The sequence below is a fragment of the Triturus cristatus genome, chromosome 3_2, assembly GCF_964204655.1.
Source record: "Triturus cristatus chromosome 3_2, aTriCri1.1, whole genome shotgun sequence".
Taxonomy (NCBI): domain Eukaryota; kingdom Metazoa; phylum Chordata; class Amphibia; order Caudata; family Salamandridae; genus Triturus; species Triturus cristatus.
Genome location: NC_140584.1, coordinates 688231447 through 688303535, shown reverse-complemented (window position 1 = coordinate 688303535; position 72089 = coordinate 688231447).

Genomic DNA, 72089 nt, shown 5'->3' with positions numbered 1-72089 from the left:
TCATTAGGAAGACATTTTACTGTTGTGTCTGTTCCTCATCTATTCAAAATCTTGATTGTAAACCATGAGTTCTCAATACTGAGTTACACTAGTAAGCCCTAAATGGGCATGATTATATATTACTGTGGCACTTAAGCAGGGAACAAAAAATATATAGTAAAGTGACAAAACGTGCAGATAATTACATATTTTAAAGTGTGCAAATTATAATCAATACAATTTCGTATTTAGCACAAAAATTAAGCCCTGAATGGGCAAATACATTTCTATATCATTTCTAAATTTTCTTCAAGTTTTCAAAGCTTAATTAAGAATCAATGCATAGACAAAATACATTATTGATTCCATCGATAATGATAAATTAAAGTTTTCACACAGCTAAGTGAGAAAGACTAGGAAAAGATATATGTATATAAAGCGTGTCCTAGCCCAAATGACATGCTAATTCTTCTTCGGTATTTAAGCCATTGGGAGCAGTGGTTTGAAGATCGATTATAAATCGGGATTCCAATCGTCTTAATCTAAGTTCTCGATTGCCAATCCGGTCACTGGTTGGTACATGGTCTAGACAGAAGAATGTTAATGAGTTTCTGTCACTATTGTGGAACTTGGCAAAATGTCTAGCCACGGGGTACGTGAAATCACTGGTTTTCAATGGCTCGTGCATGTTCTAGAATACGTCGCTTTGTGGGATGAATCGTACTACCAACGTACTGCTTGTCACAAGGACATACCAAGCAGTACACACAAAAGGGCATATTACAGGTCAAAAACTTATTTATAATCCTAGGGTTTTTCATACCTGGGATACAGTATGTAGAGACCTTTTTGCTTTGTTATGTTATTAACTTTAGTTAGCAGTAGCCCCGCGATTTAAATCTTTTGATTGCTGCTAGTGCCTCATTCTGAAAATCAGTGTCTAGAGAACAATTTCTCTTAAGTCGTAATAGTTCCCCATAGGGTATACTGTTTTTTAATGACTTTTGGTGGCTGCTATGTGCTTCAAGAACTGAATTACCCGCAGTTTCTTTCCTAAAGAGAGTTGTGCAAATATTGCCGTCTCTCACAAATACTTTGAGATCTAGAAAAGATACCTGTGAGGTACTTAAATGCCCACTGAAATGAAGATTCAGGGTGTTGTTATTCAATGCTGCAATGTAATTTTCTGCTTCCATTCTAGAACCCTTCCATAAAATAAACAGATCATGAATGTATCTGTGCCATGCAATGATACATTTGGTCCAATGATTATACTGCTCGGCCCAGGCCACCTGCTTCTCCCACCAGCCAACGAACAAGTTCGCATAGCTGGGGGCGAAGCAGGTGCCCATAGCCGTACCTTGGATTTGTCGATAATGTTGCTTATTAAATAGAAAGATGTGATTCATTAAACAGAATGAAATAAATTCCGTCAGCATAGCATTATGTTCAGTAAATTGCAAGGATCTTCCCTTTAGAAAATACTGTACATCATTTACTCCTTTAGTATGTTCAATGCAGGTATATAGACTTTTTATGTCAAGAACAATCATCTGTCATGATCATGTCTGATTCCCATGGTATGTCCATGATATTTTTGATAAAATTAGTGGTGTCTTTGATGTACGAGGGCAACATGTGAACAAATTCTGCTAGAAAAAAGTCAATGTACTGAGACATGTTTTCTGTAAGGCAACCCTTGGAAGACACAATTGGGCGTCCCGGTGGTCTGACTGCATTCTTGTGCACTTTTGGCAGATGATAAAAAGTTGCCGTAACAGGATAAGGACACGTTAGAAACTTGAATTCATTGTGGTTGAGCATCTGTCGATCAAACCATTTTTGAATAAGCACATGATATTTATTAATACTTTCAATGTACTCAGCCTTAGAAATTGGAATGTAGCATTTCATGTCCGAAAGTTGTCTTAATGCCTCTTCTTCATAATACTTTCGTGTCAGCAACACCACGTTACCTCCTTTGTCAGAGGGTTTACAAATTAGATCAGGATCACTCATTAGTTGTAAAAGAGCAGTACGTTGTTTTGTAGTAAGATTGTTCTCTAGATTCCTTGATGTTGTGGATCTCAATTTCAACAGATCTTTTTTGACAGAATCCTCAAAAATATCTATGGTGTCCAGAGGAGTCATTAGCATATAGGTAGATTGTAGCTTAAAATCCGTTCTTGGTGCTTTCTGTTCTATGCCAAAGCTTCTTATGCAAGAGACATCTTGGGTCGCGTTTGGTGCGTCATCGTCTGTCTGGCTAGGTAAAATTCGTAATGTCCTAAGGTCTTCCCCTGTGAGAACATCTGATGAACTTGGTGATGCAGTGACTGGACTAGATATACTTGATTGGTCTAAAGTCCAGTGTTGTATGCCCTTCAGCTGGAAAAATGTATACAATTTTAACTTCCTAGTGAAGAGGTATAGGTCAATGCGAGTTTGTGTGTATTCTAATCTCTTAGTTGGGCAAAAGGTTAGTCCTTTCTTCAGTACAATTTGTTGATCTTCCGTTAGCTTTTTCGAGGTTAAATTGATGATGGTTGGATCTTCGCTTGATCCTATTTTTTGGACCCCCTCATGCTGCGGGTTTGTCCCGCAATGCTTTGACCTTGATCTTGATTTTGTGCAGCCGCCCATCTCGGTTTCCTGCCGCGTTTTGTCTTCTCATTGTCTGGGTTCTGCCTCGTCCCCCTCGATGTCGCAAGTCGCGCATCAGCTGAAATTCTTCTAAAAAACGATTCCGTGCAGAAGAGGGCGCTGTGATGTCCGCACTGTCATCGCCCGATTGTTCGGCGTCTGCGCTCACATTAGATTCCGAAGGTTCTCGTGTTTCTATATTACAGGGAGCTGCATTTTTTAATGCTCTGCATGGTCGATCAAATTTACGTGCGAAAGTAAGTATTCTCCCCTGGGCATAGTCTCTAGCATCTCTGTTAAATTTGGTATGTTTCCTTGCCTTAATTTTTTCCTGATAACTGATAAGGCGTTCCTTCATACCTTGTCTCAATTCGTCTTTTGTTTTGGTGTCCGGATTCGATGCTATAAGAGCTTCCAGCACTTCAATCTCTTTAAGGCATTTATCTCGATCGCTCCACACAAATTTGATTAATATTTTCAACATAACCACTGAGGACTCCGTAGTATACTCCGCCCACTCCTCAAGGAGCGCCGGGTCGGGATTCTCATAAGATGGAATAGTATATATCCATAAGCCCCGTGGTATTCGTTTAACATCGATGTAATTCTGTAGGGCAGTAGCTTCCCACCATTTGTGTGTTACGCGTTCCAGAACCCGTTCAAGTTTAGCAAATTGACTGCTAAAAGAGCTGGGTGCGCTATTATCACGTTCTCGCTCAGTGCGCTTTGTGGGAGTGCATTTGAAAACTTGCGCTGCCTCTTCCTCTCGTGATGCATCCAAAAACATACTGTCTTTTGATATGCTGCACATTGAGCTACACAATTCAAATTGACACCTTGATAAACGCTCGTGCTGCCGCTGTATTTTTATAACGCCAATAAGTCTCTCATAATTCAGGGACAAAATACAGGCTGGTAAAAAGACGACTCACCCAACCTGGTCTTAACAGGCTTAACAGCAATGCAGCGGTGCTCGTTGTGGCAGAGTTTCAACGCTCAAGAATCCACCAAAACGCCGTTGTGAGCACTCGGGAGCGGGTGCTGGTCCATATATATATCATCTGCTGGGGGTCGCCAGTAGATAGTTATAGTTAGGACCTAGTTTTCATAGGAAACTCATTTTTTGTTTTTCGCAATAACTTTGGGGCCGATCGGCGAATCTTTGCGGACTTTTCAAAACATATGGCCCGTTACGGTCAGCTCCTATCCTGTAAGTTTCGGGGTGATTCGCCCAGCGGGGGCTGAGCAAAAAATGGGGGTCCCAAAACGTGTTTTCTCCATGTTATTTCCCATAGTAAACTTTAGACATGGCTACAGCCCGAACTGCTGAACGGAATTACACCACATTTAGCAAAAAGGTAGCCCTTGGTTCAGAAAGAACTCTTTTTGTTAAATGGTGTAAATCCGTTCAGTAGTTCCTGAGAAATTCAAGAAAAAGAGGTGAAAAAATCAATTTCCCATAAGAAACTTTAGACACGGCTAGAGCTCGAACTGCTGAACGGAATTACACCAAATTTGGTAAAAAGGTAGTGCTTGGTTCAGAAAGCACTCTTTTTCTTAAATGGTGTGAGAAGATGCATCAAATTATCACATGGATGATGTCATCAGTGATGCCATTTGAGATGTCATCAGAGATGTCATCAGTGATGTTACTGACCATGTCATGAGTGATGTAATATGTGATGTCATCAGCAGTGCATTGCGGGGGCGCGAGTTATAGTTAGCTGAACTAACTATAATGGGGGAATTTCTCTGGTTTTGTACGAGTGAAATGTCCAACTAACTATAATTTTCCCTAAAACCTATGTTTTTTTCAGTGGATTTCTAAGGTTTTTTAAATGCTAATTTCTAACTATAACGTGCCTGAAACCTATGTTTTTTTCAGTGAATATATATATATATATATATATTTTAAAGGCTTAGCTGTAGAGATGCAAAAAGAAAAGATGATGGATAAAATGCTGAACAAATCAAACATTCACCCCCAATCACAGATCTGGGTTAAATCCAATGTTCTTTTGCTTGCCATACTATTCCAAATTGGACCCAGCCATCAGTCTTGACCCTGCTCCTGATGGGAACAGTCCAGCCTGAACCGCCAAGCCAGGTCCTCCCTGGACCGGAAACAAGCATCCTGAGATAGGTTTTGGAGTTTTACCCCTCCTCAGCCAGACTGTCTAGAATGCAGTGGCATAGCAAGCACTGGACCCACATCTGGGCATACTCTTGCCACTTAGGGGAAAAAATGCAAAAAGAACAGATAATGGACGGAATGTTGAACAAATCAAACATTCTCCCCCAGTCACAGATCTGGGTTAAATCCATTGTTTTTTGCTCACCACGCCAGTTCAGTTTGAACCCAGTCATATGCAGATCAGTCTTGATCCTGCTCCCCATGGGAAAAGCCCAACCCGAACTGCAAGGCCAGGTCTTCGCTGGACTAGAAACAAGCATCCTGGGACTGGTTTCAGGGTATCACCCCTCATCAGCCAGGCTAGCTTGAATCCGGTGGCATAACGAGCATGGTATCCACTTCTGGGCATACCCTTCCCACTGCAAAAAGAACAAATGATGGACCGTACTTGGCCCTTTATGATTAAACAATCTGCAGCATTTCCATTTACCATGGAGGCAGTGATCTTCTGATGAATCTTTCTTCACCGATAGGAGGAGTGAAAATTAGGGTGACCAAACACCATGTTAGCTGTCCAATGAGAACCATAAATTGACAGCTAACTTACAAATTTTGGATTAGGTTACTCCACTCTCAAAACCATGCTATAGAAATAAATTATTTGCAATAGGAAGACCCAACCTCCCAAAGAAGTTAAGTCGGACTAGAATTATGCAAACCAAACGTTCTGCTACGGCCAAACAGAATAAAAGAAGCAGAATTTGATATTCCGTAAAAGCTTGCTGATTCTCCCTACCACACATTTAAACCATTGGAAAATAGCACCGTTTCAATGGAAGAACCAAAAAGACTCAATAATAGATTCAGACAGATATTAAATTACTGTATTAGAAATTCAAAATTCATGGCAATAAGCAGTCTTTTAAGTAATGTGGTTAAAATTATCACAGCTTGCAATATAGTGCCAAACATTTAGGCCAAGCTTTAAAGAATTATTATTGCATACATTAATTTACAGAGTTACAGATTCCCACTACCATCAGAGGCAGAAGGATAGTTCATTTATCTAACACCTCACAATCCTAAAAGAAAAAGGGGAAAAGGTTCAGATTTTTTTTATGTTTGAAATGCTTTATTGAAGAAAAAGCATAGTGAACAACAAAATACAGGTCATATATAGAACATTGTCATACAGAATCAAAAAGAGAAAAATAATAGAGGGTCATCATGCGTTAAACATAAGAAACCTGAGGAAAAATTTAAAAAGCATTTTGTAAAATTTTAAAGGCAACCAGGAGGAAAAGGGGGAAAGAGGAGAAAAAGGGGAGGAGAAAGGAAGGAAGGGAGAGAAGAAAGAGAAAGGCAAATATAAGGCGTTAGGAGAAGAATAGATGATGAGATCAGAGAGAAAGTGGGTAGAATAGAAAGAGCAAATAAGCCAAGGGTAGGGAATAGTTGAAAGGCAGGAAAGAAAAATGCAAATGTAAAAGATCTAAGAGGAGTAGAGAAGAAGAAAGGAAGAAGAGGGACAGAGCAAAAGCCACTCATGGGGGTTTGAAATTCTCAGAGGATAAAGGAGAGATAGATTTCGATTTCAGAGCCATGCGGTCAAGATATGCTGTGAGAGGCAACCAGAATAAATCTCTATTGAGGGTAGGAGTGGAAGCAGCAGCGAAACGAACATCAAGCCTGTGATAGTGACAGAGAGAATTCCACCAACATTGTATAGAGAGCTTAGAGAGATCCTTCCAGTTAGAAGAAACGTGTTGGAAAGCCAAAGCCAACATAAGATCTAATAGACCAGAGGAGCGAGAAGGAATATCAAGAGTGTCAGAGATACTACCTAAAAAAAGGAGAGGGATAGAGTATGGGATAGAGATAGAAAAGAGACGAGAGATATGAGACCACACCTGATCCCAGAGTGCGAGAACAGAAGGGCATAGAAAAAGTAAATGAAAAAGATCAGCATTAGGGACAGAGCAGGTCCAACAGGTAGAGTCCTTATCAGGAGAAAAACGAGAAATAGAAACGGGAGAGAGATAAAGTCTATGGTATAGAAAGAACATAGATTGAGTTAGTGAGGCGGAACGGGAGATTTTTAAGGACCTGGCCCAAACTTTGTCCCAAACAGCTATAGACCAGTCACAGCCCAAATCAAGCTCCCAAGCAAGTTCCAATTTAGATTTCGGGCGGGTCGGATTGGGGGAGGAGAAAAATTTATAAATAAGAGAGGCTTTAGGGAGAGTAGACAGGATCTGAAGAAGCGGGGAATGGGAGACAGAAGAGGATGATAAGGGAAGAGAATAGTAGACATCAAGTATGATGGCCATGAGGACAGTGAATCTGTGGAAAAAAGACTGGGGACAGTGAAACAGAAGTCGGAATTGAGGAAAAGAACATGGGAGAAAACCATCGAAAAGTTGGTTAACCCACATCAGACCCTTTGATCTCCACACAGTCCAACAAATAGGACGATTATGGAGGAGAATAAGTGAATTATACCAAATAGGGGAGGCCAAAAAGGATTCACGAGAGACCGGATCAGGACGGACCAGAGCATGTAGAAGAGAAGAAGTATACTTAAACAGGGGTAGAGGAGTGGTTAAATTCTTAGCAGTGAAATGTACAATTTCAGATAGGGAGAAAGGGGAGAGGAGTGAGCGTTCAATAGATAGCCAAAGAGGAGCAAGAGGGGAAGGTGCAAGAACAAGCCAATTAGAAGCTTGACGAAGAGAAAAAGATTTATGATAAAGACGGAAATCCGGAAAGTTGACTCCGCCATTGGACTTCGGTTTACGAAGAGCAGCTAGCGCAACTCTCGATTTTTTATTATTCCAAAGAAACTTAGAGAGACAGGAATCAATGCGTTTGAAATAGATATCAGGGATATGAATGGGGAGCATGGAAAAGATGTATATAAGAATGGGAGATATCATCATTTTGATCGAGTCCAGCCGACCCCACCATGAGAGAAAGAGAGGATTCCAAGAAGAGAACAACTTATCCATACGGGATAGTACAGCAGACATGTTCAACCGAATAGATGAAGAGATGGAGTTAGAGAACAAAATTCCAAGGTACTTAATTTTAGAGGAGTTCCATGCAAAACCAGTGGTCGAAAACTGATGAGGGAGACAAAATTTAGTAAGAGGAAGGAACTCAGTTTTATCAGAGTTAATCTTGTAACCAGAAACTTGGGAAAAGGAGTTAAACTCAAGTAGTAAGGCCGGAATGGATTGGTCAGGATCAGAAATAAACAAAAGAATGTCATCTGCATACGCAGAGAGTTTCAAATGAGTCTTATCATAAGGGAAGCCAGAAATAGAAACGTTGTTTCTAATAGACGTAAGAAATGGCTCTAAAGCTAGGACAAAAAGTAAAGGGGACAAAGGACAGCCCTGACGGACGCCACGTTGCAAGGGAAAATAAGGGGATAGCTGGCCATTAACTAAAACCGACGCTTTAGGGGAGGAGTAAAGTAAAGAAACAAGAGAAATAAAATTAGGACCAAAACCGTGCCAACGAAGGGAGGCAAAAAGAAAGGACCAATCTACTCTATCAAAAGCCTTCTCAGCATCAACCGATATGGCAGCTAGAGAAAAGTTGAGAGAAGGTACCTTATTGAGAACATTGAGAAAAAGGCGGGAATTATCTGAGGTGAGTCTGCCCTTTACGAATCCACATTGTTCCTTACCTATAAGGTGTGGGAGGAAAGGATCTAAGCGCCGGGCAAGAAGTTTAGCAAATAATTTATAGTCTACATTGACAAGGGATATTGGGCGATAATTTTTACAAAATTGCGGGTCACGACCCTCTTTGGGTATTAGGCAAATCGTAGCCTCGTGAAAGGTACCAGCAGCTGTGCCGGAGGTAAAGAAGGATTGGAAGAGGGAGAGAAGTTTAGGAAGCAAAAGATCTGAAAAATGTAGATAAAATTCCACAGAGAAACCGTCTGGGCCCGGAGATTTACCCTTGGTTAGAGATGTTAAGGCGCTATCCAGTTCGGTAATAGAAAGGTCAAGTTCAAGATCAGGGAAGTTAAGATGAGAAGTGGAGGGGGCAGGAATTTTGTCCAAGTAGGATTGAATAAGAGCAGCCGAAGGGGGGGATTCAGGAGTATAAAGAGATTGATAGAACTGTTGAAATTGGGCGAGTATATCCTGCTCCTTATGCAAAAGAAGATTATCGGTGGAATATATTGAATCAATCAGATTACGCTCCTTGCGAGACTTAAGGTAGTTGGCCAAAAGTTTTCCTGACTTGTTGCGACCTCCGTAGTAGCGGGCGCTGCTGCGGAGTAGTGATGAGGAAGCGTTGTCCGTGGAGATTTTGTTAAAATCGAGTTTGGCGCGTATAAGGTCTGGTAAAACCGTTGTAGTAGAAGAGGTGTAGAATTTATGCTCTAGGGATTTAATATGGGAGAGAAGGTCTTTCTGTTTCTTAAGATAAGACTTCTTTTTCTTTGAGACAAAGTCAATCACAAAACCGCGAGCGGTAGCCTTAAAAGAGTCCCAGATAACATGAGGGGGCAAAGAAGGATCAGAGTTGAGTAGGAAAAATTCCGTAGCAAAGGAAAGAAAAGAAGAAGAAAAGAGGGGATCCAGGAGGAGAGAATTATTGAAGCGCCAGCGGGAGGATTTGGGATGAGGAGGAAGAAGATCAAGAACAGTGACAATGGGAGCATGGTCTGAGATAACTATCGGCTCTATAGATGAGGAAAGAAGATTTTGAGAAAGAGACTGAGAAAGGAAGATGTAGTCAATCCGAGAGAAAGAGGCATGAGGAGGTGAAAAGAAAGAATAGTCCAAAGAGTCAGGGTGGGACAGTCTCCATGAGTCAAGAAGGTGAGATTTGGAGATAGTGTCAAGGAATTGTGTATGTGATTTGTGGGGGGTGAAACGGGCAGAGGATTTGCGATCAAGAAACGGATCAACAATTTGATTACAGTCCCCCCCCAGAATGAACAGGGAATCACTGTATTGAAAACACTTAGAAGTTATTAGAGACCAAAAATTACAGTCAGGATGAGTGGGGCCATATACATTAAAAACCGTCAGAGATACAGAGTTGATTAACAGTTTGACTAAGACCCAACGACCCTCGGTATCATTTTCTTGACAAAGAACTTTACATTTGAGCTTCTTGTGACACAAAATGGCCACACCATTCTTTTGTTAGATGTAGGAGAAAATAAAACCGTTCCCACCCAGCCTCTTTTTAACTTAAGAGACTCCGCCTCAGAAAGATGAGTTTCTTGTAAAAGAACTAAGTCAGGAGTGTAAGAGGCTAGATGGGAAAGCACTCTCTGCCGTTTAATAGGGCTAACAAAACCTTTCACATTCCATGAGATAACTTTGAATTAAATAACAATAAAATGTGCAAGGAACAGAGAAAAGACATAAAACCAAAAACGCCATAAAGGAGAATAACAAGCGAGTGAAAGAAAAGAGCAAGACAAAAGAAAGTCAGAAGACATAGTAAAAGAAGAACAAGGAAAAAGGAAAGAAAGGAAAAGGGAGGAAAAGAGGAGTAGAAGAAGAGACAGTACATATCCAAAACGGATGACTGAGGAAAACATACCTGAAGGGGGAAGGGAGATGACAAGATGACGATGGGGTGTGGGAGGATTCGACAAGAACAGCCCCCCAAGCCGGAGAGCAACACACCGCACCAGGACGGAATATGAGGAAGACGGATCATATGATACGAAGAGGACTACAAGAGGGTTGATCGAACAGAAAATCTAAGGGAGGGAAAAAGAAACATGTTATGCAGAAGTCATGGGGAGGTAAACAGTACAAAAACAAACAATTGTATGCAAAACAGAAAACCCAAACGACAACCATTATACAATCACATCAGGCAGAAGAAGAATCAAACCAAGGAGGGAAAAAATTCCAGCAGGAAGCTGTAAGGAGAAAAAACCAAACAAATAAATAATCAACCAGTAGGAGGATTGGAAGTGTCCATGCCAGCATTAGTCTGAATGTGAATGAAATTCTTAAGTTCAGCCGGGTCTTGGAAAGTCCAGGTGTTGTTTTGATGAGTTACCTTGAAGGTACAAGGGTGAAAAAGGCCATATCTAGCTCCCATAGAGCGCAGAGGAGCACGAAGAGATAGAAATTCTTTTCTTCTGGCAGCAGTGACATTAGAGACATCCTGAGAGAGAAAAACTCTCTGACCCATCCAGGACACTTGGCGCTTCGCTCGAGCTGTGGAGAGGACCAGAAGGAGATCCGTAAATTTGAGGAAGAGGATGATGACCCCTCGCGGTTTGGTTGAGGAGGAGGAGCGAGGGCCAAGTCTATGGGCTCGTTGGATACTGAGAGAGGTAGTAGCAGGAAGGTCCAACAATTTCAGAAGGAAAGAAGAGAAAAACGTGACAGGATCATCTCCTTCCAAGGATTCCGGCAGGCCGTAAACGCGTAGGTTGTTCCTCCTGTTCCTGTTTTCCAAGTCTTCAGTGTGTTGTTGAAGGGCGAGAAGAGATTTTTCCAGAGAGGAGATGCGTTGAGAATTTGACTGAATTTCTGGAACCTGCTGCTCCACAGAAGAAACACGAGCTTCCATAGTTGACCATTTGGCCTCAAAAAGCTGCATCTTAGTATTAGTCTCCTCCACGAACGGGCGCAAAGCGCGAATCTCCTCAAGTATCAACTCCATAGATATAGGGGATGGAGATCGGGTGGAGGAGGAGAGGAGTCCTGCTTCAAGCGCTTAGGTAAGGAGGCAGGAGGAGAAGACTTACTGGAGGTAAGTTGTGATGGAGAAGAGCGGGTGGAGGCTGTTGTAGCCATTTGATCCGTGGAAGGAGGATGAGGAGAATGACCTGTTGATGAGGAGGAGGCAGAGGAAGGTGGAGTCTTCGAGGGCACAAAGACAAACTTTGGGTTGCGTAGTTTGCCCATAGAAGCCTAAACGTGCCAGTGACAGTGACCAGAAGGCAAAGAGGCAAACCAACACAACGACCTGCACTCAAAAGCAAAGAATGTCAATATGTCCAGTCTGAGGAGCCCAGCGGTCAGCAGGAGTAGCAGAGGACACTTGGAAAAATCATGAAGAAACCCCAGACCTGGAGGTAATGCCAGCAGATGTTAGAAGATGTTTCCAGCAATAACCAGGAGATCACCAGTGGGCGCGAAAGCCGTGTGCACTAAGACTTGGTGAGCATACTTGCAAAAAAGGAACTAGAAAAATAAGTCTTATGCCTTGGAACTGAAGTAGGTTATCATTGAAGAGCACAGCATATGTGGCATATTGCGAGGAAAGCATGAAGGCAGAGGTCTCAGAAAACGGAGCGCCAACATGAGGAGTAAGTTGGAAGCATAGCACACTGACAGGGCGCAAAACACAAAGAAGAGGACCTTAGTTGCCTAGAGTAAAGACCAGTGACTGGAAAAAGAGCAGGAAGATCATGACTGTAATCACCTCAGCGACGAGCGGACATCGTGCATAATACAAAATGGCGGTCGCGCTGAGGGACTTACATCGAGAGATATGAATGGGCGAATCACTTGCAGAAAAACAAAGTCTGGCAGTCACATCTTCAGCACGAAGCCATCCGCTTACAGGAGTCACAAGAAGTCTCAGAAGCTGGCATGAATAAAGAGACCACGTGGAGCCAAATGACATATCCCCCTGATGCAGCCACCAGAAACAGTTCATACAGGATTGGTGATTAAATAACGTTGCCCAATAGTAGATTTAGCGCCATATGAGATTTGGCTGAAAGGAAACAAATTCTGCGATGTTTCATTAAAATTGTGTAAATGTCACAGCAAGAGAGTCTCTGGTGCAAAATCTATCTTTATGCGCCCACATTATGTAGATATCAATTTAATTCACCTCTAGAAGCGTTGAAGCAGATGTGACAGACTCAGGGAGTAGCAGAGAGCCACAGGAGAGGCATTCCCCTCAGACGCGGTGGCATCGTAAAATCATCCCAAAATGGCGGACGCGCTGAGGCGATTAGCAGAATCGGCGAAAATGAGGCATTATTCACAGAAGAGCGGACCCCCAGACCTCACCAGGTGCACATCACGCTCCGATGCTGGGAACCGCCAAAAGAAACGGAAAAAATGCAGGAACGCCTCCGTACGGGTTGAAAGCCCGTCCCGTTGTTGCGGAGCTCCAAAGTCAGGCGGCCATTCCAGTCGGCGTCCAAGCCACGCCCCCAGATTTAAATTCCACTTAAGGCAAGTCCATTAGTATGGGACAAAAGAAATAATGAAAATGAAATAATTTGGCAAATAAAGGTTTCAAGTTCAGCAGCTACAAACTGTAACATTTGCAAAGCAATCCAAAAGTAAAAAGCCAAAGTGGATAGGTTTCAAAATCATTAAAAATTGATCAGCATAGTGTTCTGGTCTCAAGTAAGAAAAATCAGAATAGTGCACATTAATAAGTAAAAATCAAGTGGTGTTGCCCCTCCTGTGGGGTTTCTTCTTATGACTTCCTTTGGGGTTTCTTTTTATAATGTCTCTGTTACACTCCTAGTGATGCACCATCACACCATAGTCGGAAGATTGTCAAGTGCTCAGATTCATCTAATGTCACTTAGGATATTAACAATTACAAGATGGTTTCCCCATGCTCGTCATGTGAAATGAGGGATTTAAAGTGTTATGTGAAATGAGGGATTTAAAGTTCACGTAGGCCTAACAATGGTGAAAAAGAATGCAACGTATCAGTTTGTAGTAACAGCTGAAATCCTGTTCCCACAGGAACAATTCACTGTGAATATTGAGGAAACATTTAGGAATGTTGAAGGTTAGACAAATAAGGCAACATTTTACTAGTTGCAAAAGAACCATTGTAGTAGTCAGAGGAGTAAGTCTGCATTAGAGAAAGAGTACATTTGAAAACGGCCTCACGTTGGCATAACAATTTTAAATGAAATAAAATCTAAACCTATATCAAATATAATGAAATAAAATTCTTTCATATTGAAAATGAAGTAGAACTTTCACAAGCATTAGCACATGCAAATGACTAAGGTTACAAATAGCCTAAATATCACAACTTTTCTCAACTTTCACATGAGTATATAATTGTCTAAGCTCTCATTACAATAATCGTTTTTAACTTTTTATAAACTGGAGAATCTCTAGTATTATCAGTTTACATTTCAAGTTCCTCGCTAGTATTTTTGCAGTTTTACATCGCCTTTTCTACATGGTGCAGTCTAATGGAAGGCAATAGAAACATGAGGCCACTTTATTAACAGCACATTATTTCATAAACAAATGCCAATAAACAACATTTTCATAGGTATTCTCATTAGTGCAAATTATCTATCTGTATTATTATTGTTTTGTGTAAAAGTTTCTTCATCTTTCATTTCAAAGCACACTTTTACGGTGCATCTACTACAGTTTCATGCGTTACTGTGTCTGATGTGTGCAAGGTACACTTTCAGCTTTTCGTGTCTAAAATCAGTAAATGTGTTGTGTATTATGATTTTTAAATCTTGCGTCATCACATGAATCCCACTGGGCTTTCCTATGAAAATGCAAACCTCAAACTTAGGCTAAAATCTTCCATTTCCCTCAATTTGCTGTGAGGAAAAGTTCTAAAGTCTATAGGGTTACACAAAAATCCTACTACATAGCATTTCCACACTTATGCTGATAAAAAAGGTATTCTGCTCATGTGGCTGGGCATAGTGCCGAAGACAGAAAAGGATGGAAACTGTGACCATACAAAGTCACAGTGATTTTCGCATGGTCCTTGGTTTAATCTGAAATAGTATATTTACCGTTTTGGAGGTGGGGGCATGGCCCAACAGCCACAGGGGCACATTGAGATAAACACTCCTTTTATGCCTACTGGGGCACATAAAGGCTTTTGTGCCAGGCAGAGCACTTGCCCATTCCCAGCGAAGGCTGTTTCACACCCTCCCAAAACTGGTGTCCAATGGGTGGATTCCTGTATGCGGATCACAGTCTGGAGGTGGACCCCTATTGGGCTCTAATTGGGACAGGTACTGCTGGTAAGGGTACACTGTACCCTACTCCACACTTTTTAGTTCTCAGAGGGAGAGTTCTGCCCCATTCAAGCACTGACCAAAATGGAAGCAGAATGTGACTAATGGTATGGACTGCTTTCACTTTAGTTTACTGTGACGTCATGGCACTGCCTTTCACAGTAAACAAAAAAAGACGAAAAGCTTCACTCATTTTCCTTACTTTTGTTTTGAAAGAGAAATCATTCTGGTGTGAACACCAGAAGGATTTTCTGAAGCATTGTGCTGATGAACCATTTGCATCCAGTGCAGTGCATTTTCACTGAAATTAATGTGAACAGTTCATCCTCCAAAGTAAAGTAGTTAAGACATTCAAGGCATGGCGCACTATCTAAAAACTGACGGTCTGATTTTTTTTAGTGCTGAGAGATAAAGTATCATCCTCTCATTTTCGGAAGAAGTGTTGCATTGAGGTGAGAATCTACCTGTGGAATTTTCTCTCCCACACTAATTCTATGGTGGTGAAAATTGCACCAGTAGATTCTCCTTTAGATATAGCACTTTTTTAAGAAATCAAAGGAGTTTCCATCACCACTCAACTCTAAATCAGACCATGAGTTAATCTAATGCCTAGATTGCTTACTGGTAATCTTCATCACACGCATCCTGCTCTTCCCCAGTACAGTACCACCAATTACGTTTATCTTTCTAAGGGACAGGAGTCTAGCAAGCGTTGGGTTAAAAAAATTGAACATACAGAAGCTCTACCTATGAACATACCAATAAGCCCCTTTGCAACCCAAAAAACGTCCTGAAAATAATTACAATCACATCAACAATGCAGAGAATTAATCCCCCGTCTATATCCTCACTCACCAGTCCTGATGATGGTCTTGACAATTTTTTTTATCAGCGCCGAAATGTCAATTATTTGTCATCAATTGGATTATAGCAACAAAATTGTCTATTGCATACTCTTCTTCTACTGGATGTGCAAAATGATTTTTAATATGTGTTTGTATTGTATATATACATATTATCAACATGTTGTCTAGCCTTTTACCATGTGTAGCCCGTCACTATATGCTTTTCAAATTGCAAAATAGATCCATATATATTTATAATATTTAACTTCCCCTTTTGGATTGTATTTATTTCTTCAGGTACATTTTTGTTGTTGATGTGTATACAATCCATTCCATTTTGGTAGTCTAGATAAAATGAATTCTGTAGTGAACCCAAATATAAGTCAAGCAGGGCACCCACCACACTTGGAATGGAGGGCAGCAAGATGTACTGTGATGGGGAAGACTAGGATGCGATGTAATAAAGAATACATACAAGTAATCCAGTCTTTACCTCCCATCCCTATCACAATCCTAAAATTGGATGATGTAGCAAGCATGAAGAGAGTGCCCAATTTACTACACCACATTACAAGTACAGGTGAATTTGCAGGGTCTAGTGGCTCAGTAGACTAATGCGTCCACTGCAGGGCCCTGTGTTCAATCTCATGGTCAAATTCCGGCGGGTCCACTCACCCTTTCATGCATCTGAGGTCGATAAAACGAGTACCATTTAGTTGGATAACGAAAAACATCTATTATTCAGCGCCAAGATGCCTACCGGTGAGCGTGCACTTCACCAATACACATGTTATGTTAATATTCATGACAGTTTCTAATGCATAGAACAAAGATCACAGCAAAAAAGTATTTCCCTACAGAAATTAGGGTCAAATTTTAAAATACGTAGAGGAAGATTCTGCTACACTCAAAACAGCACCTCTCACCAGGGCTGCAGTTACTTTTACATGATAATGGGAAATTAAAGTTTTGGGAGAAGCCCATATAGCAGCCCTACAAATGTCAGTCAAGGAAATGTCGTTACATTTCGCCCAAGAGTCAGCCATCCCAGTAGTGGACTCTCCCTGAACAGAAGAGGAAAGCCCCACTGGCCTTTTAAGCAGTATATATAGCTGAACAAAACCACCCACTGATGGTTGCCGCTGAAAGTTTTTCTCCCATTTCTCATGAACCAAGATACACAAACAAGAAATCAGTCTTTCTGAACTATTTTGTGTGGGCTAAAAAAAGACTCTCACTACTCTTCCAACATCAATGGCATGAAACACAATATCAGCCAGTTTGAAGTCATTGGGACAGAAAGTGGGTAGAGCATTATCCTGCATAGAATGGAATTTTGACAATATACATCTGGTTTAAGGGACAGAGAAGGCCGCAAAATGAAACCCTCTGGCATCAACCTAAAGTAGGGATACCTAGAAAAAAGAGATCCAATCTCCCTCACACATCTGGCTGAAGTAATTACCACTGAAATGTAACTTTATGAGTCAAAAACTTCTCCAACACCTCCTCTAAGAATTTAAAAGGAGCATTATTTAATACTCCTAAGACTTTAGGAAGATCCCCAGAAGGGAACACTGGCCTTACCATAGGCTTTGCCAACTCAACCCCATGGAAAAGCTGTAAGGCAGACTCATCTAAGGAGGTAAGACCCCCTCACCTTCCCAAGGATTCCTGAAAACTAACTTCCAAACAACCGGTGGAGGATGGAGTCAAACCTTATTCAAACACATCACACAGGAATTCTAAGATGTGTAATAGATGAAATGCAAACTCTTGGAACTCACAGCAGGAACATAAAACTTTCCAGTGTTGCTTGTATCTCTTAAGGGTGGAAGGCCTTCAGGACAGATGCAAAGCCCCTGCCAACTCAGCTTAAAGTGCCAAAACAAATTAAACACAGGCATTTAGCCTGCATGTAGTCAGCCTCACGCTACCCAACACTGTCCCTGTTTCTACAGAGACAGATCTGGCTATCTCAGAGGAGACAGTGAAAGTGTAGTCTTCCAAAACTGACACACTGGTCAGAGATGTAGAATTGGAAAACAGGCCCTTGATGGGCCCTGCCTCCTGACTTTACACAATACCTGGAGGCATAGAATAAATACAGGAAATTCAAATAACAACCCCTTGTGCCACGGGAACAAGAGTTTCATCCACGCCCCAAGCCTTCTGAGTCCTCCCCCTTAAAGTGACAGAGGCAGTAGAGAGTAACATGTCATTCCAGGCTTCCCCTAGATAATCCACAAACTCTCTGAAGTCGTCTATTCTGAGACAAAGTTAATTGATGACAGGAAACGTCTGCCTAAAGTGTTGGCCTCAGTGTTCTCTACACCCGGGAGATATGTTATTTGAATGTAGTGAAGGTGAATCTCTCCAAGAGAGCCAGGAATGTTCCAAGCTCTGTGATTTGCACCCTTTAAAAAATGTTTTTTTATTAGTTTTCAAAAATAAAAATAAAAGCATCACAATACATCACGCATTTCATTCATAAATCACCTTGAAATATAAAGAGAGCTTGACTCATAGTGACATAGCATAATTAATGTAGCATTTGGTATGCTTTGAATAGCATCAAAGCAGCTTCTGCAATTGGGGGAGAAATGCAATACAAAAAGTCAACAATAATAGCTAAGAACAACAGCAAGAGAGGATGCTGACACGCCAGAGAAGGTATAGTATTTTAATGTGTGACACGTAGGATGGGTATGGTGGGACAGAGAGGGAGATGGGGTTCAAGGAGAGGTGCGAGTGAAACAGTGACAGGCATTGAACAGGACAGGCGTAGGAAATTTAAACTACTGAGGACTTTGCAACGTGATTGTCTGTAATGACAATCAGACCTCTACCCTTTATCTGGGACAGAAACTGACAGCAACCCCATCCAAAGTGCTTTCAAATCCCTCCATATGGATCCAGTCTCCTGGGCAGACCACTGACCCAGAGCCGACTCTAGACCTAGAGTGGAATGGCAACTTCAGAAGTTGAAGTTTGCGATCAACGCAAGTGGCAAAGGACATCAAAGCTCAATACCCTGGGAGAGGTGATTGGTGATTGCTCACACACCACCACTGGGGAGCACTCTTCAGAGTTTCATGACTGGAAATTAGGCTTTGTAATTCCCTAAAGCTGGATTCCGGTGGGCTAGTACATGATTTACTAGTGGTTTTAGATGACACCTCACCCACAGGGCTACAAAGAAACAGCTTACCATATCCCCCAACGATCTTAGACAAAACAGACTGGAGTAGTAGACAGTAGTAAGTGATCTGGAAGGGGAGAATGAGTTTAACTGCCCTTGCAATAGGAAGAAATACATACCCTGCACTGGTGCTGAAAAGAGCCCAGATAAACTCTTTTTGTTTGCCGGGTATAAGATACAATTTTATTAGATTAATGATCTGCCCAAATCCAAATGTTCTCAATATTGTTCTAAAAAAGTATGTCAGACATCTTGCTGACTGGCAAATTGAGGCATGGATCAACCAATCCTCTAAATATGAAAATGGTCCCCCACCAGAATCATCTCTACCTTATCTACAATGTGACATAGAAGCAAAAGCTTCTTTTTCTGCTTCCCCTGGTAGTACGATGTTCAGAAGAAGCAGAATGAATATCCCACTTAGACAACGAAGGATGCTTGCTCCTCTTTCATAGAAAGATATCCTAACAAAAGACAGACAGAAACAAACAAACAAGTCACCACTCACCCATCTTTATGATATGATGTTGTTAAATACCACTTCCCCCACAATAGCCCACTCCAGAAGTCCCAGGTCCGTAAATAGCACAAGCACTTCTGTAAGTGGCAAAAACATTCAATGTGACATTCCACAGAAAATGGAGAAAAACATTTCCACTTAGATCCTAAGTTTTATTTCTAGGACGCAAGGACCTTCATCCACCAAAGTGGCAAGCTTCCTCCTTAGGTCTTGCTCCTCGTTGGGAGGGATGTGTAATTCCCAAAGGGGTTCATGGCGGGAGTAATTCCTTCCTCTCAGGCTAACCTGCAATGGGTCAAGCCTCTTGTGGGTGTTTTAAACACAGCTACAATTACCTAGAGGTGAACTTCTCCATTGTGATATTGTTCCCTCTGGTAAGAGTAAAAACAATATTGGACATTAATATGTCCTTATTGTTCCATATTGTCCATTATCTCATTATCAGTAATTTATGCCTAATCCCTCCTATACAGGTCAATAGCATTCATCATGTCCAAAGAACAATGATATACATGCCTAAATCACGATCTAGCCCCTATACTATATGTGTGTATGATGCAAAGTGAGGGATGTAAGTGCACAGCAATCACAGAGATAAGAATAAGCGGCTATTCTAAACCGTCCTTGATATAGTCTCTATGCTTAGAAGGCAAGAAGAAAGATAAACATAGCTTTTAATTCAATACCATGTATATTTCAATTGTAACAAACACACCCCAGTAACTATATCCAAAGTGCATGTCACGGCACTCTGTGCAAAACATTGCACATGTGAAAAGTGAAAGATGAGTATGTATGAAGTTATGTATGGATCAGTTTACCTAGCTAACCTGGGAACAGGGTACTAGACTGGGCTCTAGTGTGTTTCTGTAGGCTAAACCCTCAAAGGAACCACAGATTAACATTAAAAAGAATATCAGTTGTTACAACAGATATTTATTATTTACAAAGCATGCCTTTACCACAGATTTTCTTTGTTTCCACTGTGTAGTTATATGTGAGTCAGAATTTCCATAGAATGAGAGTTTTTTGTTTTGATAATAACTTGGGTGCAGTTTGACGTATCTTCACAAAACCTCATGACACTTTCCAAAACAAAGTTCATCCACCTCAGCTGCTTCCCGGAAAGTTATGGGGTGATCCGTTAAGTTGGGCACCATGCGTCTGCGCACAGGCCAGAGGGGGGTTAAGCACGGGGTCCGGCATACAAGCACTCGCTGGCGCACCTGGGTGAACACAAGGAGTGGCATTTTTAGAAAGGTAGAGCTACTGACTTTGTAAATGAGTCCGAACACCAAAATATAAAAAGTGTGCCTATTGGCTTTATGATGAGGTCCAGATACCACCATATATAAAACACATAATTGTATTTGTAAAAAAATGTTCAATAATTATAATAAAATTATATTTCATGAATTCACAAAGTTCAATGTTTAATAATAGTGATTAATACAAAAGGGTATGCAGTTCCTAACTGTTGCAAGGGGACAAGAGGGATTGGTGGTCATGAGCTACAGGGGGAACCGGGAGTTCCTCCTGTTGGAATTAGAGCCCTCACACACCTGGCTGGGTGTCATGCTTCATCATAGGGCATGCTCCTCGTCAGATCGGCGCTGCAATACCTGACGGGCACCCTATGAGGGGTTCTTTGGCGGAGATCTTTTATTCCAAGTAGCCATTTGGTGCCGTGGGGATAAGGGGCCTATAGGTGTAGATGGAAGGAGTGGAGGTGAATGAACCGAAGGAAGTTAAGACAGGAAATGAAACAATTTAAATCAATAGGGCTTCCAACCTGAAAGCTGGGTGGCGCACTCCTGAGGTAATGTCTCAGGATTGGCGCTCTGTCAGATGGTCAACATGTTTCTCTCCTAATAGTCATACGGTCTGGCAGCGATTTGTTAGACCAATATAAACAAATCTATCTACACAAAGGTGGTTGTCTGGTGATATGTCCCTGATAAACCAACCTACACAAACTTACAGTGTAGTAACTGTAAAAGGATGACCAACCTAATGGAATAAAAAGTATTAGATAACAAGTTCCTTAATGCTGTCAAATACAAAGCACACGTGTCCCCATGAAAATGACATGCCCAAAGCACACAGTGGTGAAAATTAAAAACAAAGTGAAAGCCAAGTGAGTGTCAATCCCTATGATAATATAATGTCTCTTGAATGAAGACGGTGGAACACCCACCATGGTAGTAGAAAGAGATGACTCACCTTAATTGGGTCGGTAATTTACAGCATCGTCACCAGGCAGGTAAGATACTTGGAATTCCCTAGGGTCCTGGGCAGGGGGCATAGAAAAGAAATACATCAAAACCCACATTATAAAGCAATTGTGAATGAATTGCGGGAGATATAGAGATGGTGAAGCAAAAGACATGGCCAACACCTAGTTAGCATAGTCCAGGTGGTTGTGGACAGGCAAACGTAGGTATTGCAATTCACTTGAATTGCGGGCGATTTTATGAAGAAAAGCAAAAGGACATGGCAAGCACCTAGCTTGCGTAAGCCAGGTGGCACTGCACATAATGTGTAGGTGCTTCAAAACAAATTGCGGGAAAATTAAAAAAAAAGAGAAAGAAAAAGAAACACGGCGAGCTCCAACTCTAGGAGGAAAGGAGGAAAATGAGGCACGGCATCCGCCATGTAAGTCATTGCGTGCACTCACATTTGCTTGGTAGCAACACAGCCAGCAGACCTACCCACTCGCTGCCGGGGACCAGGGGGTAGTGAGCTGATGTTGAAAGCTCCTAAGTACTACCGCTGGTCCGGCGTGAGTGGGTGGGGCAATCTTACACACGTTTGCAGTTGGCAATGGGATGTCGAAAAGGGACATTTCTTTGGTAACTTCAGTCAAAGCACACACTGCGCATGACCCACATGGGGAGTGTCCTATGGAAGAGATTCATTGATGATATTCTAATCTTTTGGAAAGGGGAAAGAGCAATCTGTGAGGTGTTTTATAAATGTATAAACACTCTCAACCTTTACCTAAGGTCCACAAGCACCATATCCCACACCAACATCCCGTTCTTAGACCTGACAATCAGACTTGAAGACTGCCAACTCAGTAAGACTATCTACAAAAAAACGACAGACTGCAACAGTCTTCTCTTGTTTAGTAGCCATCACCCTAGAGCACTAAAAGAGAATCTTCCTTTTTGCCAATTTCTTAGATTAAGAAGGAATTGTAACTCCTTAGAGGATTATAAAGCTGAGGCAGACAGACTCGCTAACAACTTGAGCAATCGAGAATACCCTCACCGGAGTATTGCCCTCTCTAACAAAAGAGCTAGGAATAACAACCATGAGGTTTTGCTAGAAACAAAACAGAAAGAAAAAACAGAGAGTCTCACCTGTGTGACCACCTATACCCCTGATTCTAACAGAATTCGGAATATCATCAAAAACACTGGGGTATACTAAAAACAGGCACATTAGATCTGGAAACCCCAAGATTTGCCTTCAAGCGCACAAACATCTTAAAGACATGCTAATTCACACCAGGCCCAAACCTACCGTTATGAACCCACAAAGACAAATATGGGACCTCCCCCCGGTCAAGGAACACTTCCCATGTGGGTCATGCGCAGTGTGTGCTCTGACTGAAGTTACCAAAGAAATCAAATTCTCCAATGCATTTAAATGGGATTTACAGACACACACTAACTGCAACACTTCTATCTGCATTTATATGATCACTTGCCCATGCAACCTTAGATACATAGGTATGACTACAAGAACGGTAAAGACACGCATCACAGAACACCAGAGTAATATCAGGTGCCACAGACTGAATACCAACATGTGCACACATTTCAACGAACTACAGCATACACCAGACACTCTACGGTGGGTTCTACTTGAGGCATATCCAAAAATGAGTAACGGGTCACTATTCATGAAAGAACAGAGATGAGTCCACCACCTCTCAACTGACAGACAGGGGTTGAACGAAGGCATCCCATGGAGTGAACTGAATTGATAAAACTTGTCAGGGTTTACCTCACCTCACCAATGAGATCCGGTGCATCCTTGTCAGCTGTCTCTACATACAGTCCCACCTAGGGCAGCTTTACCTATGAGCAAATTCTGGATACCCTTTATGTTGGTCAATACGCTTTGACATGCCCCGACATGTCTAGGGGCTCTACACCCACCATAACACAATCCACTCTATGACTCAGGAGGCATGGTGGATTACATACATGTCCTTCACTTTTTACTTTTCCATATGAGGGAACCACACTTTTTTGACAAACAAAAAAAAAACTAAAAGATGGCGGCGGTTTGTACATTAGTTCACGCAAGATGCTGGCCATTTTCTGCCTTGGACAATGTCCCTTTTGGACATCTCATTGCCAACTGCAAACGCGAGTAAGATCGCTCGTCCACTCACGCCGGACCAGCGGTAATACTTAGGAGCTTCCAACATCAGCTCACTACCTCCTGGTCCTCGGCACCGAGTGGGTAGGTCTGCTGTCTGTGTTGCTACCAAGCAAACGTGAGTACACGCAATGACTTACACGGCGGATGCTGTGCCTCATTTTACTCTTTTTCTCCAAGAGTCGGCACTCGCCGTGTTTCTTTTTCTTTCTCTTTTTTAACTCTCTCGCATTTTGTTTTTGAAATACCTACACACACGTGCAGTGCCTCACTTTACTCTTCCTCAAAACTTGACCCAATTAGTTTTGAAGCACCCACACATTACGTGCAGTGCCACCTGGCTTACGCAAACTGCGTGCTTGCCATGTCCTTTTGCTGTTCTTCATAAAATCGTCCACAATTCAAATCAATTGCAGCGCCTGCCTATTCCTGTCCACACCCACCTCGCCTATGCTAACTAGGCGCTGTCCATGTCTTTTGCTTCACCATCTCTATATCTCCCACAATTCATTCACAATTACTTTATAATGTGGGTTTTGATGCATTTCTTTTCGATGACACCCACCCAGGACACTAGGGAATTCCATGTGTCTTACCTGCCGGGTATCAATGCTGTAAATTACCGACTCAATTAGGGTGAGTCATCTCTATCTGCTACCATGATGGGATTGACACTCACTTGGCTCTCACCTTGTTTTTAATTTTTACCACTTTGCGCTTTGAGCATGTTATTTTCACGGGGACACGTGTGCTTTGTATTTGATTGCATCAAGGAACTTGTTGTCTAATACTTGTTTTTATTCTATTAGGTTGGTCATCCTTTTACAGGTACTACACTGTAAGTTTGTTTAGGTTGGTTTATCAGGGACATATTACCAGACAACCACCTTTGTGTGGATAGATTTGTTTATATTGGTCCTGATGAATTGCCGCTAGATCGTTTGACTATTAGGCGATTAACATGTTGATCATCTGACAGAGCTCCAATCCTGAGACATTACCTTAGAAGTGCGCCACCCAGTTTTTAATCAGGTTGGAAGCCCTATTGATTAACATTGTTCTCTCTGGTACTTCCATTTCCTGTCTTAATTTCCTTTGGTTCATTTACCTCCATTCTCTCCATCTACACCTATAGCCCCCTCACCCCATGACACCAATCGGCTACTTGGAATAAAAGATCTCTGCCAAGAAGCCCCTCATAGGGTGCCCGTTCGGTATTGCAGCGCCGACCTGACGAGGAGTATGCCCTATTTTGAAGTATGACACCCAGCTGAGTGTGTGAGGGCCATAATTCCAACAGGAGGAACTCCCTGTTCCCCCTGTAACTCATGACCACCAAGCCCTCTTGTCCCCTTGCAAGAGTTAGAAACTGCATACCCTTTTGTATTGACTATTGTTGGGGCACGTATGCTGGACCTCCAAAAAGCCCCCAGTCCCTCCTTTTTGAGTTGTTAATAATAGTGATTGTCATTAAATCATCTTTAAAAGCTTTATTAAAAAAACATCAACATGTCTTAGTTTTTTAGATTTTTTTTCAAGCTACAAAATGCAGGCATGGAACTGAGCGCAAAGAGGCTCTGTATTTCAGCTGAAGAGCATAGAGCTCCAGCTAGGAGTGCTTTAAAAATATATGGTCATCTTTCGTGGGGTCATTGATTTAATTACCAGGAGACTTACAGTTTTTTTTAAATGTTGCTGGGGGATTGCAGCACACTGTGCAGCCTCCCAAAACATTACACAAATGCCAAAGCTGTCCCTGTCTGCTAGGGACACCACCAGACTTGAAATAATGTGCAAAAAAATACTTGCAGAGCGTTATGGGGTGCTCCTTGCAAGGGGTAGTGAATAATAAATTAGCAGCTCCTGCAGCTCATTTATTATTCATATTCATTTTTAAATGTATCTTTGCTGGTGCCTAGCTGGGACACTCTGATCTTTATTTCTTTTAGGGGAGGGGGTGTAAGGAGAGTCCCAGGGCCCTCGACGGGTCCCCTACCAGCACTCACCCCAGGTGTTGGTCTGCACCGGCAATTATTTTCTTTTTTTTAAAAAATATTGGGGATGGGTTTAGGTGCCGGCACTCCCCAAGCCAATACTGGCCCTGGGGACCACATTCGATGGGGCAAAACTTGATTTAAAGGGGAGGGGAGCATGCAATCCCACTCCCAAGCCAACACTAGCCCTAGCAACGCCATCCCCAGGGGTATAAGCTGGGTGCCGCGTCGCCCACCATGGGCACGCATGAGTGTGCTCTAGTTGGGGGCCACAGGAGGAGTCCTAGGGCCCCAGGAGCCCCACCAGTTTTCCTGCATGCACCCATGCTGGGATAGCAGGATCTGGCTTTGCTCCTGTGCGGCTGGAGCAGATTATATTTTCCTATGCCCCTGTCAAGAGAGCAATCTATGTTTTAAAAATGTATTCTCCCACTCAGCGGGAGCATTTATGTAGCTCCCAGTGGGTGTGAGCATACAAGTTTTCAGCACTTTTGTGGGCAGGGAAACTGTGTCCCGAGGGTGGGCTTCCCAGAAAACAACCATGGAGCTAGCCCAAGGGGATGTGGTCCCCATGGCCTTTTGAGGCTCGGGGAGGGGGGCTACATACACCACTTCCCTTTTTAAAATAGTGGCTCTGGGAGTTGTGGTTCCTGGGGCCTTTTAAGGCTCAGGGAGGGGGCAGAGCACCTTCTCCTCTTTAATATAAAGGTGGCCCCTACTTTCTTAGCATGGTGTTTGGCCCAAACCTGAAACTGTGCCTAACCAACCAACCAACCCCTAACCATCTTGCACATACACTCACAACCAAGAATAAGGAACACAGAGGCAGATAAAAAAATATATACAGAGTCAGATGACTGGCCATTACAAAACTAAATCATACCAATAAGTTAATTTTGAAGGGAGGACAATTATTACCTTCAATACAATTTGGGCTACTATTGTAGCACAATCTTAACAAAACCATAACGTGGTTGAAAAATAAGCACGTCTGCAGCAATGACATTTAACAGGTATTAGAAAGACATTTGAAACACACATTTCTGGTCAAATGACAATGAAACAAATAGAAAACTAGATAAATAACAGGAAGAAGTAAAGCATTATGTGAGTGAATAATAATGCAAAGAACAAAGTAGGCTATTAACACGGCCCAATACTAACAAACGCCACCAACAACCATAGAGGCTCTGCAGACTGTAGAAAAGCAACAGAGCTCTATTTATTCTTCAAAGGCATAACAGGGAAATTAAAAAGTATCACTCATCTCCTCCATCTATAAATTTGTATATAAAACCATTTATCTCTATATTAATTGCAATTTAGTATTTCTGATACCTAAGGAAATAAGGTTAATATTTGTAGACGTTCTTTATATTTTGATATATTTGATGAGTTCTGAAATTCTGGATTTTTTTTTGACAAGGTCAAGATTACCAACCAAAAGAATAGTCTCAACAGAAAACAGGAGGACAAGAAAGGTACAAAAAAAAATAACCTAAGGCTGTTGAGGAGGACACTAATGAGCCATGATAAGCTCACGATGGATGGTTATATCTCTCTCTCATGCAACACAGTATGGCTGAGAAGACAGTATGTAGCTGTACTGCCATATTGCTCTATTACATTGTTATTTTACCTCAATAGATTTATTGGCACCATGGTGTGGAAATATGGATTTTTCTGATCAGTTATGTCCCCTATCTTGGACCCCAACGGTTTCATGTATAAATCACAAGTACATGTATGTTCCCTCCAGTTCCAGTTATGAAGACGCAAACACATGTGCGTCCACCGCCAACATGTCCTCTTTCAGATCCGCCATGAATGGGCCGGATATTCCATTCCTAAGTATGAAAGGCCACCGGCTTTATATGGTTCACTTATGCCATTTTACAGTCCAGGCAAGTAGGCCCTGATTCTGCCATCAAGCTTTTCCTGCCTTCTGCCTCTGAAAGCTTCAGTCTGAGCTCGCATCTGTATCCATGAACTTTGTCCTCATTCTCTGCGCAGCTAACGGTGCCTGACATCAGCCTGTTGCCTGCCAAAAACTGTATTTCACCTTCGAAATTATCTGCTCCGCTCCCTACCCAATGCATTCCTGTCTAGTAGTTTAAGTAAACATTCTTCCAGCTACCGAGCAAAGGGCCCGGCTTCTCTGTCTTTATGCAAGTAATTCATAGCCCTGTTCTATGGAAGATTTCTGCCCCCGCATCTAGTGTAGACACTTAGACGCTTGTACACGCACTAACAGTCAGTATAGTCAGTATAGAATAAGATTCTACTCTAAGAGACCTCTCTTTGGATAACATAGTTCTCTAAACATAGGATGTTAGATATGATTTGGGATTAGGTTGACTTGACCCTCCAGACTTCTGTCGCCACATGTAGAGCTAAATGTCAAGTCCCCTTCACCCCCTAGTTGCACGTCAATCACACGTCATGCTGCTGCGCGCGCATTTCTGCCAAGTATTTCTGCTGACATTGCGAAATTCTTTCATGGAACCACCCTATTATGACATCATACCTGATGACGTTCCTTAGTTACACCCAGTTACACCCACTTTTGCTACGCATGTATGTTTTATCTTTACTATCAATTGTTACGCCTCCTGCATTTGCTTCACTGTAATGCCTATTGTATAAAAATGATTACTTATCAATAAAGTACGGTCTTCACTTCCTGAACCTTCGTGGTGATGGAATATGGAGCTCATCGATTTAAATTGATTATGGAATAAAGCCCGTTCCGAACCTCTAATACCACGGATTCTGCCTCTTATTTTACTGAGCTATTGTTATAGATTTTCCGCATCAAATTAAGTCCCGGTAATTAAATTATTTACCACATAAATGGCGCCCGAACAGGGACACTTTCTCATCTCACGCGCCGGCGGTGCGTTGCAGGCCCGGTCTCCTGTCACAGCTGGACGGACAACAACGCGTACCCACAGGATTTCCTGTATCTCCCTCCTGCCGAGCGGGGGTAACTGAGGCTGCGATCAACACCCAGACGAGGCGGTGAGAAGTGCGAAGTATCCCGACCAGAGCCTAGCTGAGAGAGCAAGATCCGAGGTATACAGAGGCCCACCAGTTTTTCCGAAGTTTCCGAAGTTCCGAGTCGAGTCCAGTCCGGTTCAAGTTCAGTTCAGTTCCGAGGTCTTCCGTTCCGAGCTACCCGGTGAGTACCATTATCGGGGAGGCGTTCTGACGTGCACATAGGTTGTGCCGGTCAAGACGGGTTTGGGTACACAAATCCGGTCTGCACTGTTTCAGCAGTGTATCTGTACTGTTTAGCAGTATATCAAGTATGTCTAGTATATAATTCAGAATTACCTAGTTAGTATCGAGTATTATGCTTAGTGACTAGTTCCCTAAATGACCATCATTGTCTATTTTGTTTAAATGTTAAATGTTAAAATGTTTTAAATACGTTCTGTATATTGTGGTGTGAATGACTGTTCATTATTGTGTTTTATGGTATTAAACGTGTTCAAAATTAGGTATCAGATCAGTTCTCAAATATGCCGCTCTTTTCGAAATTAAGACAGATCACAACTAGAAAAGGGGTACTCGAAGAAGCTGTTCCCATTCCTCCTAGGGACACTCCAGGGTACTTTATGTATCATAAACATGGCCTAGACGCCATATTATTTCTTGATCTATGGGTAGACTACACCAAGGAATTACCAGAAAGTCAGAGGTGGCCCGCAGCTGGGACCTGGGATGCAGATTGCATCGTGAAAGTAGAGGAAGAATTATGGAAAAAGAAAGCTAGACAGTCACAGAAAGATGCCATTGAATTATGGCGTAAAGAATCGTATAGACGTACAGAAAAAGCACGTAGACAGGAAGAGAAGAGTAAGGAGAATTCAAATAAAGTTCGAGAAAGTGTATTAATTGAAGAAGGTACTCGAGTAAAGTCAGAACAAACAGACAGACAAAGAAATGCCCTTGTGAATGGTATGTATCCTCTTCTGGCCGAAGGACTACCTAAGGCTACCCCGGAGATACCAAGAGACTTGCCACCCCCATTGTTTCCGATAAAAGCACATCCCAAAGGGCATCCCAGAACCGCAGAAGATGTTTTTCTTTCCTCTTATTTAGACGACGCAGCTCCCGAGTATGCTAATGCTGCGCCACATAGACCGCCTGCCGAGGGGGTTCAACGCCAAGACCCTCCTTCGTCTGTACCTCTGCAACAGCAAACTCCGACACAAGTTCCGGCAAGCACATCTGTTTCTACATCCGCATCCACACCTATGGTTGCTATATCACGTTCAACGAATCCTTTCACATCCAGCACCCCAGGTGGTGCTACCGGAGGTACATCAAGCATTTTTTCTACGCCACCCAGAACAAATAAACTTTCCTTTCAAGAATTAGCCCACCAACGTACGCCCAAACTAGTAACTCCCAACACGCTCAAGGAACTTCTAATAGACTGTAGATATGACCCTGTGCCCGGAAAAGGGGACGAAATGATGCTGGCATCATTACGTATCCGACGAGCTGCAATATATTTAGGGAAACTACCAGGAATGACTGCACATTTAGAAAATATATATCACTTTGTTCAGTCAGGGCGAGACCCTGAGAGTATTAACAGAGCCATGGAGTATCAAAAGGTGGAAATACAGGGGGAACTGTTACGTTTCCTCATAAACTGTGTGATCAGAAATCAAGATCAACCGGGGGTAAATCCGGAAGAAATGCAAATTCTTACCACATGGGGTAAGAATATATCAGAGGGGAGACACGATAAACGATCATGTATAGTAGCTATGAGCCGAAAGATCCGCAAAGAAATAGAACAAATACACGAAGAAAGATTAGCAGTAGACGAACCTGAACAAACTGAGGACGAGGAAGAATTAGAACTGCCCACAGGACAGTTAGAAACAATGGCCTATGTAGGTAGAGGAAGATCTTGCAATAATACTAGATGCTTTACTGATCCGATATGTCCGATACGTCCAGATAATAACAGAAAATTCCAAACTCCTATAATAAATATAAGGTCCCCCGAACATTCATTCCAAGCCGCTGACAAATTACTCCGAGAACGAAGGGGTTATCATATACTCGATTCTATGGACGAACAAGAATTAGCCAGGTCAGCCGTTCACTGGGTGGATAGTCCTGGAAAATATGGTGATGATACACTAGTACATACGTTTTTGAACCTCGCCCCAGATGAACAGCGTTTAGCTGGTATCTATATGATTCAACAACTCCTTATATTATATAAAAGCCAACACTCCGATCCTGGCCCCTTACCTGATATATTGACTGAATTACTCACGAATAAATGGAGAGGTTCCGGTACTAAGTTAATTAGAGAAATACTAGAATCCAGAAAGCAGTACATCCTTTTTGTATGTCCTGAACATGTCTCACTGCCCATCAAGGAAAGAACGACGTATTACATGGATAGACAGAATCCCTTACGCGAAGTGCACCCGATAAAGGGTGATGACAATGAGTTTAAACGTGTGTTTGTATACACACCCATATCTAAAATAGAACTATTAGAAATGAAGAAAGTGGTACCCAGTCATGATAAAGACCCAGCAGGTTTCCATCGTGAAATTAAAGATATGTTACTCATGGGAGAATATACCTACCCCGACATTATGACAATATTGAAGGTATTAATGCCTGCGGGCATTTACGAAAAACTCAAGGAAAAGGATTGGGAGGTGGGAGACCAGAAGATAGATTGGACAGCATTAGAAAACGAAGAAAAAGCTCGAGGTCCAGGTTCAGGGCTCGGGGACAAGATCAAAGCACTACCAGGTTTACTAGTACAGGTACTGCCACGTTTATTAACTACGAAAAAGGAAGACTGGGGTGCAATCTCAGCCTGTAAACAAAAATCAGATGAAGACACTAGTGATTTCTATTCCCGATTTGAGAAATGTTTTGGTATAAATAGTGGAATAAAAGCAAGTAGCGAGTCGTATCCACATCTGTTTGTGACAAAGTTAGTTGAAAATGCCTTGCCCCGAGTTAAGAATAGAGTATTGAAGTTCGAGAGTACCTGGCAAGGTAACACTCCGTCACAAATGTTACAAATGCTACAGTACCATCACAATAGAATTAGAGAAGAACAAGAACATGAACATAGACGCATGAAAGACACGAAAATGAAAATGCTAGTTTCCCAGACGGTGCCAGTTGACGGTCATAAGAAGGGTATAACACAGTCCAGTGTTTCAACAGGTCCTGTTAAAGGGACGTGCAACTATTGTAAACAGCCAGGTCATTATGTACACGATTGTCCCGTTTTAAAACATAATATTGCCATAGGTAACGCAAAAGAAAGACCACGACCAATTAGACAGGATCAGAACCAACAAGGAGCCCCGCAGCATGCACAGTCCATGCCAGCTCCGCAACAGTCTATGCCAGCTCCACCACCGCAGCCTATTGCTGCCACACAAACAACGACCCGACAGATGTATCAGACCGCACAGTATGACTATCCTGATTACCAACGATACTCATGAAACAGCCTAGAGAGGGAAGTTGGCTTACCCCTTATTGAGGTCCCTGTAGATCAAGAAGGACCTTATGTACACAGTGAACTGTTAGGTCAAGATAGAAAATTCTTACTTGATACAGGGGCAAGTCGAACAACAATAAAACGTAGTGAAGTTCCAGGGGCACCCCTCTCAGGCACACAGAATATTTCCCTTGGCTTTTCAGGAAAACCTATCATTAACGAAGTAACACAGCCTCTTCCACTTACGATTGGTCCCTTGACACGAACTACAGATTTATTACTTACTAAATCATGTCCAGAAAACTTGTTAGGCATAAAAACTTTGAAAGCTCTAGGAGCTATTATATGTTGTTCTCCGGAAGGAGTAAGATTATTTTTACGTGATTTCAAAGGGCACTACGTGTCCCGAGACATGGATCACCGACTACAGACTTTACCGACACATTTATGGGCACAAGGCCCTACAGATGTTGGTTGCATGAACATTACACCATATCGAGTCACACTAAAGGCAGGAGTGGTACTTCCACGAATGCGACAATACAAGTTACCCCCAGATGCTGTAGTGGCTTTACTACAAATCATTGACGAGCTTATTACCCAAGGAGTGGTTGTGGAAACTGACTCCAATGTATGTAATTCACCGATAATTCCGATTCTTAAACGAACCGATCCAACAGCCCCGCCAGTATATCGATTGGTTATTGATCTGCGCGAATTAAATAAATGCATAGTACCACAATACCCCGTAGTCCCAGACATTTCTTCATTACTGACAGCCATTGATTCCGAAGCAACATTCTTTACTGTAATTGATCTCAAGAATGCCTTCTTCAGCGTCCCCATAGATCCGGAAAGCCAATACTTGTTCGGATTTAGTTTAAATGGACGAAGCTTTAAATTCACACGCGCACCTCAAGGATTTACAGAAAGCCCCAGCATTTATAGCCAAGCACTGAAACGAGAACTCGACAGTATCCACATGCCAGTCAACACTGCCCTGCTTCAATATGTCGATGATCTGCTGATCACCGCTAGAAGCGAACCTGAATGTGAGAAAGCCTCACTGACGGTATTACAATTTTTGGCCGAAAAGGGGCACAAGGTGTCCCCTTCTAAGCTGCAATTCTGTGTCCAGCGAGTTGTTTACCTTGGTCACTCGCTGTCCAAGGAGGGAAGGCAGCTTACATCAGATCGCATCCAGTTAATTGCAAATATGCCGATACCCAAGACACAAAAGGAGGTGCGGGCTTTCATAGGCCTCACTTCATATTGTAGGCAGTGGATCCCTCAGTATGCATTTCTAGCAAAACCCCTCATTCAATTGACAACACAGGAGGCAGCCACATCGACTGTTCTCCCTTGGACTCAGGAACATACACAAGCTTTTGAAAGCCTAAAGAAAGCCTTATGCCAAGCACCTGTTTTAGCAACACCATGTTACAATAAACAGTTTACACTCTTCGTTACAGAACGCGAAGGTACTGCCTTGTCAGTACTCACACAGGAACAAGCAGGATCACACAAACCATGTGCTTATTTTTCTAGTACATTAGATCCCGTAGCTCAGGCTTTGCCTGCGTGCCTGAAATCAGTGGCAGCAACAGCTTTAGCAATCAGACAAAGCGATGCCATAGTATTAGGACATCCATTGACAGTACAAGTACCACATGCAGTAGAGGTTCTCTTGAACCGCACACAAACACAACACTTGACTATAGCACGACTTACTGGTTACGAATTAACATTGTTTCAGCCACATATAGAAATCAGACGTTGTAGTACATTGAATCCTGCCACACTGTTACCTGTAAATGGAACAGACCCACTAGCACATGATTGTATTGAAGTTATCACTATCACGACGAAACCCAGACAAGATTTGACAGACGTCCCATTGTCAGACCCAGACCTGACGTTGTATGTAGATGGTTCATGTATGAGAACAGGTACAGGAGAGCTAGTGGCCGCTTATGCAGTCACAACAGACACTGAAATCATTGAAACAAATTGCATAAATACCTTGTCCGCTCAAGCAGCAGAGCTCATCGCCCTGACACAAGCCTGTATTCAAGCCACAAATAAAAAAGTCAACATATACACTGATTCACGTTATGCATTCGGAGTTGTACATGACTTCGGCGTGCTGTGGCGAGAGAGAGGTTATTTAACTTCTCACGGTGCCCACATTCAGCACGGACCCCTTATTCATGCCTTATTAGATGCAATACATCTACCCACTGCAATATCAATTATGAAATGTAAAGCTCATACGAAAGTTACTGATATCATTTCTCAAGGCAATGATCTAGCTGACAGAACAGCTAAACAGACTGCTCAAATTCAAACATCCGACATGACAAAGACAATAGTCCCGACACCAACACATTGCATGATGGTTAAGGATCCCGCTCTTGACGTAATCGACATACAGACACATGCTACACCAGACGAAATAAAGAAATGGACTGAATTAGGAGGGATCCAAACGGATCAAGGATGGATGACGAAGGAAAAATCTGTGTGGTTCCTTCCTGATTCAATGGTCCAAGTCGTTATTAACACTGTACATAGTCCAGCACATCTAGGAGAAAAAGCTATGCTAGACAGCATTCAACACATTTGGTTCAACAAACATTTACGAGCAGCAGCTAAACAAAAAGTTCGTACCTGTATGATCTGTTGTCAGTTTAACCCAGGTAAAAGCATTCCCGTAGAACAGGGTGGATTTCAGCCTCCTGATCACCCTTTTGAAGTCCTCCAGATGGATTATATCCAGATGGAACGATGTCGAGGATTCAAATATGTTCTCGTAGTTGTCTGTGCTCTTTCCCGTTGGACAGAGGCATACCCGGTTTCAGATTACACTGCCCCGACTACTGCCAAACAGTTAGTTCGAGAATTCTTCCCACGGTACGGTTTACCACGTGTTGTCTACTCAGATAACGGCCAGCCGTTCTCATCCGAACTAATGAAACACGTTTCACTTTTGTTAGGCTATCAGTGGAAATTTCACTGTGTCCGACACCCCGAGGCAGCAGGTCTCGTGGAAAGACATAACCAGACCCTGAAAATTAGATTGTCCAAAATTTGTAGAGAGAAAGGTGTCGACTGGGTAGTAGCCTTACCCGTTGCACTCTTTTACATGAGAATGGTAGCACACTCTCGAACAGGGCTATCCCCTTATGAGGTGATCTTCGGTAGACCACCAAATATGTGGGGGACGCCTATACCACGCAAAATAACTGATATTGACTGTAATATGCTGACAGATTACTTGGCTTCCTTGATGTCTGCACTACAATCTTGTCGTTCACAGGTAGCTGCAGCCTTTCCCGACAACACCGAGGTGAAACCCCATGACGTAATTCCAGGGGATTTGGTTTTAGTGAGGAACTTTGATCGGAAGTCTCAGCTGGATCCTAGGTGGAAGTCACCTCAGCTCGTACTGCTAACGACGAGGACAGCCGTAAAGATCGAAGGACGAAAAGGCTGGATACATTCAAGTCATATCAAGAAATTTCATGGACTACCGTCAGACGTAAACGACACACCTTGCGTGTCTTCCCCGAGTGACTCTAAACTTCCTTTGGTTGAACTGAATACCCACGAACAATACAAACTAAAACTTAGGTCTAACAAGTCAGGCAATTTGATTGTTTAAGTCCTCTCCAAGGTGAAGCGGTCGAATTTGTCTCTGACATGTACCCCTTAGACCTGTATAGAGAAAGAAACAGAAGGATAAAGTTGAAACGACATGCGTACTGTAAATCACTGCGTAGTCATTGCACAGTGACGTTATTAATTTTGTTTTTCTTAAGTCTTTTAGTAATTACTGCAAGTATATTGTTGCACACATATTATCCTATTTCTAGACATGTTTACAATATTACTGCTGAACATTCTTTTAGTGAATTACCTCCGCATGAATTGTCTTATAGATTTGCGCTGCGCAATAACACTTTTATTAGTATGTTACATCATTCCCATCAGGTTAGCAATGCTACAAATTGTTGGATATGTGGTCGACTCCCTCCCTATCAGAACTATAAAGGAATTCTACCTCTCTTTCCATACCCGTTCACACACAACGGCTCCTGTGGAGCATGGTTTAGTTTAATTAATTCCCTAGATTCGAATGCTGCAGTTTACCAGAATAACTGGGTATGGGGAAATTTGAACTTAGTTTTACTCAGAGTCTGTCACCCTAACAAGGAGGGACTTCCCAAAAGAACAGGAACTGATCTAGAAAATGAAGTGTATGGATTAGGTAATTTTACGCTTAATCTCATGATCCTGAATGTCGAATCCGAAGCTACTCCAATTTTGCCCGCCATGTCAGTATTTCCAGTTAAAGGTGAATTATGTGTAAGAAAGAATGGTTCCATACATATGGGCCATAGTAGATGCACCACTGTAATAGAATTTAGTGATCAAGGCAAGTCTACATTTAGAGCTTCCCGCCATTCCTACTTCATATGTGGTCAGACGGCATACATACGTTTGCCACTAGATTGGGATGGTACCTGCTACATCGGATTCCTTTTGCCACCTGTTTTCCTAGCTCCTCCTGATTATCACAGAAATACTCATTTAGTACACAATAGAGAAAGGAGAGATCTCCCAATAGTCGATTACACTGAGACAGCATGGGAAAAATACACAGATTTCAATAAAGGTCTCTTTCCCTATATAGGTACAGTTACCAATAGTAAGCTGATACGTAGATTAACCAGAACCCTTGAAGCAGTAGTGAACGAAACTATTTCCGCCTTAGGCAATTTAACAGAAGAGCAGTCTGCTATGCGGATTGTTGTGCTTCAAAATCGTCTTGTCCTTGACGTCATCCTGGCCGATAGGGGCGGAGCTTGTAGGGTCATCGGATCAAGTTGTTGCATTTTCATACCAGAAAATTCGCCATCTGTATATAAAGCCATAACTCGCCTTCATAAGATTGTAAGCCAGATACACCAGAATCCAGGCACCTGGACTTGGTCCGGTTGGTTTTGGAGTGTATTATCTACCTTTGGATGGAAGGTCCTATCCTTCCTAGGTATTGGCTTCCTCATATTATTCAGTTGCTGTCTATGTCTACAATGTGGACCAGCGATCTGTGGTCTGTGTGCCACATCGTGTATTCCACCACCAAGATTTCATTCATCACGGAAGAAGAAAGAAGAACAAATGATGCTATATGAACAGATCGATGGATTAATGAAGATTGATATCTCTTGACGGGCAAGTAGGGGACAAGGAGGGAATGTGGAAATATGGATTTTTCTGATCAGTTATGTCCCCTATCTTGGACCCCAACGGTTTCATGTATAAATCACAAGTACATGTATGTTCCCTCCAGTTCCAGTTATGAAGACGCAAACACATGTGCGTCCACCGCCAACATGTCCTCTTTCAGATCCGCCATGAATGGGCCGGATATTCCATTCCTAAGTATGAAAGGCCACCGGCTTTATATGGTTCACTTATGCCATTTTACAGTCCAGGCAAGTAGGCCCTGATTCTGCCATCAAGCTTTTCCTGCCTTCTGCCTCTGAAAGCTTCAGTCTGAGCTCGCATCTGTATCCATGAACTTTGTCCTCATTCTCTGCGCAGCTAACGGTGCCTGACATCAGCCTGTTGCCTGCCAAAAACTGTATTTCACCTTCGAAATTATCTGCTCCGCTCCCTACCCAATGCATTCCTGTCTAGTAGTTTAAGTAAACATTCTTCCAGCTACCGAGCAAAGGGCCCGGCTTCTCTGTCTTTATGCAAGTAATTCATAGCCCTGTTCTATGGAAGATTTCTGCCCCCGCATCTAGTGTAGACACTTAGACGCTTGTACACGCACTAACAGTCAGTATAGTCAGTATAGAATAAGATTCTACTCTAAGAGACCTCTCTTTGGATAACATAGTTCTCTAAACATAGGATGTTAGATATGATTTGGGATTAGGTTGACTTGACCCTCCAGACTTCTGTCGCCACATGTAGAGCTAAATGTCAAGTCCCCTTCACCCCCTAGTTGCACGTCAATCACACGTCATGCTGCTGCGCGCGCATTTCTGCCAAGTATTTCTGCTGACATTGCGAAATTCTTTCATGGAACCACCCTATTATGACATCATACCTGATGACGTTCCTTAGTTACACCCAGTTACACCCACTTTTGCTACGCATGTATGTTTTATCTTTACTATCAATTGTTACGCCTCCTGCATTTGCTTCACTGTAATGCCTATTGTATAAAAATGATTACTTATCAATAAAGTACGGTCTTCACTTCCTGAACCTTCGTGGTGATGGAATATGGAGCTCATCGATTTAAATTGATTATGGAATAAAGCCCGTTCCGAACCTCTAATACCACGGATTCTGCCTCTTATTTTACTGAGCTATTGTTATAGATTTTCCGCATCAAATTAAGTCCCGGTAATTAAATTATTTACCACAATGGTACCAGGAGCAGGAGTTGCTGATAGAGCAGAAGTAGAAGGTGCTACTTGAGCGACAGAGGCAGTAGGTGGTAGTGGCGGAGCTGAAAAAGCAGAAGTCAAAGATGTTGCAGTAACTGGAGGAGTGGCTGTTGCCGATCTTCCTGCTTCAACCTCATCTATCTCTTTCTGATGCCTCATTTCCGCATGCGCCAGCCTGGTGAAATGAATTACCTGCACGTGTTTTTTCATTCTGTGGTACCGAATGAGTATTGTTTAATGTTCCCCTGGGAAATAGCTTTGTTACGTGGATTGCATGTAAAAAGTTTTGGTATTAACTTTTTTCCCTCCCGGTGGCAAAGAAAAATATTCCTATACTATGGAGTCTTTCAATTTCTTCCTCTGTGCCACCTATACCTCCTCCTCTTGCAACAGCACACAATCATATTTTTGTTTAACCATTGTTTTTACTGAAATTTCAAAAATATGAGCAGTTTCCCCATTTACACAGAAACTTTCAGCCTTATTGTACATGGGAAGTGCAGTATTGCTGCATAACATCGCTTCCAATTTCGTAAAGCATCTGAAGCCCGCTTCTATTTGCATCACATCCAGCATATACCATGACAATCTCACGTTAACACATTATTACTCCTGTTAAAAACTAACAATAACACCCCCCTAAGCACACCATAAAATTCCCAGTACAAGGCGCCCACTCTAGTGCAGTACCAAATGACTCCTTCCCTGTCAACTCTAATCCTATTACTTTTGCCCATACCTCATGTGTTAGTTGTCACTCTTCATCAGTCATTCCCACCTTTACTGGCCAGCTGTCTCAAAGGATCAGCCATCCTCAAATGAATCCACTTCACCTGCCAGGCGATGTAGCATATCTTCCCAGTCCCTAAGTTCTTTCTCCCCTTTTTCATCTGTCCTTACCTTCATGAAGTGGATCTTTTCTGCCAGTGCCCATTCCAACATATCCTGTCGCCATCTCCCCGCTGTGGGCCCGGCACTTGCCACCCAGCGTACAGCTACCATCCTCTTTGCCAGCAGTAGACTCAGCTTTGCAAATCTATAGTGCATCGCCCTCTTCTTTGCTATGGGGTTCATGCCCAGCAAACAGTACTGGATCACCAGCTGGATAGCTACCCCAGTCACTCATGCCAGTCACTTCTTCCCAGTATCTCTTCAACATCTTGCATACCCATGTCATGTGGATAAATGTGGCATCCAGTTCTTTACATCGAGAGTGCTCTGATGGTCGAGTATGATAAATTTTATGCAGCCTATCAGGGGTCATGGATGTCTGGTGTAAGTAATAAAAGTTGGTGGGTTTAAATCATCATCCCATGCCTGTCGTGCTTTAATCAGTGGTGTCTGTCAATCGTCAGTTAGCACCTGATAGTACCTGGAAATCAGTCTTCTTCTCTTTGCAACATCCAGTAGTATCTTCAGCGTCTGGGACGCTGGTGGCAGACTTGGGAAATCTGTCCAGATCTCCCTGGTGGTGAGTGCAAGGTTCACAAACTGCAGAAATTGTCCCCCTGCGACCCTGAAGCTCTCCTTGGCCTCCTCAAAAGTAATACATGCCCCTGCCAGGTATAAGCACCCATAAGGAGGCAACCACCATTCGGCCAGTCACCCAGTGTTATGACGTCGGCAGTCTGTCGATATGGCTGCAGCCAGGCCATCAGGAGGGATCTGGTAAATGGTGGATGCTTGAGCACTCAACAGATTACTGTGTTGCACACTGCCGCATTAAGTCGCCGACCTCGCATAAGGCAGTCAGGCAGTGTTTCTGCTTCCATTGCACCTCTCAGAAGATGCATCTCCCAGTTGGGTTCAACTAAACACCATTTTACTGCGTGTTGCAACTGCAACACCTTATAGTAAAGCTCAAGATCTGGTGGACCCAGTACCCCTTACTCCCTGCTCAGTTTCAGTACTTCCAAGCAGAACCGGTTCTGTTCCCCCGGTCCACAATAGGGTAATGAGGAGTCTGTCTAGATCCTGAAAGATCGAGTCGGGGATTGGATGCAGTGTGTTTTGGAGCACATATAGGTTCCTAGTAGTAGAACCATATTGGCCAGCACCACCCATCCTATTATTGAGAAGGGGGGTGTAGTGTAGTTCCTATATCCCCGATACGCTCTGCGCATTGGAATAACATACACTATAGATTTGACATAGGACAAAGGTCAGTATGTCTCTATCGAGTGTATTGAACTTAATAACTTGTGTGTGCCAGCTAACTCAGAGGTCACTACAAACTTCTCGAATATACAAGAAGGGATTAGTCTCTGACAACTGCATAAACATGACAACTTTGTTTCCCTTTAGAATTGGAACAGTCTCAGAATCGTGGAAACAATAGATAACAGTTTCATTCAGTCAATCGTGTATGCTTCATTTCTACAGAGTTGCACAGAAATAGAGAGACGGACGTTTTCAATGAAAGGGTTTATTGAACAGTCTTATTTCTCGTGCAAGAGATATGAATTGCTACAATCGTAAAACAGACTGCGAAGTACAATATGTACGAGGTTAGCAGTAAGATAAAATAGTACTGCAATAGCATGGTTTGTAGCTATGACATATATTTATCAAAATACATACATACATAACATATGCTAAAATGTGATAATCATCTGATGCTTCTAAATTGTTCTACCCCAGTGTACCTAACCTAAGTGTAGTACGAGGTTTGAAGTAGGTGCTATTTCTAAAGTATAGCTAGCTATAATTTAGTTTAGCCAAGAGTTGCCAAAAGTTTCTCTAAGTTCTAGTCAGCTCCATACCTGAGAATGAGAGAGGTTTAAATCTCTTTTCTGGACTCAATAGTCTAACCCACCGCAAGGGAAGTCGGAGAGCACTGGAGCTGGATTCTCTGCGAGGAGCATGACAGCGTCTGGTCAGTGCATTAGGCTGGAACTCGATCTCCTTCCGAACTTGCTGTTGGAAACTGCGTAGTCTAGGGTGGATCGAATCCTCCAGGAACTGCAATTTGCCAAGCCAAGTGCTGGTATATTTATACCTTGAAGGTGTCTAGGAATGCCAGTATTGACGTAAAAGTCAGGCTGAGGAACGTCATGAATGAACCCCTAAGGAATAGATGTTCATGTATACTTAATGACTTCTTGGAGAAATCAATATTCAAGCTGGGGGAAATTCCTTAAGGCGTAAGGGGCTGGTTTTCCAAGAAATCGTTGTGTCATGGATGGACGGATGTAGGTGGCCATGCCTGTATTTGGTTTGTACGGACAATGTCTAAATAAGGGCCGGATTTCTATGTCCAAATAAGGGCAATGTGAATTGTACCTATATAAGGGCATAAATCGGGATACCTATAAACGGAATCAAAATCTACACACAACAGGGGGTGTTCCAAAATACGATGGAGGACCGGAGATCCTGCAGTATCCTTTCTATGTTCAGCGGGTGATACTGTGCCACATCATCTGTCACCCAGATGACAAGATAGCGAAATGCACCTGATTCCCATGGAATCTCCACCTCAAGGAGGTCAGCACTTGGGGTGCTACTCCAGGCCACACAGGGATAAAGCACTGTATTTTGCTTGTTAACCCGTGGGACTGGCATTCTCTTGACCTTGGCCAGTTCTTGGAATAGCTTCCGTTACGATTCCTCTGGTTTGTCTAAGTACACCAGAGTGTCCGCTGCATACATAGATACAACACGTGTTGTTTCTCCCACTCTTATGATCCAAGATTGCTGTGTTTGCTGTAGTCTCATTGCCAAGGGCTCCATTACTACGGCCAAAAGCAGCAGCAATAGGAAACATTCGTGATTGACACCACTCTCTATTGCTCAGATCAGTGATAGCTATTTGCCAGTTCAGTGTTTCATCATTGGACCTGTATAAAGGAGCCTCACCTATTTTAAGATTTGAGGACCAAATCCCATAAGGTCAGAACATGTACTCCCGACTCAGACAATTGAATGCCTTTTCAATGTCCAGGACCACTAGGGCCCACCCCATTGGGCATTCCGCATGGAGTTTAGCATGTGCCTAATGAGCCCCAGGTTCATCATGGTGTTCTGCCCCGCGATGAACCTGCATTGATCCTCATGCACTAACGCCCCTACCTTGGGCAAAGCTTTATTGGCAAGCACTTGGGCTAAGATCTTTGTGTCTCCATTTAGCATGGAGAGCAGTCTATATGAGGCCATTTACCATCATGTCCTTACCTGGCTTTGGGACCATAATAATGATGGATTCATGCATGGTTACATGGAGACTGCTGCTATGCGCAGCTTCTAGGTACACCTCTAGGAGGTGATCCATTAGGACCTCCGCACAGACCTGATAAAATTCAGAGGGAAAGTCATCAGTACTCTGCGTCTTTCCCGTCATCAGGCTGTTAATAGCAGCCAACACTTCCTTGCGAGTAATCGCAGCTTCCAGTCCTGCCCTGTCTTCTGCCGTAATTGTCGGCATGGTAGGTCTGCCAAAAAATCCACATTCGTCCCACACTCAGTGTCTGGTGGTTTCTTATACAGTGCCGCCAAATATGTAGACAGTTCTGCATTTATACCTTTTGCGTCACTACATCTGTCCCGTCCGCTTTTTTCAGGGACAAAATCAGGTGTTGCAAGACCTCCTGTTTCAGGAGCCACGCTAGCATTTGACCCAATTTGTCCTCTTCCACATGCATTCGATGTCTGTGATAACAAATAGTGTGTTTATCCAGGGTGTCCCACAAATCTGCAATCTGTCGACGCAACACCAGGAGAGGCTCTAAGTGGGGTTGGTCAGTTTCACTCTGGGACTGCAGTTCTGCCTGCTGCGCCATGTTGTAGGTCACGTGTCAGTTGTCGCCAAATGCCATATGCTTTCAACATACATTCACCCCTCACCATCGCCTTCAATGTCTCCAACTCTGTTGCCAGTGTCTGGGAGGAGCACCAGCTATCCCCCAGGTAGTCCTCCAGTGCTGCTCTGATGTCTACACAGAAAATGTGATCCATCAGCTCTTCAGGGGGCAGTCGCCACAATGAGGGACGGGTGTTCTCGCCGCATGTCACGTATATTACTAACAGCGGTGCGTGGTCTGAGAGGAATCTGTTCAATTACTGGGCTGCTTGTATGTCAGGGCTGAGATTTTGTGTCACCTCTATGCAGTCCAGCATACTATATGTATGATGTGTGGCAGACTAGCAAGAGGTGTGTGTCTGTGTGTGTATGTCTGTGTGCGTGTGTGTGTGTGTGTGTGCTACAGCATGCAACATATGTCTATACATTCCAATCTGGTCATCACTTCCATCAACGCCGATGTCATGCCAGGTTTCGTATTATGCCTGCAGGGGCATCTGTCCAGGCACCCGTCCAGTATGTAGTTGAAGCCTCCCCTCCCCCCAAGCAAGTAGGACATCAATGTATGGGAGCAGTATATCCCTAAAGGCCCAGTATAATGTCTTGTCATCTGTTTCGGGTACATAGGAGTTCATAAAGCGTATCTCCCTACCATGCAGCAGGCCATAGAGGAACACACAGTGGCCCTCCATTTCTGCATAAACATATTTGTGCTGAAATGGCATGCCTGGTGAAATACATATCAAAGCCCCCTCTTCCATATGAGGAATATGTTGAGGAGTACATTTGTCCCCTCCATTTCCTTTTAAGGTCGCCTGCTTCCTCCACCTAGTGCATCAGGTCTGTTGTTAACCATTGTCTAGTGGTGGCCTGTGCATGTCCTATCTCCCCTCAGCGTCACGTGAAGACAGGAGAGGGTCCCTTAGTACCTTAGGGTGGGCACCAGTAATATTTACTCGAAAGAACTATAACTGGTGAATTTCAGTGATTTCGGTAGTTTAAAATGTCATTTTGTCCCTGAAAGTTTCACCTAACCATAATGTTACTTTTTGTCAGTGGAATATATATATTTATATATGGCACGAGTTATAGTTTCTTCAGTTAACTGTAACTAGTGAATTAAAATATTTTTTATAGTTATAATCATTTCATTTTAACTGACATTTTCACCTAACTATAACACTACTTTTTTCAGCGAATTTGGAAGGTTTTTTAATGTAAAGTACAATCTTATTACCATACCTAACTATACCATCACATTAACCTATGTTTTTTCAGTGACCACTAGGGTTTTTGTAACGTAAAATAATAGATTATTATCATACTTTATTATACTTTACTACACCAACTTTTGGAAATGAGTTGGCAGGCAACCCCCATTTTTGAGCATTGCCCCAGCCCCCCTTTTTTTCCCTGACCCCAAAGATTCGCGTTTCCCATGGGAATTTAGGCAGGGGTTACGCTGGAGTTGTAGTGGATCTGCTGTTCCATGGAATCATTGAAAAAAATTAGATTTGACCCCCTTCACAGGGCCAAAGGGGTCGGGGACCCCTATCCTGCTTCCTTGTACATTTTATTTTATTTCGTAGGGCAAAGGGCCTGAATCCTTAAGTCCTTCAATGGTGACCAAAACTTTTTTCAGGTTGCAGCCAGACAATCAGATCATGTACAATGGATCTTCTGCGAAGGTACCATTCACGAAATATACCAAAAAAAATAATATTCATTTGTTAAACACTACTGAACAGATTTACACCAAATCACAAAAAGTATGCTTTCTTTGTATAGATCTATCTTTCTGTCAAATTTGGTGTAAATCCATTAACTTGCTTTTATTGAATTGGTGTTCCATTTTCCTATTGAAAATCGAAGGGGAAAATGCGTTTTGGGACCCAGCCTTTTTTCTAGCCCCTGTTTGACAGATAACCCTGAAACTTTCCAAGAAGGAGCTGTGGTGAATGAAACTTTTTTGGGAAACGTTTGTGAAAATTCTTCAAATGGTGCCAAAGTTATCAGCAAACCAAAAACTCCATTTCCTATGAGAACGTGGTCCTGACTATAACCACCCAGTGGTGATCAGTCCATAATATCAATATATCTGTGCGTGCCTAATTGAAAGTGGCACACTGCATTCTTTGAGGTCCATTTCCCTTGATTCATATTTCTACAAAATATCTCCCCACAAATATGTTAAAAGAGGTGCAGTTTGGGTTTGACCCGTTTCAACTATCTACGTAGTCTTGTTCACATCAATGGGAGCCATCTTTGTTTACAATTAAATACCCAATCACCTTGTAATATGTGATAAAGATAGAAGACAGTATACATATATCTTACCATTACAGGGAGAGGAATCAGCTAACAGGTAAGACATTTTAAGTCCATTGTTCTCCACAATGCACATAGTATCCATATTGCAAATTATAATACCATGCCCCTAACCAGTGCCATTGATGATGTAGTAACATTGCATGTTTCCAACAGAAAAATCACTCTGTCATTTGCCAACGGCCATGGTTTGGAATAAGCAAATTGTCCACGATATGATGTATGTTGCTGCATTGAACATCAACAAAATCATTATAATTAGTCAGAATTATGTGCCTTGCATGAGCTTTGTCAAATCCCTCCTGCAGTTTGGCATGGCCTTTGGCATCAGCAGGGGTTAGGTGCAGGGCCATGCCATGCGCTCCAGGAGGTTGGCTGCCCTCTTAGGGCTGGATACAGGATCTGTCCACAGGCCCTGCAGCCGTCTCTTTCTAGGAGGGTAATTGCTGAGCCATCTGACAATGACATACATGACCTTCTCATTACCTATGCCAGTCCTAAAGACAACAGCAAGTCTCTAGGTGGCATTATCCAATCCATTCAAACCAACCCCTACAGAGAACCCACTCACAACTACAGATCTATAAATAGAGAAAACCTCACATATATCATCATAGTGCAGACTGCTCTCACCCTTTCAACTAGCAAACTAAAGTGTGCACTCATCAATTGCAGATCTGCTAGCCAACATGCTCCCGACATTTACGATCTCATCCTCTCGAATGATCTGGACATCACCGTCCTTACAGATACATGGCTAACTGGTCCCCCCTAGTCATGATATAATCCGCCTAAGCACAACCATGAAACGGGGAGGTGGGTTAGCCTGCATTTATCGAAACACAATCTCAGTCAATCAAGCAGACTACTTCTCTTTATACTCCTTTGAATATCTCTGCATCAACATCTCTGATGACAAGTGCCTAACCAGCAAACTTCACATAATATACCACCCCCGGGGTGACAATCTGACGTTCATCGATGAGTTAATGGAAGTCATTACATCCAACAACAACTCACAAGTGCTGCAGATCTTTCTGGGAAACTTCAATCTCCATTGGAACAACACTGGCGATCATGATATAAGCTGTCTTAAATCCTTTCTGTCAGATCAGGATCTGTCCCAATTCTGTGACAGTCCAACCCACAACAAGGAAGAGACATTCGACCTCATCATAGTGAAAACGAACATTGTATCACTAGAATCCATTGTCCCATGTGACTGGACCGACCATTACAGCATATTCTTCTCCAACAACATTGAGGTAATTCCAAAAAGATGCCAACCTACAAAAACAAAACAATGGAAAAGTAATACCCAAAATATTAACCCCATCGCCCTGGTAACCCAATGTAACTCCGCCCTGATACCCACGACAGGTATGGTTGACGTCCATGACCTCACAGACTTTTACAATTCCACTATGCTTGAAATTCTTAACTCTACAGCGCCCCTTATAAGAAAAAAACTTTTCCTCCAAAATCTCCAAACCATGGTTCAATGAGGACCTGAACTCTGAACAGCGCAAGTTAAGATCAGCTGAGCAAATATGGAAATCAGCACCCTCCATTGATCACCTATATCACCTTAGAGCGCTGAGGAATACATACAACAGGAATATCCTAAAGGCCAAGGCAGACTTCTTCAAAACCCAGATGAGTCAAGCCATTAATCGTCCCAAAAAACGATTTGAAATCGTCAAACAACAATCGCGCAACACTCCTAACGCTATGGAACTAAGCAACTCGGCTACCCCTAATTGTGATGAGCTTGCCAATTTCTTCCTAGAAAAAACTAAAACCATTGAATACGACATTCAATCTAAGAATGCCCTTTCATAAACTATTGCTCTTGAGTCTACTCTTTACTCACAGATCAAGGACCATTTTAGCATTCCGATCGAATTTCCAAAAAACAATGCCTCTTGGCACACGTTCTCACCCATCCCTGATTACGAAATCTATAACACTCTTCTAGCGATCAACCCTTCCAATCACTTCTCTGATCCCTTACCCCTTCTTTATTCAAAATTATAAAAACCTCTATTCTACCCCTATGGGCAAAAATTGTAAACGCCTCTACAAGGCAAGGCACCATACCTGAATACCTTAAAGTAGGGCAGGTCACACCTATACTAAAGAAAGCCAACTCCCTCCCCACAGATCTCAACAACTACCGCCCTATATCCAACATCCCCACTCTGGCGAAATCGCTGGAAAAATTTGTAGAAATCCAATTATGCAACCATATTGAGAACTACAACCTCCTAGACAAACACCAATCCGGCTTTCGTCAAGGTCACAGCACTGAATCAGCACTCACCTACATAATGGATGACATACTAAAAATGTTAGATCATAACGAATCCTGTCTTTTGATACTTCTTGATCTATCCTCCGCTTTCGACGCAGTTAAGCATGACAATCTACTGTCCCTACTCGAACAAAGGATGGGCCTAACTGGCCCAGTGTTACAATGGTTCACCTCCTTCCTAAATAACAGAACCCAAAGAATCAAGATGAAGCAATCGCTTTCTCAACCCTCCATGGTCACCTTAGGGGTTCCACAGGACTCAGCACTACCTCCCATTCTTTTCAATCTACTCATGGAACCCCTGGCAAATGCGCTGAACTCTGCGAACATTCTATATCACCTATATGGTGACGACACACAACTGTATATAACATTCTCCTCTCCAGATGACATCATCTCCCTCAACGCTATTCTACATAATACTCAATGTTAGCTCAACGGCAACCACCTCATGCTTAACACCAAAAAAACGGAATTCCTTCTCATCTCCCCCCAATCACACACCCAAGATGGCTGAAGCATCTAACTTACTTTGACTGCGCTCCCCACATCATTGACTCCGCGAAGTCCCTGGGAGTCACCCTAGACAAGCACTTGAATATGCAGGCGCAAATCAAAAATGCCACCAAGGGAGCTAATCATCAGATGAGTATCCTAATGAAACTTAAACCCTTCCTCCACCAGACCAACTTAAAAATGGGGATACAAGCGCTAGTGTTACCAAGATTGGGCTATGGAAGCACTACTTTTTGTGATCTTCCCAAATACAAGTTGGCCCTTCTGAGGGCATCGCTTAACGCTGCAGTCAGACTGGTCTCGGGAACTAAAAGAAATAACCACATTTCTCCAGCCTTGAAAGTTCTGAACTGGCTACCCGACGAGGCGAGAATACAACTTAAGATCGCCTTCATGACCCATAAAGCCCTGCATAGCAACACCCCCAGTTACTTAGCACAAAAGCTAGAGCGGTCGGGAGGATGCAGACAATCGCGAAGCACGAGCTCACTACTACTAAAACCATAATCCTTCCACAAAAAGAGAACTGGTTGCAGAGCATTTTCAGGTATCGCACAGAAGATTTGGAACTCCTTACCTCCAGATGTACGCAGAATCTCTTCTTTTACCTCCTTCAACAAAGAAGTAAAAATGCTTCTAATGAACAAATTCACATGCTAAGACTTTAACTCTCTGATGACTATCATCCACCTATGATATCCATATACCACTGTCTACCTCTTTTGTATTCAATTTTGAATTTCGAATGTATGTATATTACCTCAATCATTTAATGTTTGATAACCGTGTATTGTAAAGCACTCTGATACCCTCGTGGGTCATGTTCGCGCTATATAAAACGTTATAAATAAATAAAAATATACCAGATCCTGTGCACAGGGGTTAGCTGCCCGCGTGAAGTTGGATACAGGGCCAAAAAATATGTCACTTAAAACAATACTTATGTGGTAAAATACTATATTGTAAATAGGACACAAATGGCCTGCTTGGAACTTAGATGTGTTGTACTTACCTGTGCTGTAACACTCCACATTGTAAAAACTGTTTGGTAAACATTACATACTTCATAAAAATATAGTTCATATTTGGTAATGGATGACAAAGGGACAATCTGTCAGCATACACACAGCATCACAAATTTCACCAGCTGGATGCCTACCAATCAGGTGCTCCTACTCTTGACTATGTGCTCAGTAGGATAGAGCAGGGAGTCTGTTAAAAAGTAGGTAGCTTGAACCTGGTTTACACCCGTGTAGCACATCTAACGTAACTACGCAAGTGGATGTGATCATGAGTACCTCAGCACGCAAGCATGATGCTGCATAACACAACGGCAATCCAAATTTCTGGGTACTCTGTGAACAAGGTGAAAGTCAATTGGATTCAGTAATGGGAAAAAAGTAGGTAGTCCAATTAGTAGCCTAATGAGCAAAGTGCAATGTGGTTAGGATAGGCCCGGGAAGAAACACTGTCATTTTTACATAAACATGTTTCTTAAGTTGCCTTCTTTTCGACACAATGTCTTGTTACACACATTTGCTTGTGTGAGAGTGCAGGATTAGTTTCTCTAAAACCACATTGCTTACAATTCCACTTCGTAAATGCACTATTACAACACCTTGAACATTCAGTACAAGGCCTGAAAACACATTGTGCAAATGTTGTTTATTTTTCGTCCATGAGGTGACAGGGCTATCACAGAGACAATAAATAATATCAGCCCGGCTGAAGCCTCGACACGTAAGCATGTATGAGATTATTATAAATACACACACATTTCTGTGCTCAAATTAGAGGAGCACTCTGCTGTCATTGCGAGGTCATTGCTGTGTCGGAGTCTCAGCCCAGATGATTTCTGGTTACCATCTGCGAGGAGGGATGTCCAACTTGTGACCAAGATGGGGACCACCATACCTTGCCATCCGGTAATTGGTATTTAGATCATCCAGTATGGAATTCTTGGCAGAACACCCACCCTAGACAACAAGGTTAGGGAGTGCATAGTAGGAGTACACTATACCCAGTAATTAAATTCCAGCTTATACACACTGTTTTAGCACAATGGTGGAATCATTCATTCTTTTCACTGTCCTTATATTGCTAACAACTTTTATCTGCTACTGTTTATTAATCATTGCAGCGCACATGTTTTATTCAAGAATCACAATAGTTCAATATATATTGAAAACTCCCCTTTGTGTATTTCTAGTGTATCTCTTTGAATGAGCACGAGTGACTGAGCAAAAAGGCTCTAGATCTGTTACCACAATTTCCTGGAGAGTCAGGATTGTCATGTTCTGAGGTTGCCCAAGCCATTTGGTACCTTGCCAGGTTTTAGGGGTATGTATGGTGACACTGTGAGCTAGCAGGTCTATAGGCAAACATATACTGCGGGCTGCATTAAATCAGCCTGGCACCATCCCAACATTTGTGTCGTTCAACAAACAAACTGTTCCTAATGGAAAAGGCAAACCGTACGACAAAGGAAACGATACATGGCGGTGCAAAAATGTTAAAAGTTTACCAAAAGGGGCAGCACATTTAAATGTTGGGCTTGGATAAAATGCCCTAAAAGAGACAGTCCATACCAATGCAACAGATGTGAAGCGATTCTTATTTTGATAGATAGTATTTGAAATACGATAACAGCATGAGTAAATATGCCCCAGAACAGCTCCTGGAGGAGTAACGGGCACATAAGTGATAGGATAATCATGTTGTATTGACAGAAGAGAGATGAACAGGGGTGTGTGCCCTCATTCAGAAGCCTTTTTTCCTGAATAAAAGAAAGATGACACCTAATTAGCATCTAGTTTCTGGAACTACCATATTCCATAGAGGACAATGCACAGACAAATTCAATAACAAGTAAGAGGGAGATGCCAATGACCTAGTGTATGTTCCCATATTAAATATGATGTATTGTGGAAATTTAAAATGACTCATTGGGATAACCTAAAAGGGAATTCCTTTATGCCAGTATATAGCCACCCACATAATCAGTCTCATGTATGAGGTGTGACTGCGCCTGTGGTGGAGTAAGGATGAGGTTAGATCATCATCATTTAAACCACCTTTATCAAGTTCTCAGCCTAGGAATCCCACCTTGTTCTTTCTAACACAGAATAGTATTACTATTGGTACCAGTAGGAACAGTTTCCAGAGACACCTAACAGAGCTCATTTTCAGAACGGCCAATTGATAGAAAATGAGATGTCATTCTTGTGATACTTTGTTGGCCACGAATGCTGCTGAAATGTTCAATTATACAAATTCTAACCTTGAGACCATATTTATATATCTGAGATTGCATGGAAATTGTATCATACATATAGTGTTCTCAATTTTACAGTTAGTGTGCCTTTCTAATTGTCACATGCAATTAAGACCAATCAATCAATCAATCAATCAATTAGAGAACTGTAATTGCGCTACTCACCTGTGAGAGTCTCAATGCGCTATGGGGTGGGGGTGGGAGGGGGGCCCAGATCTGTTTAGCCGAAGAGCCAGGTCTTGAAGGCCTTCCTGAAGGTGTTCAGGAAGGGGGCGCGTCTGATGTCTGCTGGTAGCTCGTTCCAGGTGTTGGCTGCAATGTGAGAGAAGGATCTTCCGCCTGCTCTGGCTCTGTGGATGCGCGGAGCTTCAGCCAGTGCGAGGTTGGAAGATCGGAGGTTTCTTCAATCAAGTTATTTTGGAGTAATAGTTAAGAAGACCACACTACAGTGACACTAGGGGCAGTGTAAAGTCACCAGAGGGAGGCTCCAGATGGGAGTCTGATCATCATTAACCAGGGATTTTGTTGTACATGTATGGATCAGCTATCCTTAATAGTCTATTCCCTTTTAAAGAAAAATAATGATCTGTGTCAGTAGGTGCTCCCTATAATCAAACTCCCCCAATGTTTGTGACAACTATCTATGAAGGATTTGAAATTGTAGAGAATGTTTAGACACAAGTAATTCTGTCAGTGGTAAAGCGAATATTAGTCTCCAGTAGTTTCACCACTCATAAAATTGACTTGTTTTGTTTACACTGCGTATTGTCGGGTTTTTGGGGGGAAATTCACATAAAATTCCTACACCCCCCAACAGATCGCAATACTTGCTTATGGAGACCATGCAGAATCCCTTCTCCTCCCAACACTAGGCAGGTAGTTTTGAAAGATATTAAAAATCTGTAACATTGCTATGAAACTAGCTGGTGGTTACAAGTGAGTAGACAAAGGAATGCCAGATACCATTAGCTATAGAGTCATTACCAAAGCTCCTAACCTCGACTCTTGAATACTATTAAGATCATGGTATAGGAAGCAGATATGTTGGTTGTTTAACAAAACTGAATGAGAATTTCTAGTGAATATGGATCAAAAAACTCTATATTTTTATACTCTCCCCAAAATCCACAAAGAAAGAAGACCGTGACCTGACCCATCGTTTCATTTATTGGTTGGGTGTTAGAACCATTGTCAATCTTTTGTGATCATTTCCTGAGAACTCTTGTCATTATTTCTTTATTGTTTCATTTGCAAAACAAATACAGTTGCTCTTCTATGGTCTGTATCATGTACAGTTCCCTCCCCCTCCCCTATCCCGTGGGCCCCCATCAAGTGCCTGACTCCTGGAGCCAGTAAGTCCCCTTCCCAACTATCCAGGCTGTAATGTGTCCATCATTTCCTCCAGACATTCTCATATATATTCGTGAACATGCCCCGGTTAGGTACACCGTTCCCTCCATTTTGGCTCACTAATCCATGCCATTAGTCCATGTTGTTATTGAGGGGCAGCCTGCGAGGTTCAGTACCTGGAGATATCCCTTTTGGCTACCATGATGCCCATTCTCACCAGGATCCGTGATCCCACATACATCCCCCATTATGCCCTGCAGTGCGATCCTGGGGTGTGCCTCAATGTGTGTTCTTCCTAGTGGGAATAAGGTTCCTATAATGGTGGTCCAGTACATACGTATAGCTGGGCATGTCCATGCCATGCGGTAGAAGTCTCCTCCTGGCATCTGTTGCATGTCGGGGAAGTACGGTTGCTAGCCTTCCATAGTCGGAGGGGTGTGAGGTATGCCTGATGCAGATATTTGAAATGCACCAGCAGGAGTCTTGCGGATATCACTAAGGCATGAGGGGCCATACAGGCATCGCGCAAATCTGCCTCATCCATTAGTGCCACCCAACTTCCCACTTTTCCTTCAGGGTCCCTAACAGGTCAGGGCAGTTTGACACTAGCGTTTTACATATCTGTGATGTCCCACCTTTCCTCAGGTTGCCAATGAGCAGCGTCCCTCTAGTGGGTTATTCTCAGGGACATCCTCTAGGCTTTTTTGGTATGCAGTTAGCGCATGGTGAAGCGGTACATACCTAAAGAGTTGGGAGGCGGGCATTTGGAAGTCATCACGCAGGCTTTTGAAGGCACTGGTGTGACTAGCTCACCTCTGGGAGGGAGTTTGGGATGGGTGCCCCATACAAAATACCCATAGCTGCAGTAAAGTCGAGGAGGGAGAGTTGTTCCTGGTATGCGGGGTCTACTCACCCTGTGCATCCACTCATTTATAATAAGGAGTTGGGCTAATTGTAGAGACAGATGTCTGCAATGGTGAGTCAGCCTTTGTATACCTATCGGATGCATTTACTCTAAGTCACTATAGGGAGTTTTCCCGCCCAGGCACATTTGTGTTTAATGACCGCAATTGTGGGATACGGAGGGGGTAGTTCTGGAGGACATACAAAAACCACGGAAGCATCATCATTTTAAAGAGGGCTACCCTGCCCGTTAGGTTAAGGGAAAGTTTTCCACCGTGCCATATCTTTCTTGGCCTTCTGCACCAAGGGACGCAGGTTAAGGCTCCAGGTGGGGCCTGGCTCCCAGGAAATATGAACTTCTAGATATAGGAAACTCAGGGGTACTAGGGTGGACTTGTCCCAATTGACTTGTAGTCCAGAGGCAGCCCAGAAGGTATCCAAAATGTGAATCAGTTAGGCCCCATCTCCGCTGGGCGGGCAAAGAATAGTAACACATTTATAAGGTCTATTTGATCCTCCGTCGCCAGTCCCCAGTCAAAGCCCCATACTTAGGCGTCACATCAGCCCCAGACCACCAATGGCTCAAAGACCGGAGTAAAGAGGAGGGTTTAGAGGGGACAGCCCCATCTGGTGCCCCTTCTGACGAGAACCGAGGAGACAGTACCCAGTTAATGTGCAACTGGGCCTGAGGGGCGTCATAAAGGACAACAATAAACATCTATTATTTAGTGCCAAGATACCCTTGGATAAATGCGTGATTTACAAATACATGCTATGTTATGTTGGCTGTTTGAGTGCCTCTTATATGGTCTGGCTGGCTGATTTTTTTCTGCTGGTTTCTGTGACGTTGCCTCAAATACTATCTGTAGCAAGCACAAAAGCATACTGTTTCCCATACCTTACAACACACCTATAGAGCATGTCTTTACAAGTTTAACACTTCCTTGTTTTGCAAATGGGCGCCACTTTTTAGATGTATGATTCAGTAATGAGGCCACTTTCACTTTGGTGCCCGTAAGACTGTCCCAGTCTGACCCAGCCCACCCCATATCCCTGAACTCAGTATGCACACACAACAGTTGGTATTTTACTATATGGTTATTTTTTATATATAATTGTAAATATTATAAATAGCTCAGCATAATAATGCATGTTGTGGCAAAGATAAAATATGTGCCAATCATGTTTCATCACGCATGCCTGTGCTACTAGTTGTACCTAAATTGGTTGTAACCAGCCTTCTAAAGGCATGGTTGAGTATGTTTTAGTTATTTTTTTAATATGGTGATGTGCTAAGTCATGCAATATCTCCTGTGTACCATATGCTTCCTTCAGGTTCCTAGTCACTATTCCATGGTTCCGAACCTTCTCCAGCAACCAGTTCATGTGTCTATTCCACCCCTATACCAATACCAATACCATATACTTATTAAAGGCATGGTGTTCATGTGAGCGGGGAGTGGCCAGCTCTTCTCGACTTGTGCATCATTATGCAGACTATTCAAACAATACATTTTACTCAAAAGTAGAAGCTTACTGCTTCTCTCTTTCCTTCTTCCTTCTTCCTACTAGCTGGAACACACAGGATCATCTCCCTCGTAGCCATCTCTGCTGCCGCCTCGCTCGAAAACATCTATGAGTTAGCAATCCAAGCACACGCTTAACAACTGCAAATATAAAACCTACAAGCTTGGCTGCTTTCTGCTTCTAGGCCTTCCACCCTCCACCATGTTTGCCCATCCCCTGAATGTAAAACACAACGTTATGAGCACACGTTGCATATCATCAGGCTTGCATTGCATGCAACACCAGAAACATATCAAGGCCCTGCTGCACAGGTCACCTTCCAACCCTGAGTAAACTATCTGGTTGCCTCCTTTTGGAGAACTAGACATCTTTTTCGAGATTGATTTTTTCCTACTCTCAACGTCAACTAAAATCAGATTCGAGCCCTCCCTCTTTGCTTTGACTCTCTAAACGTTGGAATGATTGGCATCCGCTCCAGCCATTTTCAGTCAGGCTTGATTTGGCCCTCACTGTCCTCCCCATATCAGTAAGATGGTGACGGTTGTGAATTTTCATCTTCTCATGAACACTTAAAAACCGCTGTCCATTAATGTCGGCAATGCATTGCTGGCTGGCGTTCCTCAAGTATCGTAAAGCGGTACTTCAGTCTGCGGCGAGGCCAACCCACTCTGCAGGTAAATATGACCACATATCCCATTCGTTCCTGGGCTGCATTGGTTGCCCGTTACAGCTAGGATTCAATTCAACATCTGCCACCTTGTCCCCGTCGGAACGTGTTGATCTTCTCAATATTTCTAGCAGTCAAAGAGGTTTAAGAAGTTATAAATCTCTTGTTTGGAGTTCCAAACCTCAAAAGGTCAACGGTAATCCTTCTTGGAAACGGCCTTCTCAGCCTGGAACCCTGATACTCTCGTTCTCAGAACTCCACCACCAATCACCACCTTCCGGAAACAAAACAAAATCCACCCTTTCAGACAATTCCTACTTTAATGTCCCACAACATATGTTTGAATTCAATCACACATTCCATTATCTTTCGTGGTTCATTGTTCTCAATTCAATTCAATTCAATTCTTTATTTCGGTTATAATAACCATAAAAGAGTACCGTACAATAAAAAACAATCATTATGACAAAGTGCAGCATTTCTGGTGGGTACAAATAATCCATACATAAATACAATATACAATATAAAAAAAAAAAATTATTAAAATATTAATTTATACACACTGTTGGTTTACCAACCTTTTAAAATAGGAATTAAAAAATTTTTTAAACATTTTTTAAGAACCAGGCTTAGTGAAGATACCATTACATTTTTTGACCATTCTTTTTCCTAATTATCGCAACACTAAATAAAAAACGACTCAGGCTAAATACTATCCTCTGTGATGAGTCACCCTTAAATATTCTTTCCCCATCCTGGACACGACGAAGGTTCATTGTTCTACATACTGCTAAGTCGTTCTGTCCCCTTGCCAATCTCGATTTAACCCTTTTAGAAAGACTAAAAACAAAAAAATAAAAAATAAATTATTATAAGGAGCAGAAAAATAACTGTGGAGTTTCCATTGTGTTGCTGTCTATGAGTGTGGGTTTCCTAAGCGGTCATTCCAACATATGTATGGCCTTCCTGTTTATTTAATAAAGACTATTGAAACCAAAATACAGAAGTCGACATGCAGGAGAAGTAAATACAAAGGAGCAGTATGGATCTAATTAGAAACGCAACAATCTAAATAGAAACGTATCTTGCGGTCTCAATTATTTTGACTCTATGAAAACACAAAAGGTTCGTCCCCATGTTTAGAATTGTACCTCCATAATGATTTGGTAGGAACTTTTTTACAAAAAGCAGACTCCACTCCGACTACATTGAGGGTTCGGAGTCAAGTGTGAGGTAATATATTCTCAATTTACATACCCTTTCTAAAGCAAATCCTGGCAAGGGGCACTTTGATTTTTAAAATGGAGATATGATCGTGGCCTATCCTATGATGACAATCTGTCGCAGAAATATTAGCATCCTAATCTAATATCCCACAACGAGTCACCTTGATGAATGGGAAGCATTATCTATATTGAAACCAAACCAAATCAAAACAGCCCTACACGGGACAATCATGACGGAGTATCTGAGCTAAAACAGCCCTTCCCTGTCTGATAGTCAGGAATAAGCCCCTCACCTTCCTGCACTAACTACAGCTCCGGTTAGACGGGAGTCATACAGCTGGAAGTGTACCCGCGACTGGCTCCTTCTGATTATTAACACTACAAAAAGTTTCTGCAACTATCCAAATCGAAATTCTTGAAAAAGTAGCCAAATTAAAGCATCCATATCAACCTCTAACAAGAAATAAAAACAGATAATGAAAAGATTCAGCTTAAGTAATACATAATTAACCAATAAATCATTGAACTCTAGAAAGACTTTCTCTTTTCAAGCCATGAAGGTACCCACTCTTACACCAAAAATGTAACCCTCAAGCAAAAAAGTACATTAAGAAATGGACGATGGGCAAACACAGTATCACACCACATAACTGAACTTTTACTAGTGATGGCAGTGAGAACGAAACATCACAAACTTCATGCTGAAATGTATACTCTGACCTTAACTGGAAAGACCAATTCAAGGGCTGCCTTAACACAAACGGAAGAGATACCTAGCAGCACAACACTTAACCTTAGAGGCATATCCTCTTTCTATGTGTGCTGCATAATGAAGCACATGTGGAAATAGGAACTAACGAGTAGAAATGAAGACATTTCTACTAGTTACTCCTCTGTCGGGTAGGCGCACCATTCTGGCACAAACCCAGGTTTCCAAGTCTGGGTAAATTTGAATTTGCATCAAAATACATGTGTGGATGGATGGGAATGCCCATGCTCCACCTGTGGGACACCTACCCTACACAAAGTAACGCAAGGCAGCGCCTTACACTGCACTGTGTTGCATATTTTGTACTTACTAAACCGTGGTTTACTAAACGCCAAAATGAATTTTGCATCAGGGCTGCAACACAAAAATGACACAACCCGGACAAAACATTTCAGTAAGTCTGGGCCATATTGTCAGAGGAGGAGTGTTCCTACCAAAATATCGTGATATGGAAATATTGTCTGCAAGAATATCGTTGCCAAGAATATACATTTTTATATTATTGAAATCATTAATATCATTTACAGAACTATATTTGTTTATAATATTGTGTTTTTAATTATTGTTATGCATTTTAGCATGTATTTTGAATGTATATGATGTAAATTTTGTCGATAACTATTGTTTATGTTTTTTAATATAGTTGTTAAATATTTAGTAGCTATTACATTTACTGTAGCGGGTTGTGGGTTTAAAGGGGTGCAGGGTGCGAACTAATAAATTAATAAATTAATAATTCTTTTTTAATTAATATTATTCATTTAATTGATAATTAAATATGTTAATTGTGCAATTCATTCTTTTTAAATAAACTTTTAGGTGCAGGCCGTGGGCTTTATAGGGGTACAGGATGGGAAATAAAATTAATATGAATTAATTAATAATTAGTTGTTAATTAATATTATTTATTTAATTGATAATTAATTATGCTAATTGTGTAAATAATTGTTTTAATTTAGGTGCTGGTGGGGTTTGTAGGGATTTAAGGTGGTAAGTAAATGAATTCTAATGAATTAATAATTGGTTGTTAATTCATATTACTTATTTAATTGATAATTATGTTAATGGTGTAGTTTTTTATTTTTAATTTTAGGTGTGGTTTGTGGGTTTTGTAGGGGTATAGGGTGGGAAGCAAATTAATTCTAATGAATTAATAATTAGTTGTTAATTCATATTAATTATTTAATTATTAATTATGTTAATTGTGTACTTTTTTATTTTTTTATTTTAGGTGTGGTTTGTGGGTTTTGTAGGGGTATAGGGTGGGTTTTAAAATAATTTTAATTAAGTAATAATTAATTTGTTAATTGATATTAATTATTACATTGATAATTACTCATGTTAATTGTGTAATTAGTTTTTTGTTATGTTACATTTTAGGAGCCTGAGGGGTGTGTCTTGTGGGGGTAGATTGTGGAAAGTAAATTAATTATAATTAAGTCATAATTGATTTTTAATTAATGATAACTAGTTTATTGATAAATATTTATGTTAACAGTGTAAATAATTTGTTTTTAAAGTTATGATTTAGATGCAAGTTGAGAGTTTTGTAGGGGTATAGGGTGGGAAGTAACTTAAATACAATTATTTAACCCATTTGTTTTGGTAATAAATAATCTTTTAATAAAATTATTTATTTAAATGAAAAATTGTTTTGTATTTTAATTATAATAATATTTGTAGTTATTTATTATATGTATTTAACATTGTAATATGGATTTATGTTATTTAATTTTTAATACATTTGTATTTCTTTTTTTACATATTTATAATTTTTTTGTTTACTATGTTTTTGAATTAACGTTATTGTGTGGAAGAGAATTTGTTTGTTTCTAATGTTGCACAGACTGAAGTGGAAATAGTAAATATTACCCCTCCACAATCCAACACCTTCCCTGCTGTTGCACTCATTGGAGTGGAAATAGTAAATTTCACCCTTCTGCAATCCAATTCTTTCCCAACAGTTGCACTTATTGGAGTTGCAGGAGTAAAATTTACAAATAGTAAATGTTACCCCACCGCAATCCAACACTTTCCCTACTGTTGCACTGACTGTAGTGGGAATAGTACATTTTACCCCTCTACAATCCAACATTTTTCCTACTGTTGTACTCATTGGAGTGGGAACAGTAAATTGTACCCCTCAGCAATCCAACACTTTCCCTGCTGTTGCACTGACTGGATTGGGATTAGTAAATGTTACCCCTCCCTAATCCAACACTTTCCCTACTTTTGGAATCATTGGAGTTAGAATAGTAAATGTTACCCCTCCATAATAAAACACTTTTCCCACTGTTGCACTGACTAGCATGGAAATGGCAAATTTTGCCCTTCCACAACCCAACACTTTCTGCACTGTTGTGCTGACTGGAGTGGGAATAGTAAATGCCACCCCTGTGTGATGTAACAGGTTTCCTACAGTTGCGTTGCCTGAAGTGGGAGTAGTACATTTTATACATCCTTAGTGCAACACTCTGCCTACTTTTGTTTAAATTGTAGTGGTAATAGTATATGTATTAAATGTCAAATTATATAATTTATTTATATTGTTACACTGTATATTATTATGTTTTTGCCTATTTAAAATTATAATATGTATAATTATTAATGGTTTTAATATGTACAATATTTGTATTAAATTATAAGAAATTTATGTTGTTTAGTTTTGATTTTAATTAAAATGGTTTGTTTTTTAAAAGTTTTATTTTATTGATAGATATATTTGTAATATATATATATATTTATATGAAGATATCTCGCTATTCTAGGCGCTCTCATTCACAGGAGACAAAACGAGAGTGGACCCAAAGTAAGTGCTATTTTTTATTTATTGCTTGAAAAATAGCTCCGCCATGACGCGTTTCCGCAGCTCTCTGCCTTGATCACATGATAGCATTACCTATTGTGTTTCACCATTTTAAAGTGCCAGTGTCCAATCACATGATTAATAGACATAGAAAAAATTACAATTCAAACTATAAATAGTTACAACTTGTTCAATGATCGCATACATGCACGAAAAAATTGAGTTTAAAAATACAGTTTAAAAATATTATTGTTCATATGAATAAAATTTCATTATGACCAAGTAAAACTCCATATATTCTTTCCTCACATAAACGCATAAATGCATAATATAAATCAAGTTAATTATATTATTATAAATAACTTTGTTTCATCCTGTACATGTAGACCTAATGCCGGTTCCTCACATGTTCAGATAATCCTGGAAATTCCTTGCTTAAATGCAAAAAAACGGCATTGGCCCAATGTCTGTTCCGTCGATTGGACACTTCTAAAAGTGCCCTAAACTTAAAGATTAAAAATATTAATTAAATTAAATAAAACCCCTAAAGTGCTAATATAAAGTGCTTGTCCAAAAATAATATGTGGAATAATATCATGTTTGCTTGTCCAGGATCCCATATTCCTGACTAATGTCATATTCAATACAGTCTTGGAAGCAAGAAGGGTTGTTTTACAAGTACAGTGGTAAAGGTCAAGGAAAATGGAAAAACAAGATTGTTTTTATATCAAATAGGTTACATTTCATAGGGGATTGATTCCCACTATTGTACTAAAAATCAATATAAATATGTATATAAATATTAAATACACAAAACATCAATAAATACAATTCAATTCCTAAAATTCACCATAAAAACAATCTAAAAAATATTTTGAGTTCCATGAGGCAATACACAATACATATTGAGTTTAACGATAAACTCTAATAGTATCAAAAAGGAGGTGATATTGTTTAAAGTTTCAGTTTCTTCGAAGAAATCCTGCAGTCTGTAGTGAGACTGACTGGTCTAACACACAACTAGTCCAGATAAGTATATAAATCTTCACTGGTGTTAAGACCACCAGGATGTTTTGTGTCAAGCTCAAGAATATTTCTTGTCTCAAGGCGCCTCAATTTTAATTCCCGATCCCCCCCTCTTCTTTCGGGTGGGATGGCATCAATGACAAAGTATTTCAAATGTTGCAAGCTACTGTCATGATGTGTCTTGAAGTGCCTTGCTACGGGATAACTAGGGTCGTTGTTGCTGATAGCTCTTATATGTTGTAGTATGCGCTTTTGGACAGATAATTTAGTGCTACCTATGTATAACAAGTTACAGCTACACTGCAAAACATAAAGAGCGTAATCTGTCCGGCATGTCAAGTGTTGTTTTATATCTAGAGCCTTGTCACTGAAAGCAGTATGATATGTGGTTCTGTTAGAGCCATAATGACATGCTTTGCAGCTGGACCATTTAAAGAAGCGCTTCCTTGCTACCAGCATCCCGCCTGTTCTTGTGGGTTTTTCTTGACTAATGCATTGGCCATTGATGCCGCTTTCCTATAGGTTATAGCCCGATGTTTGGGAAGCAAGGCCCCAATTACTGGATCATCACGAACTATTGGCCAATTGCGTCTTATAATGGCTCTCAACTGGTGTTCTTGTCTTGAATATGTTAAAATAAGTCTAGTAGGCTCCTTGGATTCCTCCCCTCTAACAGTACATGCTTTCTGTGACTTTTTGTTATCCTGCAAAAGATCTTCCCTAGTATGTCTCCTGGATTTAGTTATGGGGTTATCAATAGTTGAGCTGTTATATCCTCTGTCTAGAAACCGCCCTTTACTTTCCAGCTGTTTCCTTTTCAAATCCTGTTCCTCACTACATATCCTGTGAATACGAAGCATCTCCCCATACGGGATGCTTTGTATCAAGTGCGGAGGATGTGCGCTCGACGCATGTAACATAGTGTTGCCTGCCGTGTCTTTGCGGTATAATGATGTAGTCAGATTGTCATTGACTATGTTGACTATGTTGATCTGTACATCTAAAAAAGTTATACTTTTATCATTGACGTTAGAAGTAAAGTGCAGATTAACATCATTATTATTCAAAAGTGCAACAAATTCATGGGCTTCATTCTCCGTTCCATGCCATATAATGAAGAAATCATCAATAAATCTAAGCCAACATACAATGTTACTCTTATATATCTGTTCAAATTGTCTCATGAGGACCAGCTCCTCCCACCAGCCCATAAACAAACAGGCATAGCTGGGGGAGAAGCTGGCCCCCATAGCAACGCCCTGTATTTGTTGAAACATTTGGTTTTTGAACATGAACAAGTTGTTCTCTAGACAGAATACCAGCATGTCAATCAGCATTTTGTTATGTGGTGCATATTTAAGTGGCCTATTTGCTAAAAAATATTCCACAGCTTTAGGCCCATCTTGATTTCTTATGCACGTGTACAATGAGGATACATCGAGAGCCATTAAATACTATCCTTTTTGCCATTGTATATCCACAATTTTTCTGATAAAATTACCAGTATCCTGTACATACGACTTGAGGTCTTGGACATGTTCTTGTAAAAAGAAGTCAATGTAGCGTGACATATTCTCTAATAGTCCATTGCATGCCGCTATTATAGGCCTTCCTGGCAGCCTATCGATGTTTTTATGTACCTTGGGAATAAAATACATTGATGGTGTAGTTGGATGCTCCTTCTTTAAGTATTTATATTCCTCAAGGCTCAATAGGCCCATACTCTTCCATGACAGCAGTTTAAATGTTATAATGTATATTATTATGTTTTTGCTTATTTAAAATTATAATATGCATAATTATTAATGTTTTTAATATGTACAATATTTGTATTGAATTATAAGAAATTTATGTTGTTTAGTTTTTATTTTAATTAAAATGGTTTGTTTTTTAAAAGTTTTATTTTATTGATAGATATATTTGCAATATATATATATTTGTTTGTATATGTATATATATTTGTTTGTTATATTATTATATGATTTAAAATCTTCGGAGGTAATAATATAAATTAAAATTTTTCGTGTAATAGTTTTTAAACTAGATTAAAAATATATATATATAAAAAACAAAAATAAAAACAAAAATGATTTTGAGAACGTCAATACTGTCAACAATGACACCACATTAACTGTTGCTGATATCCCTTTGTTACTAACTGTACATGATCTCGATGAGGCAACCGAATTACCTTCCTCTGAACTGGATATAGATATGAATACACAAAATAGATTGCGTAAGATCAATTTAACACAGAAGGGGGCAGGCCTAAGCCCATTTAAACCCAAATCTAACTTTATTCCACTTATGCCCAAAGACGCTGTAGATGTCTTTCATGATTGTGTCGTTGAGGATATCAAGAAATTACATCTTCAAGCACAAAGCAAGAAAAAGAATAAGAGAAAAGCTCATTATAAACAACTGGAATACGTCAATCTCATGTCCAAGCTAGGCGAAAACAATGAGATAATAATAAACAAATCCGACAAAGGAGGCAATTTGGTTATCTGGCCTAAATCTGACTATGTGAATGAAGCTAACAAACAGTTAAACAACTTAAATTGGTACGAAAGATCTACTCATAAAGAATATATTAAGGCCAATGAAACTTTATACAAACTTCTATCGCAATATAGAAGGGAAGGACTAATTTCCTTTGATGAATTCAAATTCCTTAACAATGAGTTTCCCGTCCTGCCTATATTATATCTCATTCCTAAAATCCACAAAGGTATTTTTCCAGTGCCAGGGAGACCGATTATTTCTGCTATTAAAAGTGTTTCCGAACAAGTGGGACAATACATCGATTATTTTTTACAGGACATGGTCAAGGCATTACCTAGTTATGTACAAGACACCGGAGATTGTTTGTTAAAAACGAAATATTTAATTTGGTCTGAAGACATGTTATTAATGACTCTTGACATTGAGTCTTTATACACAAGCATAGATCACACAACTGGCTTGTCTGCAGTTAAGCATTTTTTGGACAATAGACCATGTGAACTTTATGAACACAACAAAGTTACTCTCAATCTCATTGATTGGTGCCTTAATAACAACTTCTTTTTATTTGGCAAGGAATTGTTTAAACAACTTCGCGGAGTAGCGATGGGAGCCTGTTTCTCCCCCAGCTACGCATGTTTACACGTTGGCTGGTGGGAGGAACAGGTTCTGAAACTAACACATAGGGCATATTTAATAATCATGTGGCTTGTTACTTAAGATACATAGATGACATCTTCATATTGTGGCAGGGTGAAGAAAGAGAAGCTTTAAATTTCATAGAAGCGATCAATCATAACTCTATGAACCTTCATTTCACATCTTATATTGACAAAGCCAGCATTGAGTTTTTAGACGTCAGAGTCTACATTCTAAACAATCAAATTGAAACAACCCTATTCAGGAAACCCACCGCTGGCAATGTGACACTCCACGCCAAAAGTGCCCATCCTAAACATCTCATCGCCAGTATTCCTTACGGTGAAATCTTAAGACTCAAAAGAATTTGCAGTCAAGAATCTGATTTTGACACATGTTTGAGGAATACTATTACCAGACTAAAGGCGAGGGGTTACTCTAATACCATTCTTGACAATGCAATGGCCAAAGCCAATGCACGACCTAGATTGAGTTTATTTAAGTCTATTCAGTGTCCAGCTCCATTAACTGAGACAGCGGCACAGAATCTACTAGAGAATGAATCAGGACCCAGATTGATTACCACCTTTAGTAGAGAAGAAAGGAAAATAAGATCTATTGTCAAAAGGCATTGGCCTATCGTTCTTTCCGATGCCGTACTCCGTACCAGAGTACCGGCTACTCCCATGGTCACCTTCAGGAGAGCCAAATGCATGGGAACCTGTCTGGACAAAAGTAGCCCTGAAATCAGACAGAAAGCAATGTGGTTAAAATCTGCTCCTGGTTTTCGTAAATGCTCTTCTTGCAGGGTTTGCAAGTTTGGCACTAACAAAACTCACTACCTTACCCCTTTTAGCACTAAAGAAGTAGCCATCACAGGGAGCTTCACTTGTAGAACTGATTTTGCTGTGTATATCCTGACATGCACCTGCGGTCTTAATTACATTGGTAGTACGAAGCTGCAGGTGCATGTCAGAATCCTACAACATCTCAGAGCCATCTTACATAATGATCCAGCGTATCCGGTGGCACGCCATTTCAAATCAACTCATAACAATGATGTCAACTGCCTTAAATATTATGTAATAGCATCTATTCCCAAACCCCGAAGGGGCGGTAATAGGGAACTTCTATTAAGGCAGTTAGAAACTCGTAAGATCTTAGAGTTTGACAGTAAATGGCCTAACGGCCTTAATAACACTGAGGATATGCACAACTTTGTTTAATGATGTCTTGATTCGATGACTTAACATTTGAGAGATTACATATGTACATACACATATATAAATTTGAGTATTCTCTATGCTTTGTTCCACCCCTTTCATCATGAGCCTCTCTTGTTTATATTTTGTTTATATTTTTGTACATACATTTGTACATATATTTGTATATTTATTTCTTACTTTGTGTATTATACATCCATATGGGTGGCTATCTCGGGCACTAAGCACTTTAATAATCTGGTCACAGCGCGGATTTTTCCCTATACCTCCCTTGTCATATATATAACATACATTCTTTTATGACTTATCAGCACTCTCCAGTAAGATGACGGAATCTTAGAAATGAAATTTATATGATTTTAACAATAATTATCAGGATTGTATTTTTTATTGTTATTAATATTTATTCATTCCTATTTTAATCTTACTGTCATGCTACATTTGCACACATTCCCTAATATTTTGCACTTTTGCACGGTTTTGCACAATTATTGAAAATGCTGCTATGCACCTTTTTGCACTTGTACAGATTTTGAGCTTCCATACTTGTTGGCAATTATACGGTATATGTATTTACTTGGCATTGTTTTACCTTTCTTGTTGGTTGGGTGTTTTTTAAGGATTTATCCTGTTATACCAACACATATATCAAACAAGTTTAGTCATGTGTATTATCTTTATGCTGGCTGCCAATGCTAATCTCTATCATTATATTTCCGTACTTCACATTGCATGAAATACCATCTATATGTATTATACAATTGTATTAAGTTTTTAGAACCATCGTGCAATTTGATTCCAATGTCTTTCATTGTATCACACGAAGTCTGTTTTCCTGATCTAGTATCACGTGATCAGGAAGTGGGTGTACACTTTGCAGCGCATAAATATCATTCAGTGCAACTTGTCTCTGCATGTGAACAAGGGCTTTCGAGCCCAAAACGCGTCATGGTTTGCTGAGAGAAATGGTCGTAATGCTCGAAAAAATACTCTTGCCTGAAGATTCCTGTGGTCCGTCTCTCCTTCTTCGACTCCCGTTCGGAGGTTGTGGGAGTTCCAACATTTGATATATATATATATATATATATATATATTCACTGAAAAAACCATAGGTTTCAGGCACGTTATATTTAGGAATTAGCATTTAAAAAACCTTAGAAATTCACTGAAAAAAACGTAAGTTTCAGGGGCGTTATAGTTAGCTGGACTTTTCACTCGTACAAAACCATTGAAATTCCCCCGCAATGCACTGCTGATGATGTCACATATTACATCACTCATGACATGGTCAGTGACATCACTCATTACATCACTGATGACATCTCAAATAACATCACTGATGACATCATCCAGTGAATGTGTGTTTTTTTGAAAATTTCATATGTTTTATATATGTATATCTCAAGGTTGATGGAAGAATAAATAAATATAAGTGTCTAAATGGATGATTTGTTTTTGAAAAATGTATTGTATAACTGACTGATTAAGTGTATCTTAGTGAATACATGGCTTAGTGAGTAATGTTTCAATATGTAAATATCTGTATCAGTCTCTCACTTTGTGTATAAGTGGCTGCATGGGTTGGTGAGTAGCTACATGAGTGTCTATATAGGTTATTAGTTGGTTTTTTGAGTATTAGTATGAGTGTCTGAGTGTCTGTATGGTTCGGTGGGGGGGTATTACGTAGTGCATAGGTGCATGAATGAGTGACTCACTGTTTGTATGTGTTGAAGACAGCATGTGTGCAGGACTGTATGAGTGGATGAGTGTGTGCATTAGTTTGTTAGTGAGTGAATGACTGTCTCAATAGTGTCTTTATGAGTAACTACATATGTTTTAAACTAGTATATGTGACTATTGGTGCATATAAGTGAGTATATGTGAGAGTGAGAGATTGGAAGAGTTCCTGTATGAATAAGTATGTGTTTCTATAAGTGATTGTTTAAAAGACTAATTATGTGTAAGATTTTGTAGAAGTAAGTGTGGTGGTGTGTGTATAACTGTATATGCAAGTAAATGGATGTTTGATTCTTTATTAGCATGAGTGACTATGTGTGTGAGTAACTCTATGGATGAGTGGCGTGGTGTAACAGGACGTATAGGTGTATGACTACATATGATGAGTGAGTACATGTATGAGTGACTGTATAGGACTGTTGGTGAATGAGTGGATGTGTATGTGGATCTTAGAATTACTGAATAGGTTGTTGTAACTGGTATTGGTATGTCCATTGTTTTGAAAATTTTAGTTTCTATTTTTGAATGTGTGTATCAAAGGTTATATTAGGGGGAGAGGAGGTCTGCCACTCTATCACAAGGATGATGTCATCAGTGATGTCATGAGTGATGTCACTGACCATGTCATGAGTGATGTAATATGTGACATCATCAGCAGTGCATTGCGGGCGCGCGAGTTATAGTTAGCTGAACTAACTATAATGGGGGAATTTCAATGGTTTTGTACGAGTGAAAAGTCCAGCTAACTATAACGCCCCTGAAACCTATGGTTTTTTCAGTGAATTTCTAAGGTTTTTTAAATGCTAATTCCTAACTCTAATGTGCCTGAAACCTATGGTTTTTTCAGTGAATTTCAAAGGTTTTTTAAATGCTAATTTCTAACTATGCCTACAGAGATAGGACATGTGAAGAAAGAAGAAAAAACGCACAGAAAGAAAAAAAAGAAATGCAGAAAGAGGCAACAGAAGTCCTCAAAGACGAAGAAAAGTGCAGGAAGAATAAACATACGAGCGGAAAGAAGCCTTGTTGCAAAATCATCATGTACCCTCAACTTTTTCAGACGGATACTGGTGGTAACTGAGTCTGACTAACCAGTCCTAAAGCCAGTGCTATGTTAAAAGACACTCAGAATACAGTGTAAACACCTACATACACTAGGGAACACTATGCGTTGGGGTCCCCCTGTGATTAGCATAACCTCCTCTGTAAGCCCCTAGTATATAATAGGACAGGGGATTAAAACTACCTCTTAAAACGAGCCACAGGGCGTGTTTGCACACGTCACCTCAGGCCCCGTCCCCTCCCTTCCCCACTGTGTAAACATGCCCTGTGGCCGTTTTAAGTTGGGAGATTAAGTCCTCTTGCATCCTGAGGGTCCCTAGGGGCAAAATAGTCCACTAGGTACGTCCAGTAAGCGCCATTGCAGAGAGGTGTAAAAAGGGGCACGGCCTGCACCACATCTCTGCAACGCAGAGCAGTGGTGCTTACTGGAAGCACCTGGTGGGCTAGTTGGCCCCCAGGGTCCCTCAGGATTGAAAGGGAATTATTTCCCCAACTTAAAACGCGCCACAGGGCCTGTTTGCACACGTCACCTCAGGCCCCGTCCCCTCCCTTCACCACTGTGTAAACGTGTCCTGTGGCCATTCTAAATTGAGAGATTAAGTCCCCTTGAATCCTAAGGGTCCCTAGGGTCAAACTAACCCACTAGGTACCTCCAGTAAGCGCCAAAGAGCTGCGTTGCATAGAGGTGTAAAAAGGGGCGTGGCCTCAGAACACCTGTCTGCAACGCAGCTCCCTGGCGCATACTGGAGATACCTGTTGGGCTAGTTGGCCCTCAGGGACCCTCAGTATTGAAGGGGAATTAATTCCCCAACTTACAACTAGCCACGTTTGCAGAGTGCTGCAAGGAGGGGGCGTGGCCTCCGGCGCGATGCCGGTCTTTTATTTATTTTATTTTTTTAAGAAGGAGGGCTGTGTGGCCCCCTTCTTTTTCTAATTTATTGGCCCTGGGGACCCCATCCCCCAAGGCCTGCACCCTAATTTGTTTTGTTGAAAAAAATTAAATTGGCCCTCCCAAGGCCTTAATCGGCCCCAGGGACCCCAACCCCCGGGTCCGGCCTTTGATTTTTATTATTTTAAAAAAATATATATTTATAGAAACACCTAGGACATGCTGGACAAACCGTATGTACCTATCACCATGATGATTTGTGTGATATTCATTAAAAGGCGACTATGCATACAATGAATCCACGTGGAATGTATTTACACCGCTAGAAAAGCTCTGACGTGTCTGACGCCCTACCATGCCTAATCCCGGCGCCCCCGCCGGTGGGTACTCTCCAAGTAGACACCCTTGTCGTTTATTTATACAAACATGGGTAGCTATTGACGGGCACATTTAATACACACGCACACCAAGCCATTCAAAGGGGATTCGACAAAAATTCGACCAAACTATGCAAGAAACCCCCTTCACGGTTAATAAAACACACATCCACCGCCGGATGTGTAATACTTTTTATTTTACTCTCTGGAAAGGAGACAAACCTCACTTGAGAGTCACAGCGTGCTCCTGGCTGAGCCCAATGCTGTGTTACACCCACCAGTGCCCGCCGAGTGCCACACACCTCTGTGTTGTATTCCACCAGCTAGTGCGTATGCTATGACACTCTCTAGCCCATGTGCACTGTAACACCACCCCGTGAATATGTCATGCCACACTTGCCTTCGCACGGGTTATATTGCCCCATCTAACGTGTCTTCCTCGATGCCTATGTTATAACGCACAGCGCTATGCCATACATATTACAATCTGGGATACATATCTTTGTCACAGTACATATGCAACGTTGCACTCCCCAGCACATATTTTATATTACAACTTTAGAGACTAGTTAGGTTACACAACACTGCCCTGTGTAGATTACACTCCAAGGCGCATATCGCATAGCACGCGCTAGTGCCTGTGCTATCTCACGCTCTCCAATGAATCTGCCATTGCGCACAATGTATTGCATATTATATTTCACGCCCCGGTTCATCTTATATCCCACTTTTTGGTGCATAGTTTATACCATATACTATATCTAGTGTTCATTTTTAATCGTGCTCTCAGGATTATGTTCTATATAACACTGCGGCCACCTACCCTTTTCATGGGCATTACATTTTGCGATGGAGGGTGGAGGGTCAGGGGGTGTTTCTGCCAAGTGAGCCCGGAGTCACAGTCACAAACGTCCTCTTCTTCCTGAATAAAAGTGAGATTATGCTTCATACTTGTTCATATTTTAAGTAGTTCGCACAGACACACATTTTAAAAACAATAAAGTTCCTAATACCCACCTTCTCTGAACAGTTAGCTTGCTGCCCCATCCACCTCCTCCCTATCCTCTGTTGTCTGAATCCATGGACTAGCCTCCTCCCTCCTGCCATGCATGGTCTGATGTGCTGCCACTGCCCTCCATTTAGCATGATGTACCAGCCCACTCCTCCTGCCCTCCATTGCCCAATTCTATGGCCCATCATTGACCTCCTGCTTAGCCTCTGTGCTTAGCTTGCTGCCCCTATTCTCCTTCCCCCTGCCCTCCGATGTCTTTGTGCATGCCCCTGCTCCATCCTTTTTGCCCACCATGTTCCATGGACCTGCCACTCCCATCTACTCTGAGTGTTCTGTTGAGCTGCCACTCCCCTCCCACCTGCCTAGCATTGTCAGATGACTGTAACCTGTCCCTGCCTGTCCACATGCCATGCCCCTATCCCCTTCCTCCTGTCCTCCATGGTCCATTTTACTGCCACACACTTCT